We start from the raw sequence: 72,089 nt of genomic DNA on the forward strand, positions 1-72,089 counted from the left end.
CATTTGAAAGATTGCTCAGAACAAAAGTGTGTTTTAATAGGCATATGCTTACTTCGATTGTGAAATACCGATTAAGATAAGCAGAGTATGGTGTTTACATACAGTACCAGTCAAATGTTTGGACAGACCTACTCATTCCAGAGATGATCTTTATTTTCACTATTTTCTACATTGTATAAATAGTGAAGACATCAACACTATAAAATAGAATCTGAAATATCAAATATATGTTGATTTGTTTGACACTTTTTTCGTTACTACATGATTCCCTATGTGCTATTTCATAGTTTTGATGTCTACAATGTAGAAAATAGTACAAATAAAGACTGTCAGCTTTGGGGCACTTGTTCATATGGTTGAGGCGTGCATGAATGCGCCGATGGAGGGGTGAGCGGAACATGGTAATTTGGGAATTAGCCAAAGAGAAAGAAAGTAGGAAGGAGCCCAGGGAAGCAGCTCCTCCCTTATAATAGGCTACACGAAATACATACACACTCATATTTTGTGTGTCACACCAGTTTAAATTGATATTAAACATCTTTAACTTGGTCCTAAACCCTGACAAGGCTTGATTTACTGGTGATAGATTTATCCAGTATCATACATTTGACCAGTATTAATAGGATCAACTAAATCTTTTCGTTACACTATTGCAGGAACAATGCGTTTTAGTTCAAACGTTAAGCTGTATGTTCTGCTTCTCGTTGTTGGAATCTTCTTGCTTCTTGGGTATGTAAACCATTTTGACATGACTTCTAGTTTATTTCTTTTTCTGGGATTAAATTAGTGGCCTTTGTGATATTTTCATATTAGTTTCTAAGAGTGAGATGTAAATTTTCTTTCTTGAATGTGAGTATGTTCTAATCTGTTAATTAACACTGTTTTGGATTGCTACATGATTCCATATGTGTTATTTCATAGTATTGATGTCTTCACTATTATTCTACAATGTAGAAAATAGTGAAAATAAAGAAAAACCCTCGAATGAGTAGGTGTCCCACGTCCTTATGGGAAAAAACAAATTCATTTCACATGTGATCAAGTTAATGTGGTAACATGAGACAACATGTAAAAGCAACATATGATAACATGAAACTATACATAAATGTGACATGGGGATGCAACATTTCAACATGTGATACCAGGAAACTACAAGTGACAACATTTGAAACTTTTCACATGTGAAAATGCAATTCCACATCTGAGAGTTAGATTAAATCAGTAATTCACGCAGACGTGAACTAAGAGGTTGTGAGTTAAAATTCCAGATGGGGACATGTTGAATAATAATTAATGTATTAATAAACATACATAATGTAATCCTCTATGTCAAATATGTAAGTGGAAAACACTGCGGCTATTTTGTGATGTTCAGGGGATATTCTAAAAACTTTTTGTTTGCAGGGCATCATGTGAACATTTGAATCTACATGTGAAATGTTATGTGATCACTTGAAATATCATCATATGTCGTGTTCCAAAACCACGTAGTTTAACATGATATCACGTGAAATTTCACAGGTGAAAGGATGTGGGGTTTTTGAAAGGTGGGAATCGCTGTTTGCATCACCGAACGCATGGGGCACCATGGTGACAATATTTCGGGGTGATAATCTAGACAAACAGGCGTGTGAAACAAAGACAGGTGTGTGCGCAAAGTGAGAACACAGCCTGGATTTGATTTGGGTATTGGGTGTAGCTGTAACGAGGGTGGTACAAAGGGGACCAATGCGCAGCGTGTGACGTGGTCATATTTACTATAATGATAACAAAAAACGAGGGTCAACAGTTCCCCCAGGTTACAAGGAACAACACAGAAAAACACCTACCCACAAAACCCAAAGGAAAAACAGGCTGCCTAAGTATGGTTCCTAAGGAACCAGCTGTCTAACGTTGTCTCTAATAAGGAACCATACTTAGGCAGCCTGTTTTTCCTTTGGGTTTTGTGGGTAGAGGAAATGTGGAGGAAATGCGTACACGCAAAGTCAGAACAAAACATTGCAATCCAAATTAGATTTTGATCTGGGGAGGGGTTGTAGCATATACAAACTAGATTCAAAAGTGTTTTGTTCATTGCTAAACGATGCAAATTGCTTATGCAAAAAGAGTTTGTCCAATCGGAGCCGTCAACCGATTATGGATGTTGCTTTAGACACGGTCATTTAACTTATCAAGATTCCATAAAAAAATATATCTCAAACTTAGCAATTTACAAACTTAAAACACAGCCACGAGGCAAACCTCCCTCTTACCCAGGGGTTATACATGGCCAACACACAGTTAAATATCAGTCACGATTCAATATGTTGCCACACAGTGAGTACCAAACCCTGCCGACTACTGTCAAATGTCAAACTTGCATACTACTCTACCTTTCCCTGTTTCACAACAACAGGTTGTACCAGGTTCTTACTTTGGCTTATTTTCTTGTTTAAACAAAAACGGGTACAAACAGGTTCGTACTTTGGGTTGAATGGAAACATACAACTCCCAGACATGTCTGAACGTCACAATTGTTTTCCCTCCACAATAGTCAATGCAAGCTGAATGACTAAGGCTTTCTTTTGAGCCTGGTCAAAAGGGAAAACAAAGGTCACACAATGATTTAACATGCAAAACCAACAAATACATAGGTTAAGTTGCAGGGTTGAAGGAAGCACTAACTAAACAGTCATTGAACTTCTCAAGATTTAATCAAAACTATTCAATACATCAACTATGTATCTTGGGACACTATTACTGCCTTCCCCGTAGCTCAGTTGGTAGAGCATGGTGTTTGCAACGCCAGGGTTGTGGGTTCGTTTCCCACGGGGGGCCAAGTACGAAAAAAATGTATGAAATGAAAAAAAAATGGAATGTATGCATTCACTACTGTAAGTCGCTCTGGATAAGAGCGTCTGCTAAATGACTAAAATGTAAATGTAAATGTATTACATCACATATCCCTCTCTGAGTGGTATTGAATAAAGACAATGGCTCTCTGAAACCACATGGAATTAATATCAGCACAGCATTTTTATTGCGTTAGCAAAACATTGTAACCCTTTAAAAATGTCTGCACACATGTGAATCGTTGCATTATTCAAGTGTGCAACATTATGTGCAATATGGTTTAATTGAAAAGCTCCTGTATACTTTCAGTGTCTTGCATACTTGTATATACCACTACATACTATGGGCTTCATGGTATATTAATAGCTGAACACACACATGCAGCACGAATGTGGCTTTGGCCACACCAAATCCAAGGTAATGTATGGATCGTATAAATCCTAATTTACACTCTACACAATACAATAAGATACGCAAATGTGTGAGGCCCGGTAATGTGTAACTCCACGCAACTATGCAGTATTGCCATTTTGCGACGCTAATTGCGTCCTTGGGTTGTGTACTTGCGTAAGGGTATGAATTACGTTTAAAATACAAGTGGCAAATCTGATGTCGAAGAAAGGCAGCGCCGGCAACACATTTTGTTAATGTAAAAATATCCTAAATGTTTTCATGACAGACTTGAACTGATTCTCTTCTGCCTCCCAAAGGTATGTCTACTTCAGCTTCTTCTCTGAAAAGCTCAACCGGTAAGATCAAGTTCTGCTAATCTATTACAGCCTAATGACGCTATAATGTGATATGAAAGTTGCAATATTTTCTGATTCATATTAACAGGGCTTGGTTTGAGGTTTGAATTTAAGAGGAACGTTATTTTACGGTTTCATTGTTTCCAACAGAGACATCCCAGTTGATGAGTACCAGAAGAACAACAGGTTAGTTGAGATAAACAAAACAATTCCCCCAACAAGTCATGGTACTTCGTACTTTTAAAGTTAGGATGTTAGGATTTTAATTGTTTTGTTCTGTCACAAGATAAGCCATACAATTGCTTTAAACAACACACTCGGGAAGAAAATGGAATGTTCTATTCTCAGCCAGGCCCATCTTTCGAAAGAAAACACAATTTAATCTCTATTTGAGCAAAATAAGTAGTTTGATGTGAACACAAGAAAATCCTAACAATTCAGATAAAGAGCGCCACAGTCAAGCAAAGAAATCTCAATGTTCTATCATAAAGAGACAACAGTTAGTCTCCTTGGTTGAAATGGCTGCTACTTAGAAATACTATTACAGTAAATGAATAGACGACTTTCACTGCTATTAACATGCCTCCAATACAATCGCATAGTTTTCATAGACCCACCGCGGACATTTGTCAAATAAATATCTCTGTGAAAACGCGTCCCATTGCCTGTTTAGTCAACAAACGCAATGTAGACCTATTCCGAACACTGCTGGTATCCAATGTAGGCCGTCATTTTAAATACGAATTTGTTCTTAACTGTCTTGCCTAGTTAGATGATCCTGATAATTTAGGTTGCCTAGTAAATGATGCCCCCCTCTGGAATGTTTTATTCCGAACTGTCTGGGACTCGTTTCCCTGTTTCCTACTCAAATATATTTTACTTATTAAGTCAAATTGTAAACTAACTGCAATACACTGGTCTCAAATATATTAGCATAACTAGGCTACACAGAACCATGGCGGACCCATTGTGGAATTATAGGCTTTTCATTTATTAAAACGTGTCTCAGTCCAAGGTGCCGAGCTCTGCCCACTGGGGCGTGGCTTAAGGAGCGCTCTTTGAAATAAGCGCTCGTGTCGCCTTTATCCCATGGGATCGACTTTTCTCATCACACTGTCAGTGTCAATTATGCTTGTACTCTGAATTTTGTTGACTTTGTGTGAAGAACAGAACTAAGACACCACTCAAGTAAATAAACTTCAATGTACTTATTTTTATTGTCACACATATTTCGGGTAAGAGCCCTTCTTCAGCGTGCAAGGCAATGGCAGTCAATGTCACATCAACAATACCATACACAGGTGGGAATAATTCTGAATTATCGTTCACTTTTGGCCCAATCAAGAGATCCCAGCAGAGAGAGCTGTGAGGGAAACATGAAAATCAAATAAAAATATATAAACACAGCAGACTATGCAATATGTCTCTCTTTAGAGATGCACTGTAATTGATCCCTCTCTCTTTACTTTGTGTAGAGTAAATATGCTAGGCTAAAGGCTTCCATACATCACTTGTTTGGATAATGTGCTATTTTATTATTTGCTAATCTTCTGCTGTATTTGTGGAATTGCGTTATTGCAGATTATTTTGGTAATTTCACGGGTCTTGTCGTTAACTTCTGGAAATGTGAACAGTGTACGGAAAAGGTACTCTTTTTGTGGAACGACCCTAAAGTTACACTACATGACCAAAATTATGTGGACACCAGCTCGAACATCTCATTCCAAAATCATGAGCATTAATATAGAGTTGGTCCCCCCCATTGCTGCTATAACAGACTGCACTCTTCTGGGAAGGCTTTGGGGATCCTAATAAAATACCAAATACCCCAAAAAATACCACTAGATGTTGGAACATTGCTTCCATTATGAATGGAACTTGCTTCCATTCAGTCACAAGAGCAGTGATGTCGGACACTGATGTTGGGCGATTAGGCCTGGCTCGCATTCGAGGTTCCAATTCATCCCAAAGGTGTTCAGTGGGGTTCAGGTCAGGGCTTTGTGCAGGCCAGTCAAGTTCTTCCACACCGATCTCAACAAAACATTTATGTATGGACCTCGCTTAGTGCACAGTGGCATTGTCATGCTGAAACAGGAAAGGACCTTCCCCAAACTGTTGCCACAAAGTTGCCTCCGGAAACTATTCAGACCCCTTAATTTTTTTCACACAAAATAAATGGTTACAGCCTTATTCTAAAATTGATTTAAATCTGTTATTTTTTTCTCATAAATCTACAGACAATACCCCTTATTGACAAAGCATAAACAGGTTTTTAGAAACTGAGATGGGTCAACCTTCCAGAATAACAACCATCTTCACTGAGGAGTGATTGAGGAGTGACCATCGGTTTCTTGATCACCTCCCTGACCAAGGCCCTTATCACCGATTGTTGTTTGGCCAGGCGGCCAGCTCTAGGAAGAGTCTTGTTGGATCCAAACTTCTTCCATTTAAGAGTGGGGACCACTGTGTTCTTGGGAACCTTCAATGCTGCAGACATTTTTGGTACCCTTCCCCAGATCTGAGCCTCAACACCATCCTGTCTCGGAGCTCTAAGGACAATTCCAATTCCTTCCTCTTTTTTTTTTGCAAATATTTCTAAACACCTGTTTTTGCTTTTTCATTATTGGGTATTGTGTGTAGATTGCTGAGGATTGTTCTTTATTTAATACATTTATAATAAAGCTGTAATATAGGAAATAGTCAAGGGATCTGAATACTTTTCTAAGGTACTGTATGCTGTAGCGTTTAAGATTTCCCTTCACTGAAACTAAGGGGCCTAGCCCAAACCATGAAAAACTGCCACAGCCCAATATTCTTCCTCCACCAAACTTTACAGTTGGCACTATGCATTGGGGAAGGTAGCGTTCTCCTGGCATCCGCCAAACCCAGATTAGTTTGTCGGACTGCCAGATGGTGAAGCAAGATTCATCACTCCAGAGTGCAATGGCGGCGAGCTTTACATCACACCAGCCGACGCTTGGCATTATGCATGGTGATCATAGGCTTGTGTCCGGCTGCTCGGCCATGGAAACCCATTTCATGAAGCTCCTGACAAAAAGTTATTGTGCTGACATTTCTTCCAGAGGCAGTTTGGAACTCGGTAGTGAGTGTTGCAACCTAGGACAGACGATTTTTACGCGCTTCTGCACTTGGCGGTCCCGTTCTGTGAGCTTGTGTGGCCTACCACTTCGCGGCTGAGCCATGGTTAATCCGAGACATTTTCACTTCACAATAACGATGATGAACTGACTTGTTGGAAAGGTGGCATCCTATGTAAGGGAAGACCCCCATGAAATGGACAAAAATGAATGGGAACATATTGGCACTGCATGAATCATATACCCTAATGACAATACCACCCAATTTACATTTTAGTCATTTAGCAGACGTTCTTATCCAGAGCAACTTACAGTAGTGAATGCATATATTTTTTGAATGCATAATTTTTTTTTTTGCCGTACTGGTGGGAATTAAACTCACAACACTGGCATTGCAAACACCATGCTCTACCAACTGAGCCACACAGTCCACATTCATCCAAATCATATTGCAAATTTCATATGGCAAATGCCAAGTGTTACACCCCAAAAATCCTATAGATGGCGAGCGCGCTCCACCGTGGATTTTCTTATTGCAAATGTAACACAAGTCAACACCCAAGAGTTTTTTTTTTTTTAATTGAAAACTTATCACCCCCATAAAAAAGTGCTTTCTGGACCGTTTTTCGAAATTCTTTCGATTTTGTTGTCAATTACACATGTATAAGAGCTGTATGAACATACTTTTGACATATTTTATTGACATAAGTTTTTGGGGGGGTTTTGCTTGCACATAAGGCATATGTTTTGTCCATTTGGAATATGATTTCATAGGAAGTCAAAAGTGACTTTTTTTTCTTTTTTTTGCCAAATGCCATTAGAAATGTCCAAATGAAATGTCCAATAATTTTTTTGTCAATTAAACATGTATGAAAGTATTGAATGTGCCAAATCACAGAAAATATCCAATAGATGACGAGCGCGCTCCACAGTGAATTTTCTTATTGCAAATGTAACACAAGTCAAGACCCAAGAGTGAAATTTGAAAAATAAAAAAAAAATCCGAAAACTTATCACCCCCTTAAAAAATTGCTTTCTGGACCGTCTTTCGAAATTCTTTGGATTTTTTTTGTCAATTACACATGTATAAGAACTGTATGAACATACTTTTGACATATTTTATTATATATATACATGTATGAAAGTATTGAATGTGCCAAATCAGGATGTTTGTCCATTTGCCATGTTTGATCATAGGAAGTCGGTTTCCAAACCCAAAAGTCAGTGAAGCATGTCCAAATGGCATTTATACTGCCCATATGATATATAGCCCTATGTTAAGCCATGAATCAACCTAGATGATCTATTTGTCATGTATGATGAGGGAGAAGTGGGACTCTGTTGTTTTTTAACCTGTTAGGGCTAGGGGGCAGTATTGACACGGCTGGATAAAAAACATACCCGATTTAATCTGGTTACCACTCCTACCCAGTAACTAGAATATGCATATACTTATTACATATGGATAGAAAACACCCTAAATTTTCTAAAACTGTTTGAATGGTGTCTGTGAGTATAACAGAACTCAAATGGCAGGTCAAAACCTGAGAGATTCCTTTACAGGAAGTGGCCTGTCTGACCATTTCTTGAACTTCTTTTCCATCTCTATCATTTACTAAGGATCTCTGCTCTAACGTGACACTTCCCACGTCGTCCATAGGCGCTCAGAGCCCGGGAAAAAACAGAATGTCGTCATTCCAGCCCCAGGCTGAAACACATTATCGCCTTTCTCAAGTGGCCGATCAAGGGACACTGGGCTTATGCGCGTGACCCGACCGCCCCCGCATTTGGGATTTTTTCCTCTGTTTGCCGAAAAGGAGATTCCCTGTCGGAATATTATCGCTTTTCTACGAGAAAAATGGCGTAAAAATTGATTTTAAACAGCGGTTGACATGCTTCGAAGTACGGTAATGGAATATTTAGAATTTTATTGTCACGAATTGCGCCATGCGCGCGACACTTCTTTACTATTTCGGATAGTGTCTGGAACGCACGTACAAAACGCCGCTATTCGGATATAACGATGGATTATTTTGGACCAAACCAACATTTGTTATTGAAGTAGCAGTCCTGGGTGTGCATTCTGACGAAGACAACAAAAGGTAATCAAACTTTTATAATAGTAAATATGATTATGGTGAGTGCTAAACTTGCCGGGTGTCTAAATAGCGAGCCCGTGATGCCTGGGCTATGTACTTAGAATATTGCAAAATGTGCTTTCACCAAAAAGCTATTTTAAAATCGGACATATCGAGTGCATAGAGGAGGTCTGTATCTATAATTCTTAAAATAATTGTTATGCTTTTTGTGAACGTTTATCGTGAGTAATTTAGTAAAATGTTAGCGAATTCCCCGGAAGTTTGCGGGGGTATGCTAGTTCTGAACGTCACATGCTAATGTAAAAAGCTGGTTTTTGATATAAATATGAACTTGATTGAACAAAACATGCATGTATTGTATAACATAATGTCCTAGGGTTGTCATCTGATGAAGATCATCAAAGGTGAGTGCTGCATTTAGCTGTCTTCTGGGTTTTGGTGACATTATATGCTGGCTTGAAAAATGGGTGTCTGATTATTTCTGGCTTGGTACTCTGCTGACATAATCTAATGTTTTGCTTTCGTTGTAAAGCCTTTTTGAAATCGGACAGTGTGGTTAGATTAACGAGAGTCTTGTCTTTAAATAGCTGTAAAATAGTCATATGTTTGAGAAATTGAAGTAATAGGATTTTTAAGGTTTTGAAAATCGCGCCACAGGCTGCCAGTGGCTGTTACGTAGGGACGCAAGCGTCCCACCTAGCCCATAGAGGTTAAAGATTTTTTGAAAAACGTCCAAAATGACCTTTTCCATCACGAATTTGACATGCTCAAAAATACTGCAGAAAGGCAGAATTGACTGGCCCAATGAACTCGGGATGGCCGGGCAGTGACTCGGGTTCCTCTCCATCGCTCGTCACCCAGCAAGTCAGTGTCCATCAGTCAATTAGATGTCATTCTGACACCAAACTGATACCATCTGACACCAAATCCACTTTTTCCAACACGTTTAGAAGCCAACTATCACATATATCAGAGCAGGCCCATAATTCCCAGCGCCTTCAGTTTAAACCATAAAAAAACATAAAACACGTAGTTACGTTCTAGCTGCGGGTCCAGCTCTGACATTATGTGTAGGCCTATGTGAGGCGACCCCGAATCCCAAGTTTCGGCTCGATTGGTCATTCGGTGCCTGAGCAATGACCTTAATTGGTGCTGAAATTCCATTTTTTCCGGCGTTGCTACGGGGTCCTTGAATGAGCTATCGGACAGAAACGTTGGCGTCCGTCTCTATGGGCCGAGGCGGTTTCAATGCACCTAGTCCTGTGACTCTGGGACATTTCTAAATGTCGCCATTTTCGTGATGGTCAAAATGAATTGAACATATTGCAAATGTACGAGGCTGTTTCTCGGTCTGGGAACCTTCTAAAGCCACATAACTCACCATGCACCATCGACTTGAGCTCTAGAACATGTTTCTAAAGTTTCAGAGCTCTATGGCTGACAGTTCTTTGATCGTTCGAACGAAGGTAACTATTGCAGGCACTGTGTGTCTCTAAGCCCCACAATGTGTCACTATGTCCTAGCTGTGTGTGTGTGTTAGTTTTTTTGCAAATATGATGGAATAAATGACTGATTTACAGTTCATGAGGGTTACCTAGTCACACATATGAAGTTTTGGAAATAAGTTACTTTTTTAACCCTTCAAAACAACTACTCTGACCCCAATTTAAGGCACTTCCGGTTGGCACAGGAAGCTTAGAATCGACACATGTTGACATTGGGGTAGGCTTTTACAGAATCCTGAGTTTTAAGCATATACGTTAAGAATTGACTGATTTACACAGGGTTGAATTGAGTGATTTTCACAATCTGCAGGTTGGTTATATCAAAACACCTTTAGGGTGTTTTTAACAACTTCCGGTTGCTCCAGGAAGCTTAGAATCGACACAGGTGGACCTCACAGTAGCCTGATGGATTGTTATTGAAGACAGGTTCATAAGGCATTCATAACCCACATAGGCTTCAGGTTGAATTAAGGGGAATTGGCAATGTATTCCTATGGGGAGAGAAATCATTGCAAACTGTTTGATGTAAACACCTTCTTTTCTCTGTTAAGGGTTAATGCCACATGGTCAAGATTAGGCTTGCACAGATCAGGAGGACCTCAGGAACGTTCCTGAGGTCGAATTGTGCTTCTAACCCTAACAGTTCTCTCGCTGTCACCCAAAAGCACTTGAAATTTAGGGCCAGGCTTCATTTTGGGCCTACTTTTATTCAAGGTTGCTGCGCTCAGACCGAGTGAGCTACGGTCAAGCGGGGCATCTCGTTGAACTCGGCACAGCCTAGAGATAATGGTAATGCCATTGCAGGCTCTGTGTGTCTTTAAGCACCGCACTCTGTCACTCCATCCTTGCTGTGTGTGTGTGTATGTGTGTGTGTGTGTGTGTGTGTGTGTGTGTGTGTGTGTGTGTGTGTGTGTGTGTGTGTGTGTGTGTGTGTGTGTGTGTGTGTGTGTGTGTGTGTGTGTGTGTGAGAGAGCTTTTCTTTGACATCTGTTTGGAGAAATGACTGATTTACAGTTCATGATGGTTGCCTAATCACACATATGAAGTTGTGGAAAGGTCTGACCTTTTTAACCCTTCGAAACAGCCCCTATGACACCATTTTAAGGCACTTCTGGTTGACACAGGAAGCTGACAGTGAACACATATCCTCCTTGGGTTAGGCTCTTATAGAATATTGAGTTTTAAGTCTTTACGTTAACAACTGACTTCTTTACAGAGGGTTGAACGAGGGTGTGTTATTTCAGAAAATCGCAGAAAATCACAGAAATATCACAGAGCTCCGAAACCTGCCTTAACGGATTCATCTGAACACGCTGCAACTGGATCTGTAACTTTTTAGGAAAAAAACTCATTTTTTTGAATATCACCAATTTGACATTGTACGATTTCTCTTAAATGACGATAGATAAATGTCTGGTTCTTTATTTCCCGACACCGTAGGCTCATGTACTTTGACGTGAAGCGGTCAAATTAGCGCTCTATTTTAATTTTTGATCTTTAATCCCAGAAAAATGGCCTTAACTAAAAAAGCGTTGAGGCCTCGACTCCATCTTGTTCGGGGCCAACTGCCCATTATGCCAAACCAATGCTCACCAAGATTCGTCTTCTAAGTCTTTTCCGTTTAGGAGAAAAGGCCATGTCGTGATTGGTGATGTTTGTTACATTTGCAATATGATTCCATTCGCCCTCCTGTGGTATAATCCGGGACAGGTGAAAAATGACAAAAATTTGAATATTTTATAAAACGGAAAACGAATGTCCGAGAGACTCCGTTCGATGACTTCCCGGAAGATCCGGCCCCGGTGCACGGCCCGACGCCGTCCGCGAATTTTACAAACGTTCGCGGACGTCTAGTAAGGCACCGTACATTTGCAATATGGACTTTCTCATTAACCATACAGCAAATGCCGAAATGTTCCCTTTATGTATGACAGTGACACATTGAAAGTCACTGAGCTTTTCAGCAAGGCCATTCTACTGCCAGTGTTTGTCTATGGAGATTGCAAGGCGGTGTGCTCGATTTTATACACCTGTCAGAAACGGGTATGGCTGACATAGCCGAATCCACTAATTTGAAGGGGTGTCCACATACTTTTGTAGCTTAGTATATATACTGCTCAAAAAAATAAAGGGAACACTAAAATAACACATCCTTGATCTGAATGAATGAAATAATCTTATTAAATACTTTTTTCTTTACATAGTTGAATGTGCTGACAACAAAATCACACAAAAATAATCAATGGAAATCCAATTTATCAACCCATGGAGGTCTGGATTTGGAGTCACACTCAAAATTAAAGTGGAAAACCACACTACAGGCTGATCCAACTTTGATGTAATGTCCTTAAAACAAGTCAAAATGAGGCTCAGTAGTGTGTGTGGCCTCCACGTGCCTGTATGACCTCCCTACAATGCCTGGGCATGCTCCTGATGAGGTGGCAGATGGTCTCCTGAGGGATCTCCTCCCAGACCTGGACTAAAGCATCCGCCAACTCCTGGACAGTCTGTGGTGCAATGTGGCGTTGGTGGATGGAGCGAGACATGATGTCCCAGATGTGCTCAATTGGATTCAGGTCTGGGGAACGGGCGGGCCAGTCCATAGCATCAATGCCTTCCTCTTGCAGGAACTGCTGACACACTCCAGCCACATGAGGTCTAGCATTGTCTTGCATTAGGAGGAACCCAGGGCCAACCGCACCAGCATATGGTCTCATAAGGGGTCTGAGGATCTCATCTCGGTACCTAATGGCAGTCAGGCTACCTCTGGCGAGCACATGGAGGGCTGTGCGGCCCCCCAAAGAAATGCCACCCCACACCATGACTGACCCACCGCCAAACCGGTCATGCTGGAGGATGTTGCAGGCAGCAGAACGTTCTCCACGGCGTCTCCAGACTCTGTCCCGTCTGTCACGTGCTCAGTGTGAACCTGCTTTCATCTGTGAAGAGCACAGAGCGCCAGTGGCGAATTTGCCAATCTTGGTGTTCTCTGGCAAATGCCAAATGTCCTGCACGGTGTTGGGCTGTAAGCACAACCCCCACCTGTGGACGTCGGGCCCTCATACCACCCTCATGGAGTCTGTTTCTGACCGTTTGAGCAGACACATGCACATTTGTGGCCTGCTGGAGGTCATTTTGCAGGGCTCTGGCAGTGCTCCTCCTGCTCCTCCTTGCACAAAGGCGGAGGTAGCGGTCCTTCTGCTGGGTTGTTGCCCTCATACGGCCTTCTCAACGTCTCCCGATGTACTGGCCTGTCTCCTGGTAGCGCCTCCATGCTCTGGACACTACGCTGACAGACACAGCAAACCTTCTTGCCACAGCTCGCATTGATGTGCCATCCTGGATGAGCTGCACTACCTGAGCCACTTGTGTGGGTTGTAGACTCCGTCTCATGCTACCACTAGAGTGAAAGCACCGCCAGCATTCAAAAGTGACCAAAACATCAGCCAGGAAGCATAGGAACTGAGAAGTGGTCTGTGGTCACCACCTGCAGAACCACTCCTTTATTGGGGGTGTCTTGCTAATTGCCTATAATTTCCACCTGTTGTCTATTCCATTTGCACAACAGCATGTGACATTTATTGTCAATCAGTGTTGCTTCCTAAGTGGACAGTTTGATTTCACAGAAGTGTGATTGACTTGGAGTTACATTGTTGTCACAAAAGTTGTCGTCGGTGAAGGAGGACCAAAACGCAGCAGGCATGCGGTTGTTCATTTTGAACATTTATTCAATCCAAAATGAACACAAAAATAACAACAGAGAACGAACGACAAAATGACAGCCTTGAAGGCAACACAGCCAATCCAAAGACAATCTCCCACCATTAGACAAACAAACACACCCAACTAATATAGGACTTCCAATCAAAGGCAACACCACACAGCTGCCTTCAATTGGAAGTCCACCCCAATTAACCAAACATAGACATACAACTAACTAGATAACACATAGAAATACATACACACAGACCATAAACCAAAAACCCGGAAACACTAAATCAAACACCCTATTTTCCAAAACACCACCCCGAACCACATAAAACAAATACCCTCTGCCACGTCCTGGCCAAACTACAATACCAATTAACCTTATACTGGCCAGGACGTGACAATTGTGTTGTTTAAGTGTTCCCTTTATGTTTTTGAGCAGTGTATATTATAATATCCACTTTCTATCTCAGAATCATTGCAATGTGCTTAACATTAAAAATGTAAATGAAAATTATTCAAATCTTAAAGATCAAATTCAACCAGAGAGCGCCCTTAGATCATGGTAAAAGGCCGCACTTGACCGTTGCACTTGAATCATTCCCACGATGAATGGCTAGGCCTGCTACGCTATGAAACCACACACTATCGCAGAGACTTTGATATTACCGGCCGCAATAGATATGGTAAAAGCAATATATGGGGAAGCAGAGGCACAGAAACTCACATCAATACCTTTGTCAGGTGATGCTGTTAAACAAATAATTTATGCTGTTGCTAGCAATTAAGAGGAAACTAACTGAATTACTCAAACTCCCAAGCTTACACTCTACAAAAGGACGTTAGCAGTGAGGGTAAAGATGGCAATGCATTCACTTTTGTTTGCATACAGTGCCTTCGAGAAAATATTCAGACCACTTGACTTTTTTCACATTTTGTTAGATTACAGCCTTGTTCTAAAATTGATTTAAAAAATGTTTTATCTCATCAATCTACACACAATACTTCATAATGAGAAAGCAAAAAAAAATTTTTTTAATTGTTTGCCTATTTAATAAATATTAAAAACAGAAATATCACATTTACATAAGTATTCAGACACTTTACTCAGTAATTTGTTGAAGCACCTTTGGCCGATGCCACTCTTGCATTGTTTTCTCTGAGTGCTTAGGGTCGTGGTCCTGTTGGAATGTGAACCTTCGCCCCCAGTCTGAGGTCCTGTTCGTTCTGGAGCAGATTTTCATCAAGGATCTCTCTGTACTTTGCTCCGTTCATCTTTGCCTCGATCCTGAATAGTCTCCCAGTACCACAGCATGAAGCTGCCACCACCATGCTTCACCGTAGGGATGGTGACAGGTTTCCTCCAGACGTGACGCTTGGCATTCAGGACAAAGAGTTGAATCTTGGTTTCATCAGACCAGAGAATCTTGTTTCTCGTGGTCCGAGAGTCTTTAGGTATCTTTTGGAAAACTCCAAGTGGCTTTCGTCTGGCCACTCTAAAATAAAAGGCCTGATTGGTAGAGTGCTGCAGAGATTGTTGTCCTTCTGGAAGGTTCTCCCATCTCCACAGAGGAACTCTAGAGCTCTGTCAGAGTGACCATCGGGTTCTTGGTCACCTCCCTGACCAAGGCCCTTCTACCGCGATTGCTCAGTTTGGCCAGGAGGCCATCTCTAGGAAGTGCCTTGGTGGCTCCAAACTTCTTCCATTTAAGAATGATGGAGGCCACTGTTTTCTTGGGGACCTTCAATGCTGCAGAAATGTTTTGGTAACCTTCCCCAGATCTGTGCCTCGACACAATCCTGTCTCGGAGGATGATTAATGGAAACAGGATGCACCTGAGCTCAATTTCAAGTCTCATAGCAAAGGGTCTGAATACTTATGTAAATATTTGTTATTTATGTTTAATACATTTGCAAAAATGTCTAATAACCTGTTTTCGCTTTGTCATTATTGGGTATTGTAGGTAGATTGCTGAAGATTTGTATTTATTTAATCCATTTTAGAATAAGGCTGTAACGTAACAAAATGTGGAAAAAGTCAAGGGGTCTGAATACTTTCCGAAGACACTGTACATATCAGGGGATGCTAATCACAAGGACATATTGTTCTGTCTCACGATTCCCAAGCTTGGAACAGCACAGGGTATGTTCAGTGTGCTGCGTGGCTGTATTGTCGAAAAACAGATTCCATGGGATCAAATGGTGGGCTTAAGCCTTTTGCACGGATATCGCTCCATCTATGGCGAGACGGCGGACAGGCCCCCTTCCCTCGGTTGTGCATGTTTCTAACAGAAAACAGAAAACGCATTCACAGGTCATTATGGAGGAGTTTTGGTACCTGACTCAAAGAGAATACCCTGCTGTCTTCCTCTGAGCATTTAAACTCATGGTAGCCTTCACCAGCTCTTATCTGTGTGAAGCTGGATTTAGTGCTCTCATCGGCATTAAAACCAAATATTGATGGGTTTTAACAGCAGGGATGAGGTGACAGCAGGGATGAGATGCGTACTGTCGACCACACCTCCTGACTTCGAGAAGCTCCGACGTGACATGCATCAAGCACACCCATCTCATTAGTGGTGGTGAGATAAGAGACAATTTGCCAGACTAATTTGCAATTGAGTGTCACAACCCCACATTAAAAGTATGCGAAGGTGAGTTGAGAAGACAATCAGAAATACTGTTAGAATGTTTTTCAAACAAAAAAGTAAACATTGGCTGTTAATTCCATGCTTTTTTTCACGTGGTTGGGGTTGTGAGAATTTTCCGATATCAAAATGGGGTCGTGGGCCAAAATGGTTTGGGAACCCCTGCACTAATAGCACCTATCCTTCTACTATATATAATACAGTCACTACTACACTAGCCTCGAATTGTCAACACTAGCTTCTAACATTTTAAACTTCTAAACTCCTTCCACTAACATAAAAATACTTCTGGACAGCTGAAGCAAGTCAAACAATTTTTCTTCATGAAAAAGTACCCTTTCTAGTTTATTGTCTTCTTTGTGTTTGTTTTCTTCTTACAATGTTTTTCTCTTCATACAGCCTGAGTAAGCCCATGGTCAGAAGCAGAGTACGGAACATGGTCTCTTCTGAAAAGTGTGTATCTGTATTTTTGTAATGGGTGTGTGTTGGTGGCAGGGAAGTCAGGCGCAGGAGAATCGAACATGCTATAAACGGAGTTGTTTAATCTGTGCTTCACAAAACTCCAAAACCAAAATGACAAAATAAATAAAAGTGGGTACAAAACCCGTCGCGCACCAACTCATAATACACAAACATACAATCAAACAACCTCCGACAAGAACATGAGGGGAAACAGAGGGTTAAATACACAACATGTAATTGATGGGATTGGAACCAGGTGTGAAGGAAGACAAGACAAAACCAATGGAAAATGAAAAATGGATCAGTGATGGCTAGAAGGTCAGTGACGTCGACCGTACCCCCCCAACGTGCGGCTCCAACAGTGCATCGGCACCGACCTCGGGGACGAATCGGAGGGCGAAGCGCAGGGCGATCCGGATGGAGACGGTGGAAATCTCGCAGCATGGAAGGATCCAACACGTCCTCCACCGGAACCCAGCATCTCTCCTCCGGACCATCGGTCTGACTCTGATGCCAAGGAGCCAGAACCGGCTGATACCCCAATACACACTGGAAGGGAGAAAGGTTAGTGGAGGAGTAGCGGAGTGAGTTCTGGGCCATCTCTGCCCAGGGCACGAACGCCGCCCACTCCCCCGGCCGGTCCTGGCAATAAGACCTCTCAGAAACCTACCCACATCCTGGTTAACTCTCTCCACCTGCCCGTTACTCTCGGGGTGAAAACCTGAGGTATGGCTGACCGAGACCCCCAGACGTTCCATGAACACCTTCCAGACCCTTGACGTGAACTGGGGACCCCGATCAGACACTATATCCTCAGGCACCCCGTAGTGCCGGAAGACGTGTGTAAACAGGGACTCCGCAGTTTGTAGGGCTGTAGGGAGACTGGGCAAAGGGAGGAGACGACAGGACTTAGAAAAACCTATCCACAACGACCAGGATCGTGGTGTTACCCTGTGAAGGTGGAAGATCGGTTAGGAAATCCACCGACAGGTGCGACCACGGCCGTTGTGGAACGGGTAAGGGTTGTAACTTACCTTTGGGCCGGTGTCTAGGAGCCTTGCACTGGGCGCTCACCGAGCAGGAGGAAACATAAACCCTCACGTCCTTAGCTAAAGTGGGCCACCAGTACTTCCCACTAAGACAGCGCACCGTCCTACCGATCCCAGGATGACCAGAGGAGGGTGATGTGTGGGCCCAATAGATCACCCGGTCGCGGACAGCAGACGGAACGTACAGACGCCCAGCTGGTCACTGAGGGGGAGCGGGCTCTGCACGTGACGCCCGCTCAATGTCCGCGTCCAGCTCCCACACTACCGGCGCCACCAAACAAGAGGCGGGGAGTATGGGAGTGGGATCCATGGGCCGCTCCTCTGTGTCATACAGCTGGGACAATGCGTCTGCGTCTGCGTTCTGGGAGCCTGGTCTGTAAGAAAGGGTAAACATAAAACGTGTGAAAAACATCGCCCAGCTTGCCTGGCGAGGGTTCAGTCTCCTCGCCACCCGGATGTACTCCAGATTGCGGTGGTCAGTCCAGATGAGAAAAGGGTGTCTAGCCCCCTCAAGCCAATGTCTCCATGCCTTCAGGGCCTTGACGACAGCCAACAACTCCCGGTCCCCCACGTCATAATTTTGCTCCACCAGGCTGAGCTTCTTCGAGAAGAAGGCACAAGGGCGGAGCTTCGGTGGTGTACCCGAGCGCTGAGAGAGCACAGCTCCTATCCCAGCCTCGGACGCGTCCACCTCCACTATGAACGCCAAAGAGGGATCCGGATGGGCCAGCACGGGAGCTGAGGTAAACAAAGTCCTCAGGTGACTGAAAGCCCTGTCCGCCTCAGCTGTCCACTGCAAGCTCACCGGGCCCCCCTTCAGCAGTGAAGTAATGGGAGCCCCTACCTGACCAAAACCCTGGATAAACTTCCGGTAGTAGTTGGCAAACCCTAAGAATCACTGCACCTCCTTTACCGTGGTGGGAGTCGGCCAATTACGCACGGCTGCAATGCGGTCACTCTCCATCTTCACCCCTGACGTGGAAATGCGATACCCTAGGAAGGAGATGGACTGTTGGAAGAACAGGCATTTTTCAGCCTTGACGTACAGGTCATGCTCCAACAGGCGACCAAGCACTTTGCGCACCAGGGACACATGCTCGGCGCATGTAGCGGAGTATATCAAAATGTCATCAGTATACACCACTACACCCTGCCCATGCAGGTCCCTGAAAATCTTGTCTACAAAAGCTTGGAAGACTGATGGCGCATTCATCAACCCGTACGGCATGACGAGGTACTCATAGTGCCCAGAGGTTGTACTGCAAGCCGTCTTCCACTCGTCTCCCTCTCGGATACGCACCAGATTGTAAGCGCTCCTGAGATCTAGTTTGGTGAAGAAGCGCACCCCGTGCATTGACTCTATCGCTGTAGCTATGAGCGGTAGTGGGTAACTATAACTCACCGTGATCTGATTTAGACCCGGGTAGTCAATACACAGAAGCAGACCTCCCTCCTTCTTCTTCACAAAAAAGAAACTTGAGGAGACGGTGAAGTGGAGGACCGAATGTACCCCTGACGCAGGGATTCGGAGACATATGTTTCCATTGCCTCAGTCTCCGCCTGTGAGAGGGGATACACGTGACTCCTGGAAAGTGCAGCGTCTACTAGGAGATCTATCGCACAATCGCCCCGTCGATGAGGTGGTAATTGAGTCGCCATCTTTTTAGAGAAGGCGAGAGCCAAATCGGCATATTCAGGGGGAATGCGCAAGGTGGAGACCTGGTCTGGACTCTCCACCATAGTAGCACCAACGGAAACCCCTAAACACCTACCTGAGCACTCTCGCGACCACCCCGTGAGAGTCCTCTGTGGCCAAAAAAGAGTGGGGTTATGACAAGCTAACCAGGGTAGGCCCAGCACCACGGGAAATGCAGGAGAGTCAATAAGGAAAAGACACATTTTCTCCGTGTGACCCTCCTGCGTCACCATGCCAAAAGGAGCGGTGACCTCCCTAATTAACCCTGACCCTAATGGTCGACTATCTAAGGCGTGAACAGGGAAGGGCACATTCACGGGAACAATGGGGGTCCCTAAACCATGAGCTAAAACTCTATCAATGAAATTATTAGCCACGCCTGAATCTACGAGCGCCTTATGCTGGGAATGCGGGGAAAACTCAGGAAAAGTGACAGACACAAACATATGTGCAACAGAGGACTCTGGGTGAAAATGGTGCCAGCTCACCTGGGGTGACGCCAGAGCGCCCTGCCTGCTGCCTCGATTCCCAGAGGAACCAACCTGGCACCGACCAGCAGTGTGACCTCTGCGGCCACAGATGATGCACGAGCGGAAACCCCCTCCGGTCTCCCTGCGCACCGCCCCTCCCAGCTCCATGGGTATCGGAAAGGGGGTGCGGGAGGATGGAACCACCAGACCCCAATCTGGACGTCCGCGAGTAGCCAGCAGGTTGTCCAGCCGGTCGAAAGTGAGGGTGGTGTCTCTGCAGGCCAGCTCCCGACAGACGTCCTCGCGCAGACTGCAGCGGTAGTGGTTGATCAGGGCCCTGTTGTTCCATCCCGCACCGGCAGCCAGGGTTCTAAACTCTAGGGCAAACTCCTGTGCGCTCCTCATCTCCTGCCTCAGATGGTAGAGGCGCTCACCCACCGCTCTGCCCTCGGGTTCGACCGCCCGGAAATGGCGGGTGAACTCCTCAAAATGGTCCAACGCCGCATCTCCCTCTCTCCACACGGCGTTGGCCCACTCCAGGGCTTTCCCGGTGAGGCACGAGACGAGGGCGGACACCCTCTCATGGTCCGATGGAGCTGGGTGGACCATGGCCAGATAGAGGTTTAGTTGAAGGAGGAACCCCTGGCAGTTGGCAGCACTCCCGTCGTACTCCTGTGGCAAGGAGAGACGGATCCCACTGGGCTCAGGCGGGAAAGGGGCGCTCAGGGGAGACCCCGGTTGTGCTGGTGGAGGCGCTGGAAGTACTCCCTGTCTCTCCCAGCGGTCCATTGTCTGGACAACGCGATCCATGGTGGCACCCAGATGGTGAAGCATAACCGCATGCTCCTGGACGCGCTCCTCCACCTCCATGGCCGGGGTGCCTTCTCCTGCTCCATAGACGGTCGGAGATTCTGTAATGGGTGCGTGTTGGTGGCAGGGAAGTCAGGCGCAGGAGAATCGAACTTGGTATAAACGGAGTTGTTTAATCTGTGCTTCACAAAACTCCAAAACCAAAAATAAAAAATAAATAAAAGTGGGTACAAAACCCGTCGCACACCAACACATAATACACAAACATACAATCAAACAATCTCCAACAAGGACATGAGGGGAAACAGAGGGTTAAATACACAACATGTAATTGATGGGATTGGAACCAGGTGTGAAGACAAAACAATGGAAAATGAAAAATGGATCAGTGATGGCTAGAAGGTCAGTGACGTCGACCGCCGAACACCGCCCAAACAAGGAGAGGGACCGACTTCGGCGGAAGTGGTGACAATTTTACTCTACCATCATTAACCATAGCAGTATGGTGTCATGTTGTAATGATGAAAACAATCAAATCAATCCTACAAAAAAATTAATCCAAAAAAGGACTGACAATCAATCAGATTAGTGGTCCTTTTATGTCATAGAAATGTACATCAATGTCATGTTTGATTCACTGCATGAATTGGTGATGGGATACTGTATGTGTTTAGCTTGTAGCAAGGTTGTTGGGCAGTAGTTCTATTAATGTATATTTTCTGTAGTAGTACAACTATTACAGTTTGGTCTATCTAAAACTACCAACATCAGCCCATCTCTTCATTACAATTAAGTAATGCATTATGTTTTGTTCTCCCAGGCTTTTGTACAAGCAGCCCAGTATCTTGGTGGGGTAAGCATATTTTTTATCTTATGTTAAAGTCATATTAGCTGACGTAATGTAAGTGTCTGACACATCGGTGTGGGGAGCTTTGATATATTAGGTAGGCCACACCTGACATTAGTGTCTGATACATCAAGGTCCTTTAATTGCCAGTACCATAATGAAATATTGAGATCATAACATGGCTCTGGTCAGTACAACACAGTCAGGCAGGACCTTTGTTCTGTTTCTCTAGACGTACTGATGTGGTGACAGTGACACCATGGTTGGCATCCATCATCTGGGAAGGCACCTTTGACCCTGTGCTCGTTGACAACATCTACAAGCCCATGAACCTCACCATAGCAACCACAGTGTTTGCAGTTGGAAAGTGAGTAGCCTACAACTTTTGCTAAATATTTTAAAGGGAAGTTAAATTATCAATACTTTTTCAACACTGCAACTATAAGTAAATAAGTACCTGATGGCAGGTAATTAAATATCATGGTGTTATCATGATTCATGCCTTGGAACATTGTTAATTAATTAATTCATACATTAATAATTGTACTACTTCATGTATTATCCGCTAGACTGTATACTGGCCTGAAAGTGGTAGAATGTCCTGTGAGAATGATGTTGAGTTAAGGGGATACCTAGTCAGTTGACCAACTGAATGCATTCAACCGAAATGTGTCTTCCGCATTTAACCCAACCCCTCTGATTCAGAGAAGTTCTGCCATTGTATCCTTGAGCAAGGCACTAATCCTTATGTTATGTATGTCTTTAAATACTGACAGATATGTCAGCTTTCTCAGAGATTTTCTGGAGACAGCGGAGAAGCACTTCATGGTCGGCTTCAACGTGCGCTACTATGTTTTCACTGATCGTCCCCACGATGTTCCTTCAGTGAACCTAACTCAGGGGAGACATTTAAGTGTGATCCAGGTCCCAGGTTCAAACCGCTGGCAGGAGATATCAGCCCGGAGGATGGAGATCATCCAGACCACCATTGAAAGTCAGATCAGCAGGGAGGCCGACTACATCTTCTGTCTTGACGTGGACAGCAAGTTCCATGCTCGCTGGGGGGCCGAGTCTCTAGGAAGGCTGGTTGCTGTGATACACCCAGGCTACTATGAGCAGACCCGTGGCAGCTTCCCGTACGAACGGCGTCCAGCCTCGATGGCCTACATCCCCATGGATGAGGGAGACTACTACTATGGTGGGGCTATGATCGGCGGGTTCGTGGAGGATGTGTACACACTTACAAAGGTATGTCGGCACCGGTTTGAGGTGGATGCTGGGAATTCCATCGAGGCTGCCTGGCAGGAGGAGAGCCACCTCAACAGGTACCTGCTCTATAACAAGCCCAGCAAGGTGTTGTCTCCGGAGTACCTGTGGCAGGACTTCAAGGCCAAAACCAAAGAGGTCAAAGTAATTCGCTTCTCAGGGGTCATTAAAAACTATGCTGAAGTTCGTCCCAATGTATAAAAAGAGGAAGTGGATATTTGACCAGCAGAAAAAAACTGAATTCAGTCTTAGCAGTATAAATTCATTGAGGTTGTGGTTATGTTTAGGTTTAGGAATGAGGGTTAGGTTAAGTTTAAGTTTGAGTATAGTTTCTCTGAGTTACATTTGTGGGTTGCAGTTCGGGAAAAGCATAATAATAAAAATAATTTGGGGGCTACTTAAATTTGTCCTGTTACACACGTGGGTGTTTTTTAGAATAAGGTTGTAATGTAACAACATGGGGAAAATGTGAAGGAGTCTGAACACTTTCTGAATGCACTGTATTGACTTTTTTGTTGAAGAAGAAAGGATGAGCTTTATTATATTACAGTCATGAATGAGAAGTTGTTTCAATGATTCATATTACACACGTGTAGGACATTGCAATAAATGAGTCACACTTATCAGAATAGTTTCTCATCTTTGAACTGCCCTGTAACAATGATTATGAGGCGTATGACTAACAAACAAATGGTTTAGTTGTGGAGAGATGCAGAAATAGGGAATATTACATAAAGTAGATTCTATCTATAAATCTGTAAGTCAGACAAGGCACAGCAGTGGGCTGAATTCCATTTAATGAAAAAAGGGCAAAAACTGCACAAAGGGCAAGGTGGAGCTGGCAGTCCTATCCAGAAACAACCCCTACCTACTACACACATATAGATCTAAAATGCTTGGATAGGTACAAGCAATGTTCCTTCTAAGCTGAGCACAGCTCCCCTCGGACTGCCGAGCAGAAGAAATATCAGCCTGCGGAGAGAAGCACTAGATTGAACATCACTCAACTTTATAGAGTTTTCCCTTTTAATTCTACTGTGGGAATGCTCGAATCAATGGAATATTAGCCACTTTAAATGTAATATACCGAAACAAAACCAACTATGCAAGACTTGGAGTAGGATTCTATTGCACTGACAGGCAAGACTCAGGCCCATACTCTACACAGATTGGTGCGCCATAACCAATCAGAGCTGCAGTTGGCCAATATGCAAATTGCCATGGCCATATATGGATCTGTGCCATTCAATTTAATAAACTGGACTGTGTTTATATCATAAGTGGTCTCGCGTAAATGCGCTTGTTTTGATATATTATCCACAACAGGGAGTCCTCAAGACTAGGTGAAGGAAGGTCTCAAGTTTTCGGGAATGGCAATAATTTGGGTTCACTCACAAGATCTTCCATTGAAAACAAAGAAAAACAAAAGACAAATCCTTTTTAGAAGGCAATATGGAGGATGGACTTCATTGTGTAAAAACATTCTGACAATGTCAGGGCAAAAGGGTAAATCATTCATTACAATGAGCCCATAGAGAATTGGATGGGGGAAGGGGCTTCAGAATAGCCTGCACTATCACATTTTATTGGTGTCAGGTGCGTCGTAAGAAGTGGACCAAAACGCAGCGGGGATATGAATACTCATCTTCTTTTATTAGATGGAAACCAAAACAAAACACTATTACAAAAACAATGACGAAAAACAGTCCTGTTAGGCTCACAGCTATACACGGAACAACTACCCACAAAACCCATGGAAAAAACACCCCTACTAAATAGGACCTTCAATTAGAGGCAACGAGGAACAGCTGCCTCCAATTGAAGGTCAGCCCAATAAATTAAACATAGAAATATAAGAACTAGAACAAACATAGAAATATATTAACATAGATCATAACCCAAAAAACTCTGAAACACACAAAACAAACACATCCCCTGCCCCGTCCTGACCAACTACAATAACAAAATGACCCCTTTTCTGGTCAGGACGTGACAATTGGGTTACATGTACTGCCCTGAAAGCAGGCAGAACTGGAAACAGGTGTATATCTGCCATTGTCACACCCTGATCTGTTTCACCTATCTTTATGCTTATCTCCACCCCACCAGGTATCTCCCATCTTCCCCCATTATCCACCTGCGTTTTCTGTTTGTCTGTTGCCAGTTCGTCTTGTCTTACCAGCGTGTTTTCCTGGTTCCAGTCTCTCTAGTTTCTGTTTTCTAGTCCTCCCAGTTCTAACCATTCTGCCTGCCCTGAGCCTGCCTGCCGTCCTGTACCTGTCGGACTCTGATCTGGTTACGAACCTCTGGCTGTCCTCGACCTGCCCTTTGCCTGCTCTAAGTGTTATAATAAATGATTTGAGAACAGAACAATCCGCCTCTTGTGTCTGCATCTGGGTAATATCCTGAGTCGTGATAGCCATATTTGACCAAAATCAGACAGCATTGTACTTTTAAACAGGTGAATGAGGAGAGTTGACTTAGCTAAACGAAGAGTTCATCATTACATAATGCTTATACATGCAATAAGCTAGTGATAATAATATTGAGTGAGCTAGCCTAGCAAGCAAGAATTTCACTGCACCTTTTACGCATGCTGTAAACTGTGTACAACACATACAATTGTATTAAATGTAATCTCCCAATTGGAAGTAAGAGAGGGTTATGTCTGGACCATTGCCTTCATATACTGTATTATCCACAACAGCCCCCAAGAGCAGGTGAAGGAAGGGCTCAAGTTTTGGGAATGGCATTAATGTGGTTATCGATTTTGGTTCATTCACAAGACCTAGGCAACCCGAAGAGTTCCTCATTACATAATGCTTATACATGCAATAAGCTAGTGATAATAATATTGAGTGAGCTAGCCTAGCAAGCAAGAATTTCACTGCACCTTTTACGCATGCTGTAAACTGTGAACAACAAATGCAATTTGATTTAATTTAATCTCCCAATGTATTCAACCTAATTTTAAAGCACATAGTAGAGAATGGCATTCAAGAAATTAATACAGAAATGTTGGATTTCTAAGCATCCATATCTTCTCTTGTCTAGCACTACTACAGAATGTCCCCATACATGAATTCTAAGCCTCCATCCTCTCTAACATTGCTGTCCCCAAAACAGCACCTACGGGGGAAGAGTTCCCCCTGCTGGCCTGTTGACATCACTTCAAGCAGATCAGAACATAGCCTACCACGCAGACATTTCACTGCACGTTTTATACATGCTGTAAACTGTGTAGAGCAAAAAAATGGATTTGATTTAATCTCCCAATGTATTCAACCTAATTTTAAAGCACATACAGTAAATGGTCAAAACTTTGGACACACCTACTCTTTCAAGGGTTTTTCATTATTTGACTATTTTCTACATTGTAGAATAATAGTGAATAAATCTAAACTACAAAATAACACATATTGAATCATGTAGTAACCCAAAAAGTGTTAAACAAATCAAAATATATTTCAGAATCTTCAAAGTAGCCACCCTTTGCCTTGATGACAGATTTGCACATTCTCTCAACCAGCTTTATAAGGTAGTCACATAGAAATGCATTTCAATTAACAGATGTGCCTTCATAAAAGTTAATTTGTGGAATTTCTTTCCTTCTTAATGTGTTTGAGACAATTAGTTGTGTTGTGACAAGGTAGGGGTGGTATACAGAAGATAAGCCTACTCGGTAAAATACCAAGTCCATATTATGGGAATGCTTGAATCAATGGAATATTAGCCACTTTCAATGTAACACACCAAAACAAAACGAACTATGCAAAACTTAGTATGGAAAACATTGGAGTAGGATTCTATTGCATTGGCAGGCAAGACTCAGGCCCATACTCTACACAAACTGGTGTGCCATAACCAGCTCAAATATGCAAAGAGAAACAACAGTCCATCATTCCTTTAAAACATGAAGGTCAGTCAATCTGGAACATTTCAAGAACTTTGAACGTATCTTCATGTGCAGTCGCAAAAACCATCAAACGCTATGATGAAACTAGCTCTCATGAGGACCGCAACAGGGAAGGAAGACCAAGAGATACCTCTGCTGCAGAGGATAAGTTCATTAGATTTACCAGCCTCAGAAATTGCAGCCGAAATAAATGCTTCACAGAGTTCAAGTAACAGATAAATCTCAAAATCAACTGTTCAGAGGAGACTGCGTGAATCAGGCCTTCGTGGTCGAATTGCTGCAAAGAAACCACTACTAAAGGACACCAATAATAAGAAGAGACTTGCTTGGGCCAAGAAACACGAGCAATGGACATTAGACCGGTGGAAATCTGTCCTTTGGTCTGATCTCAAAATTTGAGATTTTTGGTTCCAACTGCCATGTCTTTGTGAGACGCAGAGTAGGTAAACGTATTATCTCTGCATGTGTGGTTCCCACAGTGAAGCATGGAGGAGGAGGTGTGATGGTGTGGGGGTGCTTTGCTGGTGACACTGTCTGGACTTATTGAGAATTAAAGGCACACTTAACCAATATGGTTACCAAAGGATTCTGCAGCGATACGCCATCCCATCTGATTTGTGCTTAGCGGGACGATCATTTGTTTTTCAACAGGACAATTACCCAACACACCTCCAGGCTGTGTAAGGGCTATTTGACGAAGAAGGAGAGTGATGGAGTGCTGCATCAGATGACCTGGCCTCCACAATCAGCCGACCTCAACCCAATTGAGATGGTTTGGGATGAGTTGGACCGCAGAGTGAAGGAAAAGCAGCCAACAAGTGCTCAGTATATGTGGGAACTCCTTCAAGACTGTTGGAAAAGCATTCCAGGTGAAGCTGGTTGAGAGAATGCCAAGAGTGTGTAAAGCTGACATCAAGACAAAGGATGGCAACTGAAGAATCTGAAATATAAAATATATTTTGATTTGTTTAAAACTTTTTTGGTTACTACATGATTTCTTACATGTTGTTTTATAGTTTTGATGTCTTCACTATCATTCTTCAATGTAGAAAATAGTGAAAATAAAGAAAAACCCGTGAATGGGACAGTACGTGAATTTGTCCCAATACTTTTGGTCCCCTAAAATGGGACTATGTACAAAAAGTAGTGTAATTTCTAAACGGTTCACCCGATACGGATGAAACACTCACTAAGCCCTAAACGTCAACTAAATCTTGTAATAAATAATGTGGAAATTGAGCAAGTTGAGATGACTAAACTGCTTTGAGTAACCCTAGATTGTAAACTGTTACGGTCAAAAAATATTGATGCAGTAGTACAGTGCCTTGCAAAAGTATTCATCCCCCTATTAATTTCTTTAAAACAGGATATATGCTACATGTGCACCACCAAGTTAGAACAGTAGGCGAAATTAAGAGGTGAAAAAATATCAAATTATTAGGGTGAGGCACAATGAACGCCGTTTAGGCCTTTGCGTGTCAAAAAAGATACACGTCATGTAACACTATTTGAAACGTTAAATAAAACGTCAAATAACAAAATTCTATTATAGAATGTTGTTTGTTATGAATTTTCACGTGAAAGCCAAACGCCACCACTACTATCAGTAGCACTGTCAAAGCTGTACAAATGATGTGTTTACAATACCACGTTGGTGAAAATAGACCAAATTATTAGGGTGCGGCACATGGGCTACTAACAGCTTACTACACAACATACACTTAGTATCTTTTTTTTAATGTATTTTAATTTATTTTTCACCCCTTTTTTCTCCCAAATTTCGTGGTATCCAATTGGTAGTAGTTACAGTCTTGTCTCAGCGCTGCAACTCCCGTATGGTCTCGGGAGAGGTGAAGGTCGAGAGCCATGCGTCCTCCGAAACACAACCCAACTGCTTCTTGACACAATGCCCATCCAACCCGGAAGCCAGCCGCACCAATGTGTCAGAGGAAACATCGTACACCTGGCGAAAGTGTCAGCATGCACTGCGCCCGGCCCACCACAGGAGTCACTAGTGCTCGATGAGACAAAGATATCCCTGCCGGCCAAACCCTCCCTAACCCGGATGATGCTGGGCCAATTGTGCGCCGCCCCATGGGCCTCCCGGTCGCGGCCGGCTGCGACAGAGCCTGGACTCGAACCCAGAATCTCTAGTGGCACAGAGACCACTGCGCCACTCGGGAGGCCCTACACTTAGTATCTTAGCTACAGTATACATACAGAGCCTTGCAAAAGTATTCATCCCCTTGGCGTTTTTCCTATTTTGTTGCATTACAACCTGATAACCCAGGGAACACTCGAAAGGTGAGAGCCCGGTGGCAGAGCAGGGGAGGGTGTTGTGGGCGTATTCAACACACATGAGTTGCTGGCTCCAAGTGGTGGGGTTGGTGGAGACAAGGCAGCGAAGAGTCGTCTCCAGGTCTTGATTGGCTCGCTCTGACATGTCGTTGGACTGAGGGTGGGCTGGCCGACGACCCAATGAGTGTGCAGAATGCCTTACAGAACCGGGATGAGAACTGAGGACCCCAGTTGGAGACCATGTCCACCGGGAATCCATGGATCCGGAAGACGTGCTGCACCATGAGCTGGGCTGTCTCTTTGGCAGACGGTAGCTTGGGGAGAGGAATGAAATGGGCGGCTTTGGAAAACCGGTCCACTACAGTCAGGATGGTGGTGTTGCCATCAGATGGGGGAGACCCGTGACGAAGTCCAGGGATATGTGAGATCAGGGGCGGTGAGGAACAGGCAGTGGTTGAAAGAGACCAGCCGGAACTTTCCGAGAAGTCTTGTTCTGCGCACAGATCGTGCAGGCGGCGAAGAACGCGAAGGTGGCGTGACAGCGCGCCTGGCTTGATATTGTTGGATCCCGGTCAGTAGGAAATGGAGAAGTTAAACCGGGTGAAAAGCAGGGCCCACCTAGCTTGCCTGGAATTGAGAAGCTTGGCGTTGTGGAGATATTCCAGGTTCTTGTGATCCATCCACACAATGAACGGATGTTCCGCCCCCTCCAACCAGTGTCTCCACTCCTCCAAAGCCATCTTCACCGCGAGAAGCTCACGATTCCCCACATCTTAATTCCTCTCCATAGCGTTGAGGCGATGTGAGAAGACGCAGGGATGTAGCTTGAGGTCGAGGGCAGAACGCTGGAACAGGACAGCCCCCACTCCGACATCCGAAGCATCGGCCTTCACCATGAACTGACTGGATGGGTCAGGATGAACCAATATGGGAGCAGTGGTAAAGCGGTGCTTGAGGTCCTGGAACACCCAGTCAGCAGCTGGGGACCACGTGAATGGAACCTTGGGAGAGGTGAGTGCAGACTGCAGGGCGCCAGGGTGCTGTAACCCTTGATAAAGCTGCAATAAAAGTCGGCAAATCCCAAGAAACGTTGCAGCTGCACTCTGGATGTTGGCTGGGGCCAATCCCCCACCACTCTCACCTTCCCGGGATCCATCTGTACATTCCCTGCAGCGATGATGTAAACAAGGATGGGGATGGTAGAGCAATGGAATTCACATTTCTTCACAGTGATGTCATTGAGGCCCCGGTAGTCGATGCATGGGCACTGGGTTTTGTTCTTCAAAGAAGAACCCTGCGCTGGCGGGGGAGGCAGAAGGACGGATACACCCTGCAACTTAATTATGGGAGTGGGAGTGGTATTGTAGGTGACCCGGACTACAGAGCGCCCGTCCAGCATTCTAACGTCCATGGGAATGGACAGGGTCTGAGTGGGATGCCCGGCTCGGACGCCAGGGATGCGTCCAACAAACTCTCATCGGGGCCAGTTCGGAACTGTCAAGGCTCAGGAGAAGACCCAGATGCAGACAGTTTCGAAGTAACAAAGTTTATTACAAAAACAGGGGGGCAGGCAAACGACAGGACAGAGGTCAGTAATCCAGAGTAGAGCCCAAAAGGTACAGAACGGCAGGCAGGCTCAGGGTCAGGGCACGCAGAATGGTCAAAACAGGGAAAACTCGAAAACAATAACACGGGAAAAACACTGGTAGGCTTGACGAAACAAACAAACTGGCAACAGACAAACAGAGAACACAGGTATGGAGACAAGCACAAAGACAGGTGAAACAGATCAGGGTGTGAGACATATAACATCATACCGTTATACAAATGGATATACAGCATATCTACAATAACTTTCTTTTATCCAGGAATTCCAAGTCTTATGAAAGGACTGTGAGCTGCCACATTGGCCTACATAATACACACTTTTGTCTAATGTCATACAGGAATTGACCTCATTTATCCATTGAGAACTATTAGGGGGATCCCGATGATGCCACTTAAAAAGATCTATATATATGACTAAGCTAAATCAATTGCTTGTTTTTATTTTCTTGCCCACGACCACCCTGCCTTGTTCGGGGGACTAAACTACTATCGATTAAAAGTATTTCTTGTTTTTTGTCTCTTTTTCATATTGTCTTTCCATGTCTTTTTTCCCGTATTTCTTCTCCAATCATAGTAAAAACATACAGGTGTTTAATACATTGGACAGACTTTATAAATAAACATCCCACAATGTCAAGTAGGAGCTGTTCCTGGTCCCCCAGATTATACTCTACTCCTCATCCAGATCTCCTCACTCCCCTTCAGCCCACTGCCCCAGTGGGATTACCACACAAAAACAAGAAAAACATAAAACAGTAACCCTCACAAAGTACAAAAACACATTACAAATAAATTACACAAAGAAACAAAACTACAAGCATACATAAACTTAAAGTACAAACTGTCATGGGACTGATCAGAGACAAGTTTAATCTGCATCCCCTCTGATGATTAGATTAGGCTGCTCAATATTATAAATCCACTCTCGTTGGTTTCAGACAACAACGAAATCTGGACAATTTATACAAAATAAGTTTTTATTCACAATTTCAATATTCTTTTCTCATTGATTTTTGAAGTAGACAGGCAATACCTTTCAGTTCAATACAGGTACAAAAGGGAAATACAAAATATAAATAATAATTTATGAAAATAAAAAACAATAATATACAGATTTAAATATAATAAATAGACTAACAAGTGCCTACATGATTGTATTCATGCTTTATAAACTGGTAAGTGCGTAGCTTCTGAGATGAGTACGGATGATCAGTACATTTGTCCTGCAAGGATATCCAATCTTTGCAGATGACGTTTTGTCTCTTTCCTAATGAGCTCCCACGCCTCTGCACTGTAGTTCTGAAAAACATAGAAAATTTGAAATATTAGTTGGGTGAACTTTCTTGTCAACATAATGACCATATTGTCTTGAACAACAAATAAAGGACTGGTGCCGTATGTATGATGCTTCTCAGAGTAGGAGTGCTGATTTAGGATCAGTTTTGCCTTTTAGATCACTAGGACAGAGGAGACCTGAGAGAAGACCTGATACTAGATCAGCAGTTCTTCTCTGAGACACTTGATACATATGGCCCCAGAACCCTTTTTTTTATGAACACTGCTCCTGTTTAGGCTAGCCTAGTTTATATTCATTTGAAAACATCTATCAAACATGTTTCCATACGAAACCAAACTCACAATTTTTCTCAGAACTTTCCTATTCAACTTCCTGAAGTACCGTTTCAGTCTGCTCTCAGGTTTCATGGCAGGTGATACCTGTTGGACAAAATTAAACAAAACATTAGCGTCATACAGATGTACGATCTTCATTTGATCTGTTTTTTTTTCCTGAGAATTTTCCTGCACAGCAGGAAATGGAAACTTATAGTGCGTTCAAGGTTTAAAAAGGATTCTAAAGTTTGCAATTTCGACTTTAAAATATCGAACTTGATTTGCCGTAATGAAAAAATGCACCAAAGCCTACAAAAAATGTCTGTTAATTATAACCACAATAATTTACATTTCTCATTGATGCAGTATTATTTTTGTGATGTCGCAAACTGGCTCAAAATCTGTAATAACCTATATACATTACAACCTTATTCTAAAATGGATTAAAGAAAAAAAATCATCATCGATCTACACACAATACCCAATAATGACAATGCAAAAACAGAAATAACTTATTTACAAGTATTCAGACCCTTTAATATGAGACTCAAAATTGAGCTCTGGTGCATCCTGTTTCCATTGATCATCCTTGAGATGTTTCTACAACTTGATTGGAGTCCACTTGAGGTAAAATCAATTGCTTGGACATTATTTGGAAAGGCACACACCTGTCTATATAAGGTCCTAGAGTTGACAGTGCATGTCAGAGCAAAAACCAGGCCATGAGGTCAAAGAAATTGTCCGTAGAGCTCCGAGACAAGATTGTGTCGAGGAACAGATCTGGGAAAGGGTACCAAAACATTTCTGCTTGTAACCACCAAGACTCTTCCTAGAGTTGGCCACCTGGCCAAACTGTGCAATCGGGAGAGAAGCACCTTTGTCAGGGGGGTGACCAAGAGCCCAATGGTCACTCTGACAGAGCTCCAGATTTCCTCTTTGGAGATGGGAGAGCCTTCCTGAAGGACAACCATCTCAGCAGTACTCCACCAATCAGGCCTTTATGGTAGTGGCCAGACGGAAGCCACTCCTCAGTAAAAGGCACATGACAGCCCGCTTGGAGTTTGCCAAAAGGCACCTAAAGGACTCTCAGACCATGAGAAGCAAGATTCTCTGGTCTGATGAAACCAAGATTGAACTCTTTGGCCTGAATGCCAAGCAATACGTTTGGAGGAAACCTTGCACCATCCCTACGGTTAAGCATGGTGGTGGCAGCATCGTGCTGTGGGGATGTTTTTCAGTGGCAGGGACTGGGAGACTAGTCAGGATCGAGGGAAAGATGAACGGAGCAAAGTACAGAGAGATCCTTGATGAAAACCTGCTCCAGAGCACTCAGGACATCAGACTGGGGTTAAGGTTCACCTTCCAACAGGACAACAACCCTAAGCATACAGCCAAGACAATGCAAGAGTGGCTTTGGGACAAGTCTCTTCATGTCCTTGAATGGCCCAGCCAGAGCCCGGACTTGACCTGATCAAACATCTCTGGAGAGACCTGAAATAGCTGTGCCGTTCGCTCCTTACCTGACAGATCTTGAGAGGATCTGCAGAGAAGAATGGCAGAAACTTTCCAAATACAGGTGTGCCAAGCTTGTAGGTATCTAACCAACGTGCACAGTGTTGAAGAAACAAATGTTTATTCTTTAAACAGGGGCAGGCAAACGACAGGTCATGGCAGACAGGGGTCAATAATACAGAGAGGGTGTAAGACACCGGAACAGCAGGCAGACTCAGGATCAGGTCAGGCAGAGGTCGGTAATCCAGAGTAGTGAGGCAAAGGTACAGGACGGCAGGCAGGCTCAGGGCAGGCAGGAAAGGTCAAAACCAGGAAACCAGAGAACAGGGACTATAGAAAAGACAGGAGCAAGGGAAACCGCTGGTAGGTTTGAACGAACAAAACGAACTGGCACAGACAGAAAACACAGGTATAAGTACCCAGGGGATAATGGGGAGATGGGCAACACCTGGAGGGGGGTGGAGACGAGCACAAGGACAGGTGAAACAGATCAGGGTGTGACAGTAGCTTCATACCTAAGAAGATTCAAGGCTGTAATCACTGCCAAAGGTGCTTCAACAAAGTACTGAGTAAATGGTCTGAATACTTATGTAAAAGTGCTATTTAATTTTTTTATTGTGAACACCTTTGCATACATTTCTAAAACGGGGTTTTTGCTTTGTCATTATGGAGAATTGTGTAGATTGATGAGGGGAAACATGTATTTAATCAATTTTAGAATAAGGCTGTAACGTAACAAAATGTGGAAAAAGTCAAAGGGTTGAACACTTTCCGAATGCATTTTATACTTAGATTTTTTCACTTGTAGAGTTAGTAGGATACACATAAACCAGGGCTCTCTAATCCTGTTCCTGGAGAACTACCTTCCACACCTGATTAATTAGCCGGTTGATAAACTGAATCAGGTTAGTTACAACTGGGGTTGGAGCAAAAACCAACAGGAGGGTACCTCTTCATGAACGGAGTTGGAGAGCCCTGACCTAAACAGTGATACTTTAAAATAGACTTGTTACTTATGTAACAGATGTATAGCGTACTCTCCTTGCGTTGTGTTTTTTTCCTAATAAATCACATCAGCCAGTGGTCCCAGTTGAGCATCATTTATTCCTGTTGTTAAATGAGAAACAGCACGGTAGTTGTGCAGGGCTTAATGATACTGATGGCTGTCGATGGCAAAAGCCCTTGCATCACATTTTCATACTGGGTCACAAAATACAAAAATACAATACAAAATATAACATGTGTAAATACCTGTTGTTAAATGAGAAACAGCACGGTAGTTGTGCAGGGCTTAATGATACTGATGGCTGTCGATGGCAAAAGCTGTAGCATGAAGACAACTGTGTTAGCAGTGGGCTTATGTGACCATTACAACGATGTATGCTAGCTAACACTTATCTACAGCAATCATATGCCAAAGCACATTCCAGAAAGCCCCTCAATCCCTAACAGGTACCATATACTCACACATGTATAAATCCGTAACGTACAGCAAACTTGAACACATTGTAAAATATAAAATATAAAACAGTATTCAGAACGTGACCTACCCCTTGCATCACATTTTCATACTGGGAAGACCTGACGTTCGCGATCTCCCCCTATCTGCAAGCGGGGCCAATCACAACACACCTTATTGTCATCAGTTGAACCAACCAATACGAATGCTTGAACATTAAGTACACATTTCTTTAGAGGCAAGTGGAAACATAACCAACCCTGTTACACTTACACAGGAATTAAGGTTCTCAAATTGGCGTTCGAGAATGTTTAGGAAATCGTCCAGGTTTTTCTTGTCCCAGGTGACAGACTTCATATTCCCATCAAACAGTTTTATGATTTGATAGATGGTCTCATTCAGGAACCTGACTTTGTCCTCAAACTACACAGGATGATATAATTTTTTTAATTAGAAACAGTATAGGCTTCCGTTATGGCATCAATATTACATTGGGTCAAGACCACTATACCAAAGCATATCAGAACATGATAAATCACAATTTGAGTCTTTACCTCGGCATCATCTATGTGTCTGTAAAGTGATGTTGGAAAAAGGACAGGGGCATTCTGCTTTGTGATATCTCCTCCCTGGAAATCAATCAATATAGTATGTCAAGTCACGTGTCAAATACTTAAAGAGCAATCAAGACTGACATAAAGTATAGCTTATACTGCAAGTACAGTAGGCCTAATGTAGACAGCCTCTCTTGATCTCTCTGTCATTATAGCCTTAGCGCCCTTTTACAATGTATATTCGAATATAGGCTAACAGTTTTCTAACACAGAGGCTATATGAAACATATTACTATTTTACTTGGTTGATTGTTTTGCTCTCCTTAATACATGCATTCAGTCTCCTCTTACAGTGTGCTGATAACTCACCATCTGGTCCAGCTGGGAAAGGTATTCGGAGCTCAAGTGACCGAAGTGGTGTCGGATCCACTCACAGCAATGACACACGCTCTGCATACTGCAAAGAATAAGAAAAAGACACGTCCAACTCTGCATTGTATACATTCTAAATAGTAGTTTGTTTTGCTTTTAGTTTTCCAGATGAGTTTGAACATCTTGGCTGTGTTAAGTAGTTTTACTGTGTAGTTAGGAAAGGGAAAACTGTATGGAGAATTTCCCCCGATCAACCTACCGGAGGCGGGGACTTTCATTTTCCAGACTACAACATGCAGCAATAAGAATTACATGCCTCCTCCGTCTTCTGGACCAACAAATCCCAGTAAATCTATACATATTCTCCTTGAAATCATCTTTGAATTATAGTAGAACCACAATATAAGATTATTAAATGTACATATCGGCTAGGCTATTAGCGGGAATAGGCTAATCGCGAGCATTGCTTTCAACCGCTAATAACTTCGCCTGAACGATAAAAAAAAAAAGGCTGATAACAAAATCGTCGAAGTCGAAATAAAACCCACAGTTCTTAAGAAATGTGGCCATATAAAACATTAATTTAGTGGGTTTCTTTCAAAGTTAGTCCGACACACTGTTCCGCAGTCCTCTGCTGTTGCGGTACAACTGAAAAGTGAATGGGAGACGTCAGCGCCCTACCCCCATCACTCAACTTTAATTTTCACAATGACGTAACCAACTTTCACCCTACAGTTGTCTGCTGGTGATGCAATGTTGACAAGCAACGACTACATGATTTGTTGGAACTTTCTATTTGTCGTTTTCTTTACAACTGTAAATATCATATACTGTAGGGAAGTGGTCACCAAAACTGTCTGCACGGTCCTGGAGACCAGCAGGAGGAGGTGCAGGCTTTTGTTCCAACCCAGTACGAACACACCTGTTCCATCAGGGTCTTGATAAGATGTCATAGATGGTTTCATCCTGAAATGTCATATTGTAGGCTAAAATATGAGATGTAGCCTAATTAATCTGTTGGGCTCGCATTTGTTCATAAAGCGTCTCAGAGTAGGGGTGCTGATCGAGGATCAGGACCCCCTCTGTTCATTCATTATAATCTAAAAGGCAAAACTGATCCTAGATCAGCACTCCTGAGATGCTTTATGAATATGGGTCTTGGTGTTATTTAATATAGCCTTAATAAGCCCTATGTTTAAAATACATTTTATCTATTGGAGACCAGCCATGAGGATGAATCATAGGAGTGACACTTGAAATGTGATACCAAAGAGTCAGAGAGCAATATTTCCCATCACATACAGTACCAGTCAAAAGGTTGGACACACCTACTCATTCAAGGGTTTTTCTTTATTTTTACTCTATTCTACATTGTAGAATAATACTGAACACATCAAAACTATGAAATATTTTATATCATGTAGTAATCAAAAAAATTTAAACAAATCTTCAAAGTAGCCACCCTTTGCCTTGATGACAGCTTTGCACACTCTTGGCATTCTCTCATCCAGCTTCACGATGTTGTCTCCTGGAATGCATTTCAATTAACAGGTGTGCCTTGTTAAAAGTCCACTGTTGGAATATATTCCCTTCTTAATGCGTTTGAGCCAATCCGTAGTGTTGTGACAAGGTAGGGGTGGTATACAGATGATAGCCCTATTTGTTTAAAGACCAAGTCCATATTATGGAAAGAACAGCTAAAATAAGCAAAGAGAAATGACAGTCCATCATTACTTTAAGACATGAAGGTGAGTCAATCTGAAAAATGTCAAGAACTTTGTAAGTTTCTTCAAGTGCACTCGCAAAAACCATCAAGCGCTATGATGAAACTGCCTCCCCTGAGGACATCCACAGGAAAAGAACACCCACAGATTCCTCTGCTGCAGAGAATAAGTTCATTAGAGTTACCAGCCTCAGAGATTGCAGCCCAAATAAATGGAGATCAAGTAATAGACACATTTCAACATCAACTGTTCAGAGGAGACTGTGAATCAGGCCTTCATGGTCAAATTGCTGCAAAGAAACCACTACTAAAGGACACCAATATGAAAAAAAGACTTGCTTAGGCCAAGAAACACAAGCAATGGATATTAGACCAGTGGAAATCTGTCCTTTGGTCTGATGGGTAAAAATGTGAGATTTTTGGTTCCAATCACTGTGTCTTTCTGAGACACGTCTTTGTGAGGAGAAGGGATGATCTCTGCATGTCTGGTTCCCACCATGAGGCATGTAGGAGGAGGTGTGATGGTGTGGGGGTGCTTTGCTGATGGCACTGTCTGTGATTTATTAAGTATTCAAGATACACTTAACCAGCATGGCTATCACAGCATTCTGCAGCGATACACCATCCCATCTGGTTTGTGCTTAGTGGGACTATCATTTGTTTTTCAACAGGACAATTACTCAACACACCTTCAAGCTGTGTAAGGGCTATTTGACCAAGAAGGAGAGTGATGGAGTGCTGATTCAGATGACCTGGCCTCCACAATCACCCGACCTCAACCCAGTTGGTTTGGGATGAGTTGGACCTCAGAGAGAAGTAAAAGCAGGCAACAAGAGCTCAGCATATGTGGGAAATCTTTCAAGACTGTTGGAAAAGCATTCCAGGTGAAGCTGGTTGAGAGAATGCCAAGAGTGTGCAAAGCTTTGAAATCTCAACTATATCATACAGTTGATGTCGGAAGTTTACATTAAAACTTGTTTTTCAACCAATCCACACATGTATTGTTAACAAACTATAGTTTTGGCAAGTCGGTTAGGACATCTTCTTTGTGCATGACACAAGTCATTTTTCCAACAATTGTTTACAGACAGATTATTTCACTTATTTCACTCACATACATTTGATACTGCCATCCCACATTGTTTATGATAATGTATAACACTCCAAAATATACCGTAACCCTAAAGATCTTTATTTATTAAATGCATTTAAGTTGTATCATTGTATCAGAATTCCAGTGGGTCAGAAGTTTACATACACTAAATTGACTGTGCCTATAAACAGCTTGTAAAATTCCAGAAAATTATGTCATTGCTTTAGAAGCTTCAGATAGGCTAATTGACATAATTTGAGTCAATTGGAGGTGTACCTGTGTGTGTATTTCAAGGCCTTCCTTCAAACTCAGTGCTCTTTTTTTGACATCATGGGAAAATCAAAAGAAATCAACCAAGACCGCAGAAAATAAATTGTAGACCTCCATGAAGTCTGGTTCATCCTTGGGAGCAATTTCCAAACGCCTGAAGGTACCACGTTCATCTGTACAAACAATAGTACACAAGTATACACACCATCATACCGCTCAGGAAGGAGACACGTTCTGTCTACTAGAGATGAACGTACTTTGGTGCGAAAAGTGCAAATCAATCCCAGAACAACAGCAAAGGACCTTGTGAAGATGCTGGAGGAAACAGATACTAAAATATCTATATCCACAGTAAAACGAGTCCTATATCGATATAACCTGAAAGGCCGCTCAGCAAGGAAGAAGCCACTGCTCCATAAAAATGCCAGCCTACGATTTGCAACTGCACATGTGGACAAAGATCGTACTTTTTGGAGAAATGTCCTCTGTTCTGATGAAACAGAAATAGAACTGTTTGGCCATAATGACCATCGTTATGTTTGGAGGAAAAAGGGGGAGGCTTGCAAGGTGAAGAACACCATCCCAACCGTGAAGCACGGGGGTAGCCGCATCATGTTGTGGGGGTGCTTTGCTGTAGGCGCGCCTGCGGAACCCCTAGCCAACAGCCAATGGCATCGCACGGCGCGAAATACAAAACCAACTAAAATACCACAATTCAATTTTCTCAAACAATCAACTATTTTACACCATTTTAAAGACAAGACTCTCGTTAATCTAACCACATTGTCCGATTTCAAAAAGGCTTTACAGCGAAAGCAAAACATTAGATTATGTCAGGAGAGTACCCTGCCAAAAATAATCACACAGCCATTTTCAAAGCAAGCATATATGTCACAAAAACCAAAACCACAGCTAAATGCAGCACTAACCTTTGATGATCTTCATCAGATGACACTCCTAGGACATTATGTTATACAATACATGCATGTTTTGTTCAATCAAGTTCATATTTATATCAAAAACCAGCTTTTTACATTAGCATGTGATGTTCAGAACTAGCATACCCACCGCAAACCTCCGGTGAATTTACTAAATTACTCATGATTAACGTTCACAAAAAACACAACAATTATTTTAAGAATTATAGATACAGAACTCCTTTATGCAATCGCGGTGTCAGATTTTAAAATAGCTTTTCGGCGAAAGCACATTTTGCAATATTCTGAGTACATAGCCCGGCCATCATGGCTAGCTAATTTGACACCCACCAAGTTTGGCCCTCATCAAACTCAGATTTACTATAAGAAAAATTGGATTACCTTTGCTGTTCTTCGTCAGAATGCACTCCCAGGACTTCTACTTCAACAACAAATGTTGTTTTGGTTCCAAATAATCCATAGTTATATCCAAATAGCTCCGTTTTGTTCGCGCGTTGAGGTCACTATCCGAAGGGTGACGCGCTAGCACATTTCGTGACAAAAATTTCAAAATATTCCATTACCGTACTTCGAAGCATGTCAAACGCTGTTTAAAATCAATTTTTATGCTATTTTTCTCGTAAAATAGCGATAATATTCCAACCGGGCGACGTTGTATTCATTCAAAGGCTGAAAGAAAAAAATGGAGTAGTCTTGTGGACGCGCATCTCCAGTGTCACTGTTCCCAGCCTGACCACTAACAAATACTCCTGCTGTTCTTAGCCCAGAGTCTGCAGACACCCCATTACACTTTCTGGTGCCTTCTGAGAGCCAATGGAAGCCTTAGAAAATGTCACGTTACAGCACAGATGCAGTATTTTCGATAGAGATGCTACAGAAGGACAATAAATTGTCAGACAGGGCACTTCCTGTCTGGAATCTTCTCAGGTATTGGCCTGCCATATGAGTTCTGTTATACTCACAGACACCATTCAAACGGTTTTTGAAACGTTAGAGTGTTTTCTATCCAAATCTACTAATTATATGCATATTCTAGTTTCTGGGCAGGAGTAGTAACCAGATTAAATCGGGTACGTTTTTTATCCGGCCGTGAAAATACTGCCCCCTATCCCAAACAGGTTAAGGACAACAAAGTCAAGGTATTTGAGTGGCCATCACAAAGCCCTGACCTCAATCCCATAGAACATTTGTGGGCAGAACTGAAAAAAACGTGTGCAAGCAAGGAGGCCTACAAACCTGACTCAGATACACCAGCTCTGTCAGGAGGAATGGGTCAAAATTCACCCAACTTATTGTGGGAAGCTTGTGGAAGGCTACCCGAAACGTTTGACCTAAGTTAAACAATTTAAAGGCAATGCTACCAAATACTAATTGAGTGTAAACTTCTGACCCACTGGGAATGTGATGAAAGAAATAAAAGCCTAAATAAATAATTCTCTCTACTATTATTCTGACATTTCACATTCTTAAAATAAATTGGTGATCCTCACTGACCTAAAACAGGGAATTTTTACTCGGAGTAAATGTCAGGAATTGTGAAAACTGAGTTTAAATGTATTTGGCTAACGTGTATGTAAACTTCCGACTTCAACTGTATATTTTGATTTGTTGAACACTTTTTTACTTACTACATGACGCCATATGTGTTATTTCATAGTTTTGATGTCTCCACTATTATTCTACAATGTAGAAAATAGTCAAAATAAATAAAACCGTTGAATAAGTAGGCGTGTACAAACTTTTGACTGGTACTGTATACAGTGGGAAGAAAAAGTATGTGAAACCTTTAGAATTACCTGGATTTTTGCATAAATTGGTCATAACATGTTATCTGATCAACACAGTCTTCTTAAACTAATAACACACAAACAATTATAATTCTTCATGTCTTTATTGAACACACTGTGTAAACATTCACAGTGCAGTTTAGAAAAAGTATGTGAACCCTTGTATTTAATAACAGGTTGACCCTCCTTTGGTAACAATAACCTCAACCAAATGTTTTCTGTAGTTGCGGATCAGACCTGCTCAACGGTCAGGTGGAATTTTGGACCATTCCTCTTTACAAAACTGTTTCAGTTCCACAATATTATTGGGATGTCTGGTGTGAACCGCTCTCTTGAGGTCATGCCACAGCATCTCAATCAGGTTGAGGTCAGGACTGACTGGTCCACTCCTGAAGGCATATTTATCCTGTTCAAGCCATTCTGTTGTTGATTTACTTCTGTCGTTTTGGTTGTTGTCCTGTTGCATCACCTAACTTCTGTTGAGCTTCAAATGACAGACACATAGCCTTACATTCTCCTGCAAAATGTCTTAATAAACGTGGGAATTCATTTTTCCGTCGATGATAGCAAGCTGTTCAGGCCCTGAGGCAGCAAAGCAGCCCCAAACCATGATGCTCCCTCCACCATAGTTTACAGTTGGCATGAGGTTTTGAGGCTGGTGTGCTGTGCCTTTTTTTCTCCACACATAGTGTTGTGTATTCTTTCCAAACAACACAACTTTAGTTTCATCTGTCCACAGAATATTTAGCCAGTAGCGCTGTGAAACATCCAGGTGCTCATTTGCGAACTTCAGATGTATAGCAATGATTTTTTGGACAACAGGGGCTTCTTCAATGGTGTCCTCCCATGAACACCATTCTAGTTTAGTGTTTTACGTATCATAGACTCGTCAACAGAGATGTTAGCATGTTCCAGAGATTCCTGTAAGTCTATAGCTGACACTAGGTTTCTTCTTAACCTCATTGAGCATTCTGTACTGTGCTCTTGCAGTCATCTTTGTGGGATTGCCACTCCTAAGGAGAGTAGCAAAAATGCTGACATTTCTCCATTTATAGACAATTTGTCTTTCCGTGGACTGACTTTTAGAGATACTTTTGTAACCCTTTCCAGCTTTAAGCACCAGCTGTCAGAGCAGCTCACAGATTACTGCACCTGTACATAGCCCATCTGTAAATAGCGCATCCAACTACATCATTCCCATACTGTTATTTTATTTTTTTGCTCCTTTGCACACCAGTATCTCTACTTGCACATTCATCTTCTACACATCTATCACTCCAGTGTTTAATTGCTAGTTTGTAATTATTTCACCACTATGGCCTATTTATTGCCTTACCTCCCTTATCTAACCTCATTTGCACACATTGTATATATACTTTTTTTATTGTGTTATTGACTGTATGTTTGTTTATTCCATGTGTAACTGTGTTTTGTTGTTTGTGTTGCATTGCTTTGCTTCATCTTGGCCAGGTCGCAGTTGTAAATGAAAAATTGTTCTCAACTGGCCTACCTGGTTAAATAAAGGTGAAATAAAAAATGAAAAAATGAAAAAATAAATGATACAAGGCAACAATTCTTAATCTTAGGTCTTCTGACATATCTCTTGTTAGAGGCATTGTTCACATCAGGCAATGCTTCTTGTGAATAGCAAACTCAAATTTTGTGTGTTTTTTATGGGCAAGGGCAGCTCTAACCAAAATCTCCAATCTCCACTCCAGGTTAGTTGACTCCTGACTCCAAATAGCTTTTGGAGGTCATTAGCCTAGGGGTTCACATACTTTTTCCAACTTACATTGTGAATGTTTATATTGTGTATTCAATATAGACAAGAAAAATACAATTTGTGTGTTATTAGTTTAAGAACATCGTTTGTCTATTGTTGTGACTTAGATGAAGATCAGATCAAATTGTATGTCAAATGTATGCAGAAATCCAGTTAATTCCAAAGGGTTCACATACTTTTTCTCGCCACTGTATATATATTACGGACTTCGACATTGCTCATCCTAATATTTCCATATTTAAATGTCCATTATTTTACTCTTAGATTTGTTTGTCTTGTTGTGTATTGTTAGATATTACTGCACTGGTAGCGCTAGTAACACAAGCATTTTCCTACTGCCACTATAACATCTGCTAAATATGTGTTTGAGACAAATTACATTTGATTTGATGAAAAGAGATTTCAGCTGTGGAGGCCACATTTATTTAATTAAAATATATTTCATCATTACAATAACAAACTATCTCGAATCATGTTGCAATAATATATACAGTAAGCAATGGCCTTCATAAATACAAAAATAAATGTATGAAAACATTGTTACATTGTGTATAGTCTAAATCAATCACATAATTATTCAGTATAAAAAAAATATTTTACTCCACAGGGTTGAGTACTACACAATACATTAACACGTTCAAAAACAAATAAATAACCATATACATAAATATTTGAATAAATAGATATATAAATAAATATGGTCTCCAGAGACTTCATGACCATGGGATGCCAAAAAACAACAAAAAGGCATCAGGGAATTAAATGAAACATAGCAGCTTATGAAATGTTGAAAAGATGACAACAGCTCCACGACCAGGAACATGGGAATAAAAATGACCTTATAGCCTACCATTTTCTGAAGCATTGTTATGGTGTTGTTGCTGAACATGCTTGGAGACGGAGGTGGAGTCCTCATCCAAGTGTATCCGATGGTTTCATTCCAGTTGCAAATCGTCTGCACGAAGCACATCCAAAGGCTGATTGAGCCCATTTTAGCGTCGGTCTACCCATAGTTCTCGGTCAGTCTGCAATCAATGGTGGTGAACTTCCCGAAAGATAGACTACTTTGTATAATTTTGACCAAAAAAGTTTTCCCCAAAGGATAAAGAGATAGTGTTCTTCCTGATCGATCCCCTTACCAAATTCCCGAGTTCTGCCATGCTCCAACCTGTGTCGATCATTTATACAAAGATTTTGCACAGTGTTCCAAAAGTGAAAGGTGGAAGTCCCTGTACACTTTCACACCTGAGAGTGTTGTTTCACGTCTGGAGAAAATACACGGGAAAGGACATGTGCATCTCTCGAAGAATTGTTACGTTCTTGATTTATTTGCTCTTTTATCATGAAATATTGGCCTATCAACCAGGGGAAAAAAACGATATAAAATAATAGACATTTTAGTCAGACTATGGCCTAAATAAATATCACCATATTGAACAAAATTGAGTTTGGTCTTTCACTTTGAAAACAATAGTATTTTATATTGTCTTTGCAAATGCAACACCTTTTCAGTTTCACACAGAAACTATGGTGTCAACTAAGTTGTAACCACTTTCTAAAGGGTAATTGTGGTTTGTGGACCCCAACTGCCTATTTAAAGATACAGATCAACCTTGTATGGGTTCTATCTACTACACACTCAACATGACTTTATTTCGTTTTAGAAACGGGTTTGGGGGGGTCTGAAATATTTTGGTAGGCCCCCTCCTATATGCTCCCAGTTTTCAGAATAAGACTTTGGTAGCCTATGCAATGCACAGGCAGTACAGTCCTTGGCAATACTGCTTAAATTGAAGCCTATATTGCGGGTTATTTTGAATCTGGGCGTACAGGCATGTGTGTGTAAACTACAGGTCTATTACGTAGATCATCTGTCAATGTATTCCATATTCATGTGTTTTTATTGGACTTATAAATAAATATTGTATTTATTTATCCAGATATGTGAGTTGATGGGACCTCTGCATCTATTATCTTTCCACTATAGAGATTGAAGATAAATAATAAATCAAAATAAAGCCCACCTCCCAGAGTTCCTGTTACCCGTATGTGGGTCATTGAAGAGTGATAGCATGGTTAGCAATTGCTATGCTCCATTGAGACACCATTCAGAATTTGGAGTGATAATTATTATATATTTTTTTACTTTTATTTAACTAGGCAAGACAGTTAAGAACAAATGGTCTACAAACAGTGGGTTAACTGCCTTGTTCAAGGGCAGAACAGCAGATTTTTACCTTGTCAGCTAAGGGATTTGATCTAGCAACCTTTCGGTTACTGGCCCAACACTCTAACCACTAGGCTACCATGTTGCATGAATTGAATTGAATTGAATTTATTTGGGGTAAGAGACATATACAACAAAATGTACAATGTGGACCCAGAGAATATCAATTGAAAGTATTAATTAAAACGCTTGTTTCCAAAGTGGTCCTCGATGGTAAAAACAATAACACATATAATGATTAAAAGACAAGACAAAATTACAAACAACCATAAATACATTAATTTATATTGACATCGTAAAGAGTGGCTCTATTCACTGCACTTCTCCATAACCTTAAAAATCAACCATATTAATTTCACATTAAAACAATCTGTTAATTAATCAACCATATTAATTTCACATTAAAACAATCGTTAATTGCACATCATACCGATCCTTCAAATAAATACACCTGACCAGCAGTAGGGGCAGTGGAGTAGTTTCCCTTACTTAGACAACCTTGTCCAAATGAAAACCTTTGCCTGCTTTTTAAAGCTATTTTTACTTCTTCTTTATTTGATCTCCAAGGAATTCCATAGACAAATGCCTATATGGAAAAACGTGCTCCTCGCAGTACTGTTTACTCTTGGGATTTTACAAGACATAACACTTGCTCTGGTATTGTGACTGCGTTGGTTATAGGCCATATCAACTTGGTTTTTCATGTAACCTGGGGCACGATCATTTAAGATGTCAAACATATGATTAAGTTTAAGTTGGTTCACTCTGGACTCCAAAGGCAACAAGCCCACCTCCCGGAATTCCTGTACCCCTATGTGGGTCCTAGGGGTGAAATTTCGCATATAACTAATAACATTATTTTGAATGACCTTCATTATCTTTTTCATATTTTTTGATAGCCCACTATACCAAGCAGAACAGGCATAATCAAAATGACACTGGATCAAGGTTGAGACAAGCACTTTCTTAACTTTAATGTTAAAATATCTAGTGTTACAATGTAAAAATGTCAATTTGTTCACCATTTTAGAAATAATTTTAGCAGCAATCAGGTTTCCAGAAAGGGAAAAGGATCTAGGAACACATGAAGATAAGATACACCTGTTTTAGATTCAATCTCCTGGCCTGCACAGTTTTCCATTATCTCGTCAGGCCTAAACAATCTACGTTTTGTTCCAAACAAAATCGATTCAGTTTTTCCCAAATGTAGTGACATTTTGTTGTCAGTCAACTAATCTCTAACAAAATACAATTCCTTACTCAGGGTCTTCTCTATGCAAACTGTATCCTTCCCTGATACCAGTATGGCTGAATCATCAGCATAAAGCAAGAGTTTGCACTTTACTTTATCTGGCATATCATTAATGTATATAGGAAATGAGAGAGGCCCTAAAATTGCTCCCTGTGGTACTCCATAGGATATTTCTTTGACCTCTGACAAAACATCACCAACATTGCATACTTGTGTTCTGTTGGTCAGATAATACCTAAACCAATTCACTGCTACATAATTTAGACCCATGCATTTCAATTTCATAAGGAGAATATCATGGTCCACAGTGTTTCATTTCAAGGTTGCATCACACCACAGAATTTTACAAAATTGCTAGCACAATTTCAACCAATATAAGGCTTGATTGTCTTTATTTAAATATTATAGCCTACATGGCAATTATTTGCAACACGGATAAATAACATAAACATTGGTAGCCTATGCAGTGCACAGGCAGTATAGACCTTGGCAATACTGCTTACCTTGGCGGGTGCTTTTTGATCTGGGCCTATAGGCATGTGTGCGTAAAATATAGGCATGTCAGTTAGATCATCTGTCAAATAATTCCATCTTCGTGTGTTTTTATTGGACATTTATTGGACTTTTATCCAGATATATGAGTTGATGTTACCTCTGCATCTGTTATCTTTCCACTAGAGACTGAAGAGTGACAGCTTGTTTAGTGGTTGCTATGCTCCATTGAACTAACTTTCAGAATTTAGAGTTATACTTATGTTGCATGATATCCAGTATATGTGTAGTTGATATAATTAATAACTATACGAATCAACAATGTTTTGCAGTGATCTGATGATGCCTTAAAGGGTAGGAAAGTATGGCTGGAATTCAGAGTAGTGTAAATTAGTTTATTATTTTTAATTGAAGATGTTGATATGCAATTGTCAGGAGGAATAACATCACATTTAGGATCATTTCAACAAAAAAGTAGTTTCATTTCAAGGTTGCATCACACCACAGAATTTTACAAAATTGTTAGCACAATTTTGACCAATATAAGGCGTGTTTGTCTCTTTATTTACATATTATAGCCTACATGGAAATGATTTGCAGCACGGATAAATAACATAAATACATAAAGCTCACAGTAGCAAATTTCATTTATTCATTTTTTGCAGAAATTAACTAAAAGTAATACTACTCTCACATTTTTGGCATTTTTGATTTCTTGTAAAAATCCTTCAGGATGCTCCCGATTTCAGCTCTCATGACCTCCCATGAGCAGGAGCTGAAATACTGAAAGAAAAAATGTGAAACAAATGTTTTTTAGGTGGAAAGAAGACATTATACACCATAGGTATAGGCTAGGCCCACTCCACCCCTCTCAATATTTTAGATTTGAAACACATTTGACAAAAAAATGCAACCTATGAGATGTTTTACCTCACGTGAAAGAAAGTTGCCCAGCTGTTTGAAGTAGTTCTTAACCAGATCTCCAATTGGAAGGTTTTGATGCAGACACGTCTCTGACCTGAAATACGAAACAACAAACAACATGTGATTACAAGAAAAATAATAATAATAATAGTAATAACAATAATAATAAATGTGTAACAAGCTACAGTTAACAAATGAAACATAACCAAAACGTACTTATTCCAAATAGTACATATTTTGTCGAGCAAGAAAGTCTTGGAGCACCCTGAGTTTGATTGTATCCCATTTCACAAGTGTTAGGTTTTGTTTGAAGAGCTCGCTGGCTAGTTGAAACGCAAGTCTCAGTGTCCAAAGCTTTTCCCCCTCCTGTATAATCAGAAAAACACCCCTTGTAACCATGCAATTGAACTAGACAAACACTAAAATTGTAGACACTCACGATCTCCTGAGCATCACCTCTATTGAAAGCGTTGGACGTAGGACCATTATTTTTTCTGCCTCTTGGATACAGCCGCTAGGCATCCTCTCCTACACCGCACACAAAAGACACCATATCTCAATAAAACAACTGAATATATGAGTGAAGCTCCAATAATCTACTTTGCAACAAGAATAAATAACTTGTGATATCACAGTATATATGCTACAGCCTATATTCAGAACCATATTTCTAAATATTTTATTTCTTTATTTCTTTCACCTTTATTTAACCAGGTAGGCAAGTTGAGAACAAGTTCTCATTTACAATTGCGACCTGGCCAAGATAAAGCAAGCAGTTTGACACATACAACAACACAGAGTTACACATGGAGTAAAACAAACATACAGTCAATAATATAGTAGAAAAATATGTCTATATACAAAGGGAGCAAATGAGGTGAGATAAGGGAGGTAAAGGAAAAAAAAGCCATGGTGGCGAAGTAAATACAATATAGCAAGTAAAACACTGGAATGGTAGATTTGCAGTGGAAGAAAGTGCAAAGTAGAAATAGAAATAATGGGGTGCAAAGGAGCAAAATAAATAAATAAATAAATACAGTAGGGGACGAGGTAGTTGTTTGTGCTAAATTATAAGATGGGCTATGTACAGGTGCAGTAATCTGTGAGCTGCTCTGACAGCTGTTGCTTAAAGCTAGTGAGGGAGATAAGTGTTTCCAGTTTTAGAGATTTTTGTAGTTCGTTCCAGTCATTGGCAGCAGAGAACTGAAATGAAAGGTGGCCAAAGGAGGTGTTGGCTTTGGGGATGACCAGTGAGATATACCTGCTGGAATGCGTGCTACACATGGGTGTTGTTATTGTGACCAGTGAGCTTAGATAAGGCGGAGCTTTACCTAGTAAAGACTTATAGATGACCTGGAGCCAGTGGGTCTGGCGATGAATATATAGCGAGGGCCAGCCGACAAGAGCATACAGGTCGCAGTAGTGGGTGGTGTATGGGGCTTTGGTGACAAAACGGATGGCACTGTGATAGACTGCATCCAGTTTGCAGAGTAGAGTGTTGGAGGCTATTTTGAAGATGGCATAGCCAAGTCGAGGATCGGTAGGATAGTCAGTTTCACGAGGGTATGTTTGGCGGCGTGAGTGATGGAGGCTTTGTTGTGAAATAGGAAGCCGATTCTAGATTTAATTTTGGATTGGAGATGTTTAATATGAGTCTGGAAGAAGAGTTTACAGTCTAACCAGACACCTAGGTATTTGTAGTTGTCCACATATTCTAAGTTAGAACCGTCCAGAGTAGTGATGCTAGTCGGGCGGGCAGGTGCGGGCAGCGAACGGTTGAAAAGCATGCATTTAGTTTTACTTGCATTTAAGAGCAGTTGGAGGCCACGGAAGGAGTGTTGTATGGCATTGAAGCTCGTTTGGAGGTTTGTTAACACAGTGTCCAAAGAAGGGCCTGATGTATACAGAATGGTGTCGTCTGCGTAGAGGTGGATCAGGGAATCGCCAGCAGCAAGAGCGATATCGTTGATTTAAACAGAGAAAAGAGTCGGCCCGAGAATTGAGCCCTGTGGTACCCCCATAGAGACTGCCAAAGGTCCGGACAACAGGCCCTCCGATTTGACACACTGAACTCTTTCTGAGAAGTAGTTGGTGAACCAGGCGAGGTAGTCATTTGAGAAACCAAGGCTGTTGAGTCTGCCGATAAAAATACGGTGATTGACAGAGTCGAAAGCCTTAGCCAGGTCAATGAAGACGGCTGCACAGTACTGTCTTTTATTGATGGCGGTTATGATATCGTTTAGTACCTTGAGCGTGGCTGAGGTGCACCCGTGACCAGCTCGGAAACCGGATTGCACAGTGGAGAAGGTACGGTGGGATTCGAAATGGTCAGTGATCTGTTTATTGACTTGGCTTTCAAAGACTTTAGAAAGGCAGGGAAGGATGGATATAGGTCTGTAACAGTTTGGGTCTAGAGTGTCACCCCGTTTGAAGAGGGGGATGACCGCGGCAGCTTTCCAATCATTAGGGATCTCGGACAATACGAAAGAGAGGCTGAACAGACTGGTAATAGGGGTTGCAACAATGGCAGCGGATAATTTTAGAAAGAGAGGGTCCAGATTGTTTAGCCCAGCTGATTTGTACGGGTCCAGGTTTTGCAGCTCTTTCAGAACATCTGCTATCTGGATTTGGGTGAAGGAGAAGCTGGGGAGGCTTGGGCAAGTAGCTGTTGGGGGTGCGGAGCTGTTGGCCGGGGTAGGGGTAGCCAGGAGGAAATCATGGCCAGCGTAGAGAAAAGCTTATTGAAATTCTCGATTATCGGGAATTTATCGGTGGTGACAGTGTTACCTAGCCTCAGTGCAGTTGGTAGCTGGGAGGAGGTGCTCTTATTCTCCATGGACTTTACAGTGTCCCAAAACTTTTTGGAGTTAGAGCTACAGGATGCAAATTTCTGTTTGAATAAGCTAGCCTTTGCTTTTCTGACTGACTGTGTGTATTGGTTCCTGACTTCCCTGAAAGTTGCATATCAATTCATGGCAGTCCGCCATAGGATGTTTTTGTGCTGGTCGAGGGCAGTCAGGTCTGGAGTGAACCAAGGCCTATATCTGTTCTAAGTTCTACATTTTTTGAAAGGGGCACGCTTATTTAAGATTGTGAGGAAATTACTTTTAAAAACAACCAGGCATTCTCTACTGACGGGATGAGGTCAATATCCTTTCAGGATACTCAGGCCATGTCTATTAGAAAGGCCTGCTCGCAGAAGTGTTTTAGGGAGCGTTTGACCGCGGACCCTTAGCGGATGCAGACAATGAGGCAGTGATCTCTGAGATCCTGATTGAAAACAGCAGAGGTGTATTTGGAGGGCAAGTTGGTCAGGATAATATCTATGAGGGTGCCCATGTTTACAGATTTAGGGTTGTACCTGGGGGGTTCCTTGATAATTTGTGTGAGATTGAGGGCATCTAGTTTAGATTGTAGGACTGCCGGGGTGTTAAGCATATCCCAGTTTAGGTCATCTAACAGAACAAACTCTGAAGATAGATGGGGGGAAATCAATTCACATATGGTGTCCAGGGCACAGCTGGGAGCTGATAGGGTGGTCTACAACAGGGGGAAACAGTGAGAGACTTATTTCTGGAGAAATTATTTTTTTAATTTAGAAGCTTGAACTGTTTGGGCATAGACCTGGAAAGTATGACAGAACTTTGCAGGCTATCTCTGCAGTAGATTGCAACTCCTCCCCCTTTGGCAGTTCTATTTTGACAGAAAATGTTGTAGTTGGGGATGGAAATCTCAGAATTTTTGGTGGCCTTCCTAAGCCAGGATTCAGACACGGCAAGGACAGGAGTGTGCTAAAGCAGTGAGTAAAGCAAACTTAAGGAGGAGGCTACTGATGTTAACAGAATGTTAATGCATGAAACCAAGGCTTTTTCAGTTACAGAAGTCAACAAATGAGAGTACCTGGGGACACGCAGGGCCTGGGTTAACCTCCACATCACCCGAGGAACAGAGGAGGAGTAGGATGAGGGTACGGCTAAAGGCTATCAAAACTGGTGTGCGTTGGGGACAGAAAATAAAAGGAGCAGATTTCTGGGAGTGGTACGATAGGTTCAGGGCATAATGTACAGACAGGGGTATGGTAGGGTGGAGGTAAACCCAGGCAGTGAGTGTCGATAAGAGAGGTTGCATCTCTGGACGGAGTTATGCTGAGTGAGGTCACCGCATGTGTGGGCGGGGGGACAAAGGAGTTTTCTGAGGCATGTTGAGTGGGACTAGGGGCTCCACTGTAAACTAAAACAATGATAACTATCCTAAACAACAGTATACAAGGCATATTGACATTTGAGAGAGACACAAAGTGAGGCATAAAGCAATCACAGGTGTTGATTGGGAGAGCTAGCTAAGACAACAACAGGTAAGACAACAGCTAATCCACTAAGACAACAACAACAGGTAAAATGGCGATAAATGGACAGACAGGGTCAGTTAACTACACACTGAGTTCGAGGCTGGGGCCGACAGATAAACAAAAAATAAACAAAATGGAGTACTGTAATTAATGAACATTAATGCAAAAAGGCTAACATTATCTATCATTTTAGATTGTCATATCATATAATGTGATTTAAACGAATCATAATATAAATATAATGACTTCTTCTAACAGGTAAAGGCTATGAAACCTAGACTATCAAAATCTGGAGTGAACAAAAAGATTAGGCTTCACTTCAAATTCCTGAAGAATTACTTGAAACGTGAGGTAGGTTTGGTCAATTTGTCTTACCAAGAGAGTACAATCACCAAATCGTGATACTTTCCTATGTGATGATACAACATGTGTCTATTCTAAAATATTAACATGTGTGTTTCATTCATGCAGGAATACAGCGCAAGCGGCTGGGAAGACATAAGAAAAGTGGTGCTGGCACACATGCAAAGACTAGCCACAACAAGAAGAACTAACCAATGAGCCTTGTGTGTGTGTGTGTGTGTGTGTGTGTGTGTGTGTGTGTGTGTGTGTGTGTGTGTGTGTGTGTGTGTGTGTGTGTGTGTGTGTGTGTGTGTGTGTGTGTGTGTGTGTGTGTGTGTGTGTGAGCGTGCGTGCGTGTGGAGATTATTTATTTATACATCTATTTTTTCAACTATTTATTTACATGGTTATTTAAAAAATATATGTTTTACTTATTTATTGATTTATTTATTGTGTGTATTCACAACTCTGCGAAGTAAAACACATTTTATACTGAATATTTAATTATGAGATGGCTTTTTGTAGGCTATAGACAATGTAGCAATGTTTTCATGCATTTATTTGTGTATTTACGAAGGCCATTGCAAGATAAGAAGAACTTTCAGCACCATGGTAAACAAACTGACAGGATCTGATATGATTACGGATCATTCTGAATGAATCGTGAATAATGACTAGTGAGAAAGTTACAGACGCACAAATATCATACCCCCAAGACATGCTGACCTCTCCCCATTACAATAACTGCTGAGGTTAGCAGTTTTTGGGGACGGGGGTATGATATTTGTGCGTCGGTTAGGCATATAACGCGAAACGTCTAGCAACCCGAAAGGCTGCAAGTTCAAATCTCATCACAGACAACTTTATCATTTTAGGTAGTTGTAATGGTGAGAGAATAGCATGTCTTGGGGGTATAATATTGTGCTTCTGCAACTTTCTCATGTATTATTCAAGACTCATTCAAGATTATCAGTAATGATGGTTGAATCCACATGAATGTAGAAGTGTTAAAAAAAAACATTTTCCATTCTTATTTACAATAAAATGGACTCCAAAATTACACAAAACATTATCTACCATTCATTTCTATTGGGCACAAAATAATCTGAAACACAATCAGAACAAACGGCAAATGCATTCAACAAGTCTGTAGAGTCACAAACTTGATGTAGTCACAAACTTGATGTAGTCATTTGGTGCTATCAATATGGTACCACATACTTAACTTTTTACTGCTTCAATACACATATAAGTGAATTTCTCCCAATACTTTTGGTGGTCATTGTTTTTGTTAAATTGCTCAAGCTCAGTCAATTTTGTTGGGAATTATTGATAGATAGCAGTATTCATACCATGTCTATGATTTAAAAGCAGATTTAAACCAGGACTGAGACTTGACCACTGAGGAACACTAAACACCTATTGGAAAGCCATTCTGGTGTGTATTTTGCCTTAAAATATGTGTAATTGTCCCACTGAAAAATGTAGCGATATCCCAGTGTCAGGTCTTCAAAGGACTAAGGCATGTTTTCCTATAAGTTTTTTCCTTGGCTTTGCTCCTTTCATATTTACTTTGATCCTGACAAACTCCTCAGTCCCTGCTGGTGACATGTCTACCCATAACATGATGCTGCCACCACAAAACTTGAAAATACAGACAGTTTCACTCTGTCATGTTTTGTGTTGGATTTTCCCCAAAGTTTTTTTATTTAGGCACAAACTTTAATTCATTAGCCATGTTGTCTTGCAATATTACTTAACTGCCTTGTTGCAAACTGAATGGATGATTTAGAATGAATAATTGTTTTTATAGGTTTACTTCTTTTCACTTTGTCATCAGGTCTGTAAAGTGGAGTGAATGTGATGTTGTTGATCCATGCACAGTTTTCTCTCAGCTCAGCCAATAAACACTGTAGCTATTTTAAAATGATCTTTAGCCTCATTGTGATGTTCCCGAGTTTCCATTCGCTCCCGCAGCTTATTTAGGAAGGATGGCGAGATATTTACAGTGTCTGGTTGCTATTCTAGACGATCTAGAGATGAATTACCATACTTAACCATACTCGTAATATTCAGGGTTTGAGATTATTTATTAACCTCACCTGATCTATGCAGGTCTAAAAACATTCTCGCAGACATGCTTTTAAAGCTCATTGGTGGCTCTGAGGTTTAATCATTGTTTGAAATGCACTCTCCACTATCCTCTGACAATCATGAGAACCCCTACTTTTGCGAGCAGATGGACCGCATTCAAGAAATTGTGTGATTTATTGTGAAAATATTGGCTCCTGGGAGTATTTAGATGTACCACAGCTAGGGCTGTGAAGACCTACGCAATCAAGAAGTCTTTGTTCCAAAAATTGTATTAATTTCAGAAAATTTCTACCATTTTTATTTCACTTCGAAAATGTGGAGTAGCTTGTGTAGATCAGTGGGTAAAAATCCCAATATTATGTCCTTTTTAGATTGACATTTAAGGCAGCAAAATGTGAAAAGTATGCATAGGTGTGTAGACTTTTACTAGGCACTGAAAGAGCCCCAGTGGCTCGCACCATCCTTTACGCGTTTCCACCTGTGGAGGTGATTCAGCACACACTGGAGAGGTTGCATCCAGAGGACTGATCGTTGATCCTTGTGGTTCCCCATTGGCCCCAAACTACCTTGGTTCGTGGAGATCCTTTTACTGAATTATAGCACACAGACAACCAATTTAAACTTTTCCTCTTGTACTTGATTCTTGCACTCATATATACGTTTTTAGTTTTATCAGGTATTTTATTGAATTGCTTTGTGATAAAATTATGAAAATTGTAGGTGGTTAATTTGCAGATATACACTAGTTGTATGTGCATGCATGAATAAATGAATATGAAGATGTGGAACAGGACCACAACCACCAAAACCTTACTCTATCTAGGCCCAACCGACCATCACAGCTTATTGTGAAATAGACACAAATTATTTATTCGAAATTCAAAATTGCACGATTTTCATCACAAGGCATGTTGTGTGTATTACACGATTTGCTTTCTTCATAATGCATTTCTGTACATTGCACAGTCATAATACCCATAAAACCTATCGGTCAAACAGGGAAATTGTTCAAATCATTTTTCCACCATTCATTTTTCTCATAGGGGATTTTAGAAACACTTAAAATAAGGTGTGTGTTTAGTCAAGGCATACCTTGGTGTGACATTTTGATAACCATATAAATCTCTTTCGGACAAGGTGACTTATCAATATATACACCTTTTTTTAAGCCCCTCAAAATTCCATGCTAATTAGCTGCTAATGTGATTATCATGAAGAACTACAAATTCCATGATGATCTGGACGAGACTGACGAATCAAGGCAAAGGTAAGAATCTCTGGATTAACTATCTAATGTTAGCTAAATATAGTAATGAATTAATTGGCTAAATTTCTTTCAATTGACAATTCTGTGAACTGAATATTTATTGTTAAAACGAGAGGCTGCCTGGATCTTTAATTTAAAGACCCTTGCTCCCTTCGGTCTCAACATAGACTTTGATCTGAAGCCATTCTTGTGATAATTGTGATTTTGCCATTGTAATTGTTTGTTAGATACATTTTAGACTACAAATGCTATGATCGTATGCTATCCATTTGTTTGTCTTTTTGTATGTTCTTTGTATGCCATTTTTTTTAAATATTTGAGTTAACCAATGATATTAGGCCATACTTGGCCATGATTACAAACACCTGTGTGTCTCTTGACACTATATAAATGACTCATCTCGCAGTGTTTGTGATGATACCCTGATGAAGACAGCTTCGCTGTCGAAACGTTGGTTATTACATTTTTGCATCTGAGCTCTTAGAGTGTGCGGCTTTCCTTTATTTTCTAGTGTTCTACTCCGCTAGCCAGCACCTCGCCTTTAAAGGTGTGCGTTTCTTTTTTCTAGAAGAATCTCTGAATTAACTATCTAATGTTAGCTAAATATAGTAATGAATTAATTGGATAAATTTCTTTCAATTGACAATTCTGTGAACTGTCTTGTGCAAGTTTTACATTGGCACAGTACCTGGGGTCAGCTCGTGCAAGCACTTGCAGGGATTTGTAGTTTTGCATCATGTACTTTGACGTAATTAGCCATTTCAAATCTGAGAGTAAATTGAGCTGACTATATTGATAAAAGTCACCTTGTCCAAGGAAACGTCACGCCAGGGTAAGCATACACAAGAAACAACCCTTATTTTAAGTGTTTCTAAAATCCCCTATGGGAAAAATGAATGGTGTAAAAACGATTGGAACCAATTCCCTTTTTGACCGCTAGGATTTATGGGTATTGTTACATCTCCACCTGTGAGGTTCTACTGTATCTCCCAGGAAGAATTAGCTAACAACAGCAAGCTAGCTAAATGTCTATGAATGTTTTGTGTGTCACACCCTGATCTGTTTCACCTGTCTTTGTGCTTGTCTACACCCCCCACCAGGTGTCTCCTATCTTCCCCCATTATCCCCTGTGTATATACCTGCGTTTTCTGCTTGTCTGTTGCCAGTTGGTCAAGTCCTTCCAGCGTGTTCCTGTGCTCTAGTTTTTTTTTTGTCTTTATATTGTTTTGTTAAAAAAAATTCAAAGACTCAGGGGATGGATCAGCTTTAATTTTGCAGATAGAGTGTTGCTTCTATCAATGTAATTGTCTGCATCATTTCCAATCCCCCATATAATGTTTTGGTAAATATATACACTACCGTTCAAAAGTTTGGGGTCACTTAGAAATGTTCTTGTTTTTGAAAGAATTAATCATAAGGAATACACCCCCGCCCTTCTTCTTACCAGAGAGATGTTTGTTTCTGTCAGTGCGATGCGTGAAGAAACCGGGTTGCTGTACCGACTCTGATAAGGTATCCCGAGTGAGCCATGTTTCCGTTAAACAGAGAATGTTACAATCTCTGTCTCTCTGGAAGGCAACCCTTGCTCGAATTTCGTCTACCTTGTTGTCAAGAGAATGGACATTGGCGAGTAGTATACTCGGGAGCGGTGAGCAATGTGGCCGTCAACGAAGCCTGACCAGAAGACCGCTCCGTGTGTCTTGCCCCTTCTGCGGCGCCGTTGTTTTGGGTCGCCTACTGGGATCCATTCCATTGTCCTGGGTGGTGGTCTGAACAGAGGATCCACTTCGGGAAAGTCGTATTCCTGGTCGTAATGTTTGTACGTTTACGTTGCTCTTATATCCAATAGTTCTTCCCAGCTGTATGTAATAAGACTTAAGATTTCCTGGGGTAACAGTGTAAGAAATAATACATAAAAAAGCTAAATTCTGCATAGTTTCCTAAGAACGCGAAGCAAGACGACCATCTCTGTCGGCGCCATCAAGCTGGCCCATCAAGGTCACTAGGTGTAGGCAAAACTATAAGCAGATAGGAAAACTGTGATATGACAAAATAGTTAATCAGGGTGATTCGTCCACAAACAGACAGGTATTTTCCTTTCCATTGTAGCAAGATTTTATCTATTTTTGCTAACTTTCTATAAAAATGTATTGGAATGAGAATTTCTTTCTTTCCGGATATGTATATCAACTATGTCCACATCCCTGTCAGACCATTTTATTGGTAAACTACACGGTAATGTAAAAGTTGCATTTTTTTGTGATTTTTTTTTTTTGTTGTTGTTGTGATTAAAAGAGATTCTCCAAAATTGAAATATTCTAGGCATTTATATATAAACTCCAGTCGTATTTTATCAAAAGCCTTTTCAAAATCAGCTATGAAAACTAAGCCTGGTTTCTCCGATATTTCATAGTATTCTGTTGTTTCCAGTACTTGTCTTATTTTATCTCCAATGTATCGTCCATGTAAAAAAAAAAAAACGGTCTGATTAGGTTGAATAATATCTGACAATACCTTCTTTGCGCCAAACATTTAGCTACAATTTTTGCATCACAACACTGAAGTGTAAGAGGCCTCCAATTTTTTAAATGGACTGGATCTTTATACATACCACTTGGATCCTGTTATAGTAATAATGAAATCAGACATTCTTGTTGTGTGTCCGATAATCTACCATTTATATAGGTGTAGTTAAAACATGCTAATAATGGTCCTCTGCGTATATCAAAAAAAGGGTTGGTAAACTTTCACTGGTATGCCATCCAGCCCTCGAGTTTTCCCGGACTTAAAGGCTTTATTTGCATCAAGAAGTGCCTCCTCTGTAATTTGGCCTTCACATGAGTCTTTCTGTACAGATGTTAATTTTTACATTATTAAGAGGGAAAAAATCCGTACAATTAGCTTCAGTTAGTGGAGATGTAGGAGACTGAAACGAAAACATAAACCCAGCAAAAAAAGAATCGTCCTCACTGTCAACTGCGTTTATTTTCAGCAAACTTAACATGTGTAAATATTTGTATGGACATAACAAGATTCAACAACTGAGACATAAACTGAACAAGTTCCACAGACATGTGACTAACAGAAATGGAATAATGTGTCCCTGAACAAAGGGGGTGTCCAAATCAAAAGTAACAGTCAGTGTCTGGTGTGGCCACCAGCTGCATTAAGTACTGCAGTGCATCTCCTCCTCAATGGACTGCACCAGATTTGCCAGTTCTTGCTGTGAGATGTTACCCCACTCTTTCACCTAGGCACCTGCAAGTTCTGGGACATTTCTGGGGGGAATGGCCCTAACCCTCACCCTCTGCTCCAACAGGTCACAGACGTGCTGAATGGGATTGCGATCCGGGCTCTTCACTGGCCATGGTAGAACACTGACATTCATGTCTTGCAGGAAATCATGCACAGAACGAGCAGCGTGGCTGGTGGCATTGTCATGCTGGAGGGTCATGTCAGGATGAGCCTGCAGGAAGGGTACCACATGAGGGAGGAGGATGTCTTCCCTGTAACGCACAGCGTTGAGATTGCCTGCATTGACAACAAGCTCAGTCCGATGATGCTGTGACACACCGCCCCTGACCATGACTGACCCTCCACCTCCAAATCGATCCCGCTCCAGAGTACAGGCCTTGGTGTAATGCTCATTCCTTCGACGATAAACGCAAATCCGACATCACCCCTGATGAGACAAAACCGCGACTTGTCAGTGAAGAGCACTTTTTGCCAGTCCTGTCTGGTCCAGCAACGGTGGGTTTGTGCCCATAGGCGACGTTGTTGCCGGTGATGTCTGGTGAGGACCTGCCTTACAACAGGCCTACAAGCCCTCAGTCCAGCCTCTCTCAGCCTATTGCGGGCAGTCTGAGCACTGATGGAAGGATTGTGCATTCCTGGTGTAACTCGGGCATGTGTTGTTGCCATCCTGTACCTGTCCCGCAGGTGTGAGGTTCGGATGTACCGATCCTGTGCAGGTGTTGTTACACGTGGTCTGCCAATGCGAGGATGATCAGCTGTCCGTCCTGTCTCCCTGTAGCACTGTCTTAGGCATCTCATAGTCCGGACAAAGCAATTTATTGCCGTAGCCACATCTGCAGTTCTCATGCCTCCTTGCAGCATGCCTAAGGCACGTATACGCAGATGAGCAGGGACCCTGGGCATCTTTCTTTTGGTGTTTTTCAGAGTCAGTAGAAATGCCTCTTTAGTGTCCTAAGTTTTCATAACTGTGACCTTAATTGCCTACCGTCTGTAAGCTGTTAGTGTCTTAACGACCGTTCCACCGGTGCATGTTCATTAATTGTTTATGTTCATTGAACAATCATGGGAAACAGTGTTTAAACCCTTTACAATAAAGTTCTGTGAAGTTATTTGAACTTTTACGAATTATCTTTGAAAGACAGGGTCCTGAATAAGGGACATTTCTTTTTTGCTGAGATTATTCTAAAAGTACTTTACCACCTTCAAAATATCGTTCTGTGAATCATGCGTGACTCCATTTGTAACAAGTTTCAATACATTATTTTTGATTGAAAAATAATTTGTTGAATTTTTCCCCATATTCCATCCAGTTCGCTTTATTTTTATAATACATTACACTGGATCTTTCTTGAATAAGTTCCTCAATTGCTTTTTGTTTTTCCTCTAACTTATCCTGTGCCTCTATGGTACAGTTTTTATTGCTATCTAACTGTACTGTTATTCATTCAATTTCCTTTGTTAATATGGACTCTTTGGATCTAAATAGCTTTTGTTTTGTAGAAGAGTACTGAATTGCATGGCCTCTAAAGGCACATTTAAAAGTGTCCCATACAATAAGGTGTATGCTGTACCTATGTTATGTCGGGAAAAAGTCAGTTATACATTATTCTGTCCTAGTTATAAACAAGTTATCATCCAGTAGGCTTTGATTAAGTTTCCAATATCCTCGCCCACGTGGAAATTCAGTAAGAGTAATATATATGCCAATTATGTGATGATCCGACCACATTCTGTCCACTATTAACACTTTTTTTTTTTTACTTTTGGTGCCATTGAGAATGACATAAGAAGGTAATCAAGACAACTAGCTTGAATAAGCCTCTGCCATGTAGATCTCACTAGGTCAGGGTATTTAAGCCTCCATATATCCACTAATTCCAATATATCCATGACATTCATGATTTCCTTAAGTGCCTGAGGGTAATAGTTTGTAGTGTGATTTCCTTGGGAGCAATTTCCAAACGCCTGAAGGTACCACGTTCATCTGTACAAACAATAGTACGCAAGTATAAACACCATGGGACCACGCAGCCGTCATACCGCTCAGGAAGGACATGCATTCTTTCTACTAGAGATGAACGTTCTTTGGTGCGAAAAGTGCAAATCAATCCAAGAACAACAGCAAAGGACCTTGTGAAGATGCTGGAGGAAACAGGTACAAAAGTATCTATATACACAGTAAAACGAGTCCTATATTGACATAACCTGAAAGGCCGCTCAGCAAGGAAAAAGCCACTGCTCTAAAACAGCCACAAAAATGCCCGACTACATTTTGCAACTGCACATGGGACAAAGATCGTGCTTTTTGGAGAAATGTCCTCATGTCTGATGAAACAAAAATGGAACTGTTTGGCCATAATGACCATCGTTATGTTTGGAAGAAAAAGGGGAGGCTTGCAAGCCGAAGAACACCATCCCAACCGTGAAGCAAGGGGGTGGCAGCATCATGTTGTGGGGGTGCTTTGCTGCAGGAGGGACTGGTGCACTTCACAAAATAGATGGCATCATGAGTCTGGAAAATGATGTGGATATATTAAAGCAACATCTCAAAACATCAGTCAGGAAGTTAAAGCTTGGTCGCAAATGGGTCTTCCAAATGGGCATTGACCCCAAGCATATTTCCAAAGTTGTGGCAAAATGGCTTAAGGACAACAAAGTCAAGGTATTGGAGTGGCCATCACAAAGCCCTGGCCTCAATCCTATAGAACATTTATGGGCAGAACTGAAAAAGCATGTGTGAGCAAGGAGGCCTACAAACCTGACTCATTTACACCTGCTCTGTCAGGAGTGGGCCAAAATTCACCCAACTTATTGTGGGAAGCTTCTGGACGGCTACCCGAAATGATTGACCCAACTAAAACAATTTGAAGGCAATGCTACCAAATACTAATTGAGGGTATGTACACTTCTGACCCACTGGGAATGTGACGAAAGAAATAAAAGCTGAAATAAATAATTCTCTCTATTATTCTGACATTTAACGTTCTTAAAATAAAGTGGTGATCCTAACTGAGCTAAAACAGGGATTATTTACTCGGATTAAATGTCAGGAATTGTGAAACTGAGTTTAAATGTATTTGGCTAAGGTGTATGTAAACTTCCGACTTCAATTGTACGTGGCACCCCTGAAGGATCTATATAGAACCCTTATCTAAGAGTGTGTATAATATTTGAAGAAACAGACACACACACACACACACAGCTTGTATTTGTTGGAATTGTGCTAGCAATTTTGTTAAAATGTAGTATGTGAATTAACCGTTGAATGAAGACGAATTTCTCAATGAAATGTTAACATTTAGGATATCTTATTCCTTCTCATAATTCCGTATCAACATCTTCATTGAAAAACAATGAACGCCTTTAGAATACACTTTTAGAAAATAAAGAATTTGACTGTCATCATATCACTGTAAAATATTGTTGAATTTTATAGTTATTAATAATTTAAGTACACATATACTTGATATCATGTAACATAATTATAATTTTGAATGTTATTTCAATGGAGTAAAGCAATCGCTCTTAAAACCATACTGTTACTCTTCAGTCCCTACAGTGGAAAGATAATAGATGCAGACGTCCCATCAATTTATATATCTGGATGAATAAATTAAATATGTATTTAAACGTCCATTAAAGACACGACTATGGAATACTTTGACAGATGATCGACCTAACAGGCCTATTTTTTTTTTTTTTACGCACACATGCCTATAGGTCCAGTTTCAAAATCACCCGCAATATAGGCTCCAATTTAAATGTTAAGGTCTGTACTTCCTGTGCACTGCATAGGCTACCAGTGTCTTATTCTGAAAACCGGGAGCATATAGGAGGGGCTCTACCAAAATATTTCAGACCCCCCAAACCCGTTTCTTAAATGAAATAACGCGATGTTGATTGTGTAATTGATATAACCCATACAAGGTTGATCTGTATTTTAAATAGGCATTTGTGGTCACAAACAAACAACTCCCCTTCAAGCAAGTGGTTACAACGTAGGCGGAGACCATAGTTTGTGTGCAAATGAAAAGGACAATATAAAATGCTATTGTTTTCGAAGTGAAAGGCCAAACAAAGTTTTTTTCTATATGGTGATATTTATTAGTCTGACTAAAGTCTGACTAAAATGGATTCACAAGACTATTTTTTTCATCATCCCCCCCCCCGGTTGATAGACCAATATTTCATGAGAAAATAGCAAATAAATCAAGATGTCCTTTCCGTGCATTTTCTCCAGACGTGAAACAACACTCTCAGGTATGAAAGTGTAAGGGGACTTCCGCCTTTCACTTTTGGAACACCTTGCAGAATTTTTGCATAAAGGATCGACACAGGTTGGAGCATGAGACACCGCCTCGATCTCCGAGCATGTTCCAAGTGTTCAGCAACAACACCATAACTACGCTTAAGAAAATGGTAGGCTATAAGGTAATGTTTTTCACTTGTTCCTGGTCATTGAGCTGTTGTCATCTTTCAACATTTAATGTGCTGTTATATGTTTAATTTAATTCCCTGACTCCCTTATGTACAGTAATAATAATGCAATATTTGTTTGAAATATTTTGACATCTCAGGGTCATAAAGTCTCTCGAGAATCTCAGATCACTTTCCCTGAGAAGCAATACAGACAAGTCGATAATTTAAAGGTAGGAAATATGCTTAGCCTAAACTCTTTAAAAAAATGCATTGTTCTATCCATAATCTTTTTTTCTAATAGTGGACAGTGAATTCGGAAAGGATTCAGACCATTCACTTTTTCCACATTTTGTTAGGTTACAGCCTTGTTCTAATGTGGATTCATCCCCCCCCCCCCCCCCTCATCAATCTACACACAATACCCCACAATGATTTGTTTAACCTTTAATTTAACTAGGCAAGTCAGTTAAGAACAAATTCTTATTTACAATGAAGGCCTACCCTAACCCGGACGACACTGGGCAAATATTTACACCGCCCTAAGGGATCCCCAAACACGGCCGGTTGTGATACAGCCTGGAATCGAACCAGTTTATGTAGTGACACCTCAAGCACTGAGATGCAGTGCCTTAGACCGCTGTGCCACTCGGGACCCAAATGATAAAGCACTTTTTTGTTTTGTTTTTTCATAAATTTGCAAAAATGTCTAAAAACATGTTTTGGCTTTGTCATTATGGGGTATTGTGTTCAGATTGATGGGAGAAAAATATATTTAATCAATTTTAGAGTAAGGCATGTACTAATACAAATCACTCTTCTTCTAGGCTGACGAACAGATTGCCTTCATTTTGCAAACTCTGAATGCTATAAAGAAATTGTACAGCAGTGGTAAATGCGAGTCCACCTCCTCTAACCAGAAAGGAGTGGACAAGTTGATGAATGACCTCTATCGCCAGACCTCGGAGCTGGACCAATGCGTAAGTAATTTGTGACTTTTGCCTCTTAACATTAATGCAAAAGGAAAACCTTATCCTATCCTATTATAATATAATGACAAATCATGATATGAAATTAATTATTTGTATGTTGTTCCAACAGGTAAAGGCTATGACTATCAAAATCTGTCAAAAGAGTGAACAAAAAGATGAGCCTTCACTTCAAATTCCTTAAGAATTATTTGAAACTCGCGGTAGGTTGATCAATTTGTCTTACGAAGAGAGTACATTCACCGAATCTGGATTTATTTACATGATGATACAACATTTGTCTATTCTAAAATCGTAAAAATGTTATTTATGCAGGTATACGGCGCAAGCAGCTGGGAAGACATAAGGACAGTGGTGCTGGCACACCTACAAAGACTAGACATGACATTAAATAGCCAATGAGCGTTATGTTTCTGTGGTGTAGAGATTATTTATTTATGTGTTTATTTATTTGTTTTTGAATCTATTCATTTATTGTGTAGTGATGTATTCACAACTCTGTGGAGTAAAATGTTTTTTATACTGAATAATTATGTGATTGATTTAGGCAAAACTGTGATGGCTTTCGTCATAATGAGAAGGGGACCAAAACGCAGCATGGTAAGTGCTCATATTTATTCATATAATGAAACACTTAAACAAAGAAACAAAACGAAAGCAAACAGTTCCGTAAGGCAACAGACAACTAAACGGAAAACAACTACCCACAAAACCAGGTGGGGAAAAAGGCTGCCTAAGTATGATTCCCAATCAGAGACAACGATAGACAGCTGCCTCTGATTGGAAACCATACCTGGCCAAAACATAGAAATATAATGACATAGAATGCCCACCTCACACCCTGACCTAACAAAATAGAGAAATAAACCGTCTCTCTCAGGTCAGGGCGTGACCCCAAAGGTGCGAACCTGAACCTATAGGGGAGGGTCCGTGTGGGCATTTACCCATGGTGGCAGCTCCGGTTCGGGGTATAGCCCCCGTTCCGCCCGCTGATCCCTTCGCTCTTGTGCCACCGGACCGTGGATCGTCGGAGGAGGAACCGGACCGTAGATCCTCGCCGGAGGCTCTGGACTGCAGACCGCCGCTGTAGACTCTGGACCGCGGACCGTCTCAGGAGGCTCCGGGCCGCGGACCGTCTCAGGAGGCTCCGGGCCGCGGACCGTCGCCGCAGGCTCCGGGCCGCGGACCGTCGCCGCAGGCTTTGTGCCGCGGATCGTCGCTGGAGGCTTCTTACGTGGAGCCGGAACAGGTCTCACCGGACTAGGGAACGTCGCTGGAGACCAGGTGCGCAGAGCAGGCACAGGGTATACTGGGCCGTGTAGGCGCACTGGAGGTCTGGAGCTTAGGGCTGGCACAACCCGTCCTGGCTGGATCCTTACTTTAGTCCGGCAAGGGCGGGGCGCTGGCACAGGACGAACTGGGCTGTGCAGGCGCACTGGCGACACAGTGTGTAGAACTGGCGCAGGATATACTGGGCCGTGGAGGCGCACTGGAGGTCTGGAGCTTATGGCTGGCACAACCCGTCCTGGCTGGATCTTACTTTAGCCCGGCAAGTGCGGGGCACGGGCACAGGACGAACTGGGCTGTGCAGGTGCACTGGCGACACAGTGCGTAGAGCTGGCGCAGGATATCCTGGACCGAAGAGATGCACCGGAGACCAGGAACGCTGAGCCTGCACAATCCTTCCTGGCTGAACGCTCAGTTTAGCTCGGCAAATGCGGGGCGCAAGCACAGAGCGCACCGGGCTATGAATGCGCACCGGAGATACGGTGCACATCACCACATAACATGGTGACTGACTGTTCACCTGCTCCCCACGGTAAGCACGGGGAGTTGGCTCAGGTCTCCACCCTGACTCTGCCAATCTCCAAGTGTGCCCCTCCCCCAACATTTTTTGGGGGATGCCTCTCGGGCTTCCGTCGTTGGGCTAGCTCCTCGTAATGTCGCCGTTCCGCTTGCGCCGTCTCCACCTGCTTCCATGGCAGGGTCTTGTCTCCTGCCATTACCTCCTCCCAGGTCCAGGACGTCCTCCATTCTCTCTTCTCCCGAGCCCAGGATCCCTGCTCCTCCTGGGCACGCTGCTTGGTCCGTTTTTGGTGGGTAGTTCTGTGATGGCTTTTGTCGTAATAAGAAGGGGACCAAAACTCAGCGTGATAAGTGCTCATATTTATTCATATAACGAAACACTTAAACAAAGAAACAAAATCAAAGCAAACAGTTCCGTCAGGCAACGGACAACTAAACGGAAAACAACTACCCACAAAACCAGGTGGGAAAAAGGCTGCCTAAGTATGATTCCCAATCAGAGATAACGATAGACAGCTGCCTCTGATTGGAAACCATACCTGGCCAAAACATGGAAATATAATGACATAGAATGCCCAACCCACACCCTGAGCTAACAAAATAGAGAAATAAACTGTCTCTCTCAGGTCAGGGCGTGACATAAACACAATGTAACAATGTTTTCCTGCATTTGTTTTTTGTATTTATGAAGGCCATTGCATACTATATTTATTATTGCAACCTGATACGAAGTGTTTATTGTAATGAAGAAATGTATTTCATTTAAATAAATGTGGCCACTACAGCTGAAATAAGTTTTTTGTCAAATTAAATTTGTCGCATGCACATATTTAGCAGATGTTATAACGGGTTTAGCGAAATGCCTGTGTTCCTAGCTCTACCAGTGCACTAATACCTAACAATACACAACAATATACACAAATCTAAAAGTAAAAGAATGGACATAGGAAATATAGAAATATTAGTACGAGGAATGTCAGAGTCCGGAGTATATGTATACAGTACCAGTCAAAAGTTTGGACACACCTACTCATTCAAGGGTTTTTCGTTATTTGTACTATTTTATACAATGTACAATAATTGTGAACACATCAAAACTATGAAATAACACATATGGAATCATGTAGTAACCAAAAAAGGTGTTAAACAAATTCTTCAAAGTAGCCACCCTTAGCCCTTTGTGGTAGCTGGCTAGTTACATTGACTAAGCTCAGGGCAGGGCTCTGGGTGGAGACCGGCTAGTGATGGCTATTTAACAGTCTGATGGCCTTAATCTAACATATTTACATGTAGGCATAATAAAAATAGCCTTGGTTAGGCCTGATGATGTCACATGTGGTAAACAGTGTTGTTGTGACTTAACTTGGTAGGACAAGTCTGCCCAATGTACCTAGTAAGCAAAATGACTTTGAAAAGAAGTCTGAAAGAAGTTAGATTTATTCAGGGTTCTGTTGAGAATACCTATTTTCCCAGCATTTAAAAAACGTATTTTCAGATTGTTGAAAGTAGAAAAGGTGTATTTTCTGGACATTGAAAATACATATTTTCCAAATGTTGAAAATGCATATTTTCCAAATGTTGAAAATACATATTTTCCAGAAGTTGAAATCTGGTTAATTTTCTAACCTGAATGAACATTGAAAATATAACATTTACAGACATTGAAAATATGTATTTTTAAAATATGTATTTTGTTGGTAATTGATTCAATGGCCAAATTTCAACTGCATATACATTCTCAATGAAGAATAATAATACATTTTAAATCCATTTAATATAGGAAAGAAGAGCCAACTGAAGATTGAAACATGTAACATTTATGTAACATCCAACAGTAGTTGGATAGAATTTTTTTTTTTTTTAATACATTTGTAACATTTTTAAAAACCTGTTTTCACTTTGTCATGATGGGGTATTGTGTCTAGATTGATGAGGAATTGTTTCATTCATTTTAAAATGAGGCTGTAATGTAGTAAAATGTGAAAAAAGTCAAGGGGTCTGAATACTTTCCCAATGCACTGTACCTTAGTTGAATGCGCTGTAAGTCGCTGTAGATGAAATCATCTGCTGAATGACCAAAATGTAATGAGCTACGCCCTATAAAAAGTACAAATTTGTCTTGTCCGGACCAGACCAAATCTGAACAAGTCATAGACATCTAGCCCATGTCTCAAAAGATTGAACAGCACAGTAGGGTATGGCACAGTTCAATACAATAGAGGACAGTATAATACAGTAAAGTATAGTAGGGTAGAGGACGGTAGAGTTTTATTCAGTAGAGTACAGTATGGTACAGTAGATATTAATTCAGTAGAGTGCAATACAGTTTAGTACATTAGAGTAAAGTAGGCTACACTCTACTGTGCTGTTTGCTACTCTACTGTACATAATTATACTTTATTTTTCTTTACTTTACTGTACTGTACACTCTACTGTGATGAACTGTACTCATCTGTTCTCTACTGTGCTGTCCAAACTTGTCCATGGACTCTGAAATGAATTCCGGATCTCACAAAAATCAGATAAAATAAAGAAGGCCGGTTCAGATGTATGCATTGGGATGATGCAGTTTAGACATTATATGCTCATTGACGTCTTGCACATTCTAAATTCTACAGTACTACGTCGTTTATACGTAGGCCAGACATCAACATTCTACGTCTTCAATATTCTCGGCTACGTCTTCCCATTGTGCAAACGCTCTCCAAACTACATATTCCCTATCCAATTCGATACGTCGGCCAAAAGTGTGCATGATTACTGGGGAGAAGACTCAGGTGAAACTGATGACGTCACACAACTTTTGTAAAACAGCTGGGAAAACCTCAAAATGCGTCCACTGCAGACTTGTCTGCGACATATGCGACATAAGAATGAAGACTGATGAAGACGTCAGCCACTTCAGCACATTGGACATGGTCACACAGCAAAGATGTGTTGTGGCTGCAGGCCTGTTGCTACTGTTATTGCCATGGTTACTACTGTTCCAATTCCCCACACCCCTAAACTTAGAATTGTACAACTATAGGCAATAAATTGATGATACAGTGAGGGGAAGAAAGTATTTAATCCCCTGCTGATTTTGTATGTTTGCCCACTGATAAAGAAAGATTCAGTCTATAATTTTAATGGTAGGTTTATTTGAACAGTGAGAGACAGAATAACAACAGAAATATCCGGAAAAACACATGTCAAAAATGTTATAAATTGATTTGCATTTTAATGAGGGAAATAAGTATTTGACCCCCTCTCAATCAGAAAAATGTCTGGCTCCCAGGTGTCTTTTATACAGGTAACGAGCTGAGATTAGGAGCACACTCTTAAAGGGAGTGCTCCTAACCGCAGCTTGTTACCTGTAAAAAAGACACATGTCCACAGAAGCAATCAATCAATCAGATTCCAAACTCTCCACCATGGCCAAGACCAAAGAGCTCTCCAAGGATGTCAGGGACAAGATTGTAGACCTACACAAGGCTGGAATGGGCTACAAGACCATCGCCAAGCAGCTTGGTGAGAAGGTGACAACATTTGGTGCGATTATTCGCAAATGGAAGAAACACAAAAGAACTGTCAATATCCCTCGGCCTGGGGCTCCAGGCAAGATCTCACCTCGTGGGGTTGCAATGATCATGAGAACGGTGAGGAATCAGTCCAGAACTACACGGGAGGATCTTGTCAATGATCTCAAGGCAGCTGGGACCATTGTCACCAAGAAAACAATTGGTAACACACTACGCCGTGAAGGACTGAAATCCTGCAGCGCCCGCAAGGTCCCCTGCTCAAGAATACATATACATGCCCGTCTGAAGTTTGCCAATGAACATCTGAATGATTCAGAGGACAACTGGTGAAAGTGTTGTGGTCAGATGAGACCAAAATGGAGCTCTTTGGCATCAACTCAACTCACCGTGTTTGGAGGAGGAGGAATGCTGCCTATGACCCCAAGAACACCATCTCCACCGTCAAACATGGAGGTGGAAACATTATGCTTTGGGGGTGTTTTTCTGCTAAGGGGACAGGACAACTTCACCGCATCATTTGACGGGGCCATGTACTGTCAAATCTTGGGTGAGAACCTCCTTCCCTCAGCCAGGGCATTGAAAATGGGTCGTGGATGGGTATTCCAGCATGACAATGACCCAAAACACACGGCCAAGGCAACAAAGGAGTAGCTCAAGAAGAAGCACATTATTAAGGTCCTGGAGTGGCCTGGCCAGTCTCCAGACCTTAATCCCATAGAAAATCTGTGGAGGGAGCTGAAGGTTCGAGTTGCCAAACGTCAGCCTCGAAACCTTAATGACTTGGAGAAGATCTGCAAAGAGGAGTGGGACAAAATCCCTCCTGAGATGTGCGCAAACCTGGTGGCCAACTACAAGAAATGTCTGACCTCTGTGATTGCCAACAAGGGTTTTGCCACCAAGTACTAAGTCATGTTTTGCAGAGGGGTCAAATTCTTATTTCCCTCATTAAAATGGAAATCATTTTATAACATTTCTGAAATGCGTTTTTCTGGA

General features: G+C 41.6%; 2 protein-coding genes and 1 pseudogene across 4 annotated transcripts; 2 read left to right on the forward strand and 1 right to left on the reverse strand.

The window, feature by feature from the left end:
- Window positions 1-431: 431 nt before the first annotated feature.
- LOC106607464 (globoside alpha-1,3-N-acetylgalactosaminyltransferase 1) lies at window positions 432-23,862 on the forward strand. The gene is made up of 7 exons (XM_014204441.2): window positions 432-729; window positions 3,543-3,581; window positions 3,732-3,767; window positions 17,039-17,092; window positions 21,947-21,979; window positions 22,206-22,340; window positions 22,750-23,862. Exons 1-7 carry the CDS (start codon window positions 662-664, stop codon window positions 23,438-23,440), a joined length of 1,056 nt encoding a protein of 351 aa, XP_014059916.1. The 5' UTR covers window positions 432-661; the 3' UTR covers window positions 23,441-23,862.
- A 7,191-nt stretch (window positions 23,863-31,053) lies between these two features.
- LOC106607463 (interferon a3) lies at window positions 31,054-37,221 on the reverse strand. Of its 3 annotated transcripts, XR_006770253.1 has the most exons (7): window positions 36,829-37,221; window positions 36,567-36,654; window positions 36,198-36,272; window positions 35,917-36,066; window positions 35,735-35,789; window positions 32,700-32,777; window positions 32,336-32,360 (listed from the first exon to the last, which is right to left on the reverse strand). XR_006770253.1 is itself a non-coding variant. In XM_014204440.2 (5 exons), exons 1-5 carry the CDS (start codon window positions 36,699-36,701, stop codon window positions 32,271-32,273), a joined length of 528 nt encoding a protein of 175 aa, XP_014059915.1. In that variant the 5' UTR covers window positions 36,702-36,795; the 3' UTR covers window positions 31,054-32,270. The 3 variants fall into 3 exon arrangements, 2 of the variants coding, with proteins under 2 accessions (XP_014059915.1, XP_014059914.1); XM_014204440.2 differs by lacking the exons at window positions 35,735-35,789; window positions 36,829-37,221 and having other exon boundaries at window positions 31,054-32,360; window positions 36,567-36,795; XM_014204439.2 differs by lacking the exons at window positions 32,336-32,360; window positions 32,700-32,777 and having other exon boundaries at window positions 35,784-36,066.
- A 22,067-nt stretch (window positions 37,222-59,288) lies between these two features.
- On the forward strand, window positions 59,289-66,171 carry LOC106607407 (interferon a3-like; annotated as a pseudogene).
- The last annotated feature ends 5,918 nt before the right edge of the window (window positions 66,172-72,089 follow it).

Source organism: Salmo salar, chromosome ssa06 (genome assembly GCF_905237065.1).
Source record: "Salmo salar chromosome ssa06, Ssal_v3.1, whole genome shotgun sequence".
Taxonomy (NCBI): Eukaryota; Metazoa; Chordata; class Actinopteri; order Salmoniformes; family Salmonidae; genus Salmo; species Salmo salar.

Coding starts and splice junctions, on each gene's coding strand:
- LOC106607464 (XM_014204441.2), top strand. CDS start 662: ATGCGTTTTAGTTCAAACGTTAAGCTGTATGTTCTGCTTCTCGTTGTT. Junction 3,582..3,731: donor TTCTCTGAAAAGCTCAACCG/GTAAGATCAAGT, acceptor TGTTTCCAACAG/AGACATCCCAGTTGATGAGT. Junction 17,093..21,946: donor AACATGGTCTCTTCTGAAAA/GTGTGTATCTGT, acceptor TTGTTCTCCCAG/GCTTTTGTACAAGCAGCCCA.
- LOC106607463 (XM_014204440.2), bottom strand. CDS start 36,701: ATGTATACAATGCAGAGTTGGACGTGTCTTTTTCTTATTCTTTGCAGT. Junction 36,067..36,197: donor GACACATAGATGATGCCGAG/GTAAAGACTCAA, acceptor CATCCTGTGTAG/TTTGAGGACAAAGTCAGGTT. Junction 32,778..35,916: donor TTGAGAACCTTAATTCCTGT/GTAAGTGTAACA, acceptor TTTGTCCAACAG/GTATCACCTGCCATGAAACC.